A 65214-nucleotide genomic window follows, 5' to 3' on the forward strand; every position below is an offset into this window, starting at 1 on the left:
AAACTTTCAGAAACTTTCACAAATTCAAAGGACATTACACAATCGCCAGTTCCATTGACAACAAACAACATTACTGCAACAATCCAAGAAATTAGTACCACAGAAAGAGATGACGCACCAAGCCAAATCACCACCAACAGTGCTTCTGCTGAGCCTCCTATAATACCAAATAACTCTAGTAGCACAAATTTGACCACAGGATCAGTTTCTCCCAATTCTGAAGTAATTTCCTCAGCTCATATGACAACAAAACCTATTGAGCCTTCAACAAGCCAAAATCTAACAGAAAGTTCCACAACTTTTTCAACCACTGAGATTTCTCATTCTACACCATCCACCACTGAAACTCCAAAGGTGACAACTAAAATGGACATTTTATCCATACCAAGAAGTACAAGCCAAACAACTAATTTCACAAGAACATCAGAGGAGCGATCTACTGGGGTACCAAACCTAACCACAACTATCAGTGCCACAACTGAACTCCAAACATCTCAAAATAGCAATCTTAATAATAATGTGACCACAAAGTTAGTTACTTCCACAGCAAGAGGGATGTCATCCGCTCATACAGAAGAAACAAATGAACCATTTGGGGTCACTGAAACCTCACAAACAATCCCCTTCACGATAAATCAATCACCAACTAGCATTTCCTCTCCAGCTCGGCAGTCTGTGGTGACAAGTCCAACATTGAAAACTGGGTCGTCAGAAAACACTGAAACTTCCACCAGCGCAGAGCACCTGTCAATGTCAGCTGAAACATTTTTCTCCACTTCAGTCTCCAATGTTCCCACTCAGACAAGCCTTCCTGCAGTGACCACAAGCCCAAATCCTAGTTCATCCACTGAAACACCACCAAACACTTTGCAAACATCTTCTTCAACATCCAAAAAAAATCTATCTACAACAGCGGAGGGAGGCATCACAGAAACCCCAACCCAAAGTACTTCTATTATAGAGACTGAAACAACACATAAACTCTCCACCACAGTAAACACATCACCAACAAGCATTTTATCAACAACTGAACAATCTACAATAACAAGTCCAAATCCCACTACTGGACTAACAGGGAATATTGAAACTACCACCAGAGGGGACTATCTGATATCTCCAACTGAAGCATCTTCACCCACTTTCATCTCCAAAGCATTACCCACCAAACCAGAGCTTACAACAGAATCCTTAATGCCAAGTGCAACCTCAGCGATCACAAACAATGTGCTTACTCCTGTAACCGATCAGTCAACAGCTACCAAGAGTCCTATTTCCGGAGATAATGAGATCACAGCTGTCCTTGGTGAGTTCTCCAAGCTCCATCTCCTCACATTGCAATACTGATGTGACCATGGAGGAAGCTTGAATTTACTTGCTGAAGAACCTCAACATTTTTTTATCCCAAGATTCCTTGCACATTGGGAAATAGAGAGAGTTACTAAATTGAGTTAGTTACATTTACAAACATGTGAAATCACCTTTACTTTCAGACAGTGCAGAAGTACCAACCCGGATGGCAAACATTTCTTTGGAAATCATGAAAGAATTTGAGAATGATTATACTGATCTAAATTCTATCCTGTCAAAACAACTAATCAACACATTGATTGAACAGGTACAGTATTCAATTAAAACAATGTTCAGTGTTGTGTGAGTCACAATTATTATCATCAGTACATCAGAAATAGATAGATAATAGAAAGAAGGGAATATTCACTGATAGGTAATATTCTGTGACATGTATCTGCTTTGCTACCGGTGAAGTTCATGTTAATTTTTTGCCTCTTATCCACCAAGAAATACACATCTTATTGTGGTAATTATAGAGCAGGTTGTTTCTAGATAAGATATTTTGTCATGATTTTAAGTGTTAAATTGTAACATTGTATTTGTCCAATTTCAGCTGACTGTTCTCTGCAAGAAAGCAGATCAACAAAACTTCAAAGATATTCAAGTCACCAAATTAAAGTAGGTTATCACGCATTTGATATATCATCTTATTAAGGTTGAGGCTATTCTATCTTTTTATTTATTTATTTATTTATTTATTTTTGTATGTATGCATGTGAATGTGTGTTGGTAAACGATAAACTATGAATAAAAAATATATATAATAATAATATAGGCTATTCAAAATATCAGCAAATGTTTCTTTTGATATTGATATTAATATGTACTTTTGTCATGTTAACATGAATATTATATTAGCTATTATAAATGTTATTATGGATTCCAAAGGGCACAAGTAATCTTATCAATAATTTATCAGAAACCATAAATTATCCTCCACATATCAAATATCCTTTATTACATGACGGTTTAAATACTTTATGTTCTAGATCATACAGTATTTTTATATTCATCTCTATGTTCTTAAGATGTGTTTTTACTAACCTTTCTAGACCTGGGAGTGTTGTTGCTGAGACCACAGTACAATATAACTATCCAAACAATGAAAAACAAATACAGTTCCTCAACACTGAACTAGAACATGAATTGAGTAACATCTTTAATAACACAAGCAACCTGGAAAGCATTGGGCAGGCTCTTGGTAATGTGAGCATAAAACTTAATGAAGTCACCTTACAGCCAGCAACAATTGCGAGTGAGTACGACATAGTCTTGATGTCTTATACGCATTTATTGTCTTTTGTGTGGCAAAATTGTGTTTGAAAAAATATGCCAATTCCTAATTATTCAAAATTGCACTATTACAATGATACACATAGTAAGTGTTTTTCCCAAACAGATATCACAGACCTGCAGCCTTTTATCAACTGCAGTCAGTTTGCCAACTATACTGCTGAAGTGTCTGATGGTCACTGGCAGTGTATAGGACCCTGTAAAAAGAACCCTGACTATTGTCATCACCATGGAGAATGTATTAATATCATTCAAAGTGGACCTATTTGTCGGTAAGTTACAAATTTAAAATGACCTATTAGCTCAGTGTAATGCTATTCTGTATACAATTCAGTCGTGTAAATATTCTATAAATTCCTTCCAAATTCTGATACAGGTGTTATGATCAGTATGACGGCCAACAGTGTAATATTTTCCATACATCAACTTCAGCCATGACAACATCTCCACTGTTTACTTCCAATCTGGTCACTGAAACAAGCACATCTACAGGCTCATCATTATCAACTACAACAGCAAGTGATGTAACAACAGCAGATGTTTCATTTAGCAGTCCACAAACATCTTCAACATTCCCCAATACATTTTCTACAACACAGGAGTCTACATTATTTACAACAGATGTCACCAAATTAACAAACAAATCCATGGAATCCTCCTCTACTTCAATGCCAACCAGCACACAACACATTTCAACACATTTTAGTGATGAAACAACACAAAATACTGAGCAGACACCAACCTCTACTGATGTTGCATCCATCACTCCAGCTACCACTGTGATGACCAATAATGTTATGACAGCAAAAGTCACTACTGCAACTTCGTTTAGCAGTCCCCAAACATCTTCAACACAACTTTCCACAACAGAAGAACCAATTTCTATGTCATTCAAGACTGATACACCCATAGTGACAACAGAAGCAGTAACATCCTTTTCCACTGAAGGAAACAAATCCACACCTACTATTACCACTCAGACTCAATACTTGCCTGATACAGCTCCATCAACTACTTCTGGACAAACACAATCCACAATGAACTTCTCCACATCACTGAACACAGCTCCACAGCAGACAACAGAAAATGTGACATCAACTCCAATGTCAACAATCACCAGTCATTTACTGACACTAACAACAATTCAATCAACCTCTACTGCCGACCCACTCTCAAGTACAACTGTGAAAATCAGTACAGCTTCTACAGTCTCTCCCAACATCACACTTTTGACTCAAACTACTGCTGTACCCAAAAGTGAAGAAACAACAAATGTACCAACAACAAAGCTTACATTTAGCAGTCCAGAAACATCTTCACCTGTGCCCCTTTCCTCAACAGAGGAGCCACAGACTAATGCACCCACAGTGACGAATGAATCCGTAACTTCTTCACCTTCTTCCACAACTACCAGTGTCACACAAACTTCAACTCTTCAGAACAGTGAAACAACACAAGATACTCTGCCGACTGCATCCTCTCCCAATGTTTCTGTGACTCCATCAACATCAACTATGACATCATCAACAGCTGGAACAGGAAGTGATGTAACAACAGCAGACGTTTTATCTCGCAGTCCACAAACATCTTCAGCATTCCACGAAACGTTTTCTACAACACAGGAGTCTACATTATTTACACCAGATGTCACCAAGGTGACAAACGAATCCATGGAATCCTCCTCCACTTCACTGCCAACCAGCACACAACACATTGCAACACATTTTAGTGATGAAACAACACAAAATACTGAGCAGACACCAACCTCTATTGATGTCACATCCATAACTCCAGCTACCACTGTGACTACCAATAATGTTATGACAGCAAAAGTCACTACTGCAACTTCGTTTAGCAGTCCCCAAACATCTTTAACACAACTTTCCACAACAGAAGAGCCAATTTCTACGTCATTCAAGACTGATGCACCCACAGTGACAACAGAAGCAGTAACATCCTTTTCCACTGAAGGAAACAAATCTACACCTATTACCACTCAGACTCAACACTTGCCTGATACAGCTCCATCAACTACTTCTGAACAAACACAATCCACAGGGAATTTCTCCACATCACTCAACACAGCTCCACAGCAGACAACAGAAAATGTGACGTCAACTCCAAGCTCAACAATCACCAGTCATTTACTGACACCAACAACAATTCAATCAACATCTACTGCCGACCCACTCTCAAGTACAACTGTGACAAACAATACAGCTTCTACAGTCTCTCCCACCATCACACTTTTGACTCAAACTACTGCTGTACCCAAAAGTGAAGAAACAACAAATGTACCAACAACAAAGCTTACATTTAGCAGTCCACAAACATCTTCACCTGTGCCCCTTTCCTCAACAGAGGAGCCACAGACTAATGCACCCACAGTGACAAATGAATCCGTAACATCTTCACCTTCTTTCACAACTACCAGTGTCACACAAACTTCAACTCTTCAGAACAGTGAAACAACACAAGATACTCTGCCGACTGCATCCTCTCCCAATGTTTCTGTGACTCCATCAACATCAACTATGACATCATCAACAGCTGGAACAGGAAGTGATGTAACAACAGCAGACGTTTTATCTCGCAGTCCACAAACGTCTTCAGCATTCCACAAAACATTTTCTACAACACAGGAGTCTACATTATTCACAACAGATGTCACCAAGGTGACAAATGAATCCATGGTATCCTCCGCCACTTCACTGCCAACCAGCACACAACACATTTCAACACATTTTAGTGATGAAACAACACAAAATACTGAGCAGACACCAACCTCTACTGATGTCGCATCCATCACTCCAGCTACCACTGTGATGACCAATAATGTTATGACAGCAAAAGTCACTACTGCAACTTCGTTTAGCAGTCCCCAAACATCTTCAACACAACTTTCCATAACAGAAGAACCAATTTCTATGTCATTCAAGACTGATACACCCATAGTGACAACAGAAGCAGTAACATCCTTTTCCACTGAAGGAAACAAATCCACACCTACTATTACCACTCAGACTCAACACTTGCCTGATACAGCTCCATCAACTACTTCTGGACAAACACAATCCACAATGAACTTCTCCACATCACTCAACACAGCTCCACAGCAGACAACAGAAAATGTGACATCAACTCCAAGCTCAACAATCACCAGTCATTTACTGACACCAACAATTCAATCAACATCTACTGCCGACCCACTCTCAAGTACAACTGTGACAATCAATACAGCTTCTACAGTCTCTCCCACCATCACACTTTTGACTCAAACTACTGCTGTACCCAAAAGTGAAGAAACAACAAATGTACCAACAACAAAGCTTACATTTAGCAGTCCACAAACATCTTCACCTGTGCCCCTTTCCTCAACAGAGGAGCCACAGACTAATGCACCCACAGTGACAAATGAATCCGTAACATCTTCACCTTCTTTCACAACTACCAGTGTCACACAAACTTCAACTCTTCAGAACAGTGAAACAACACAAGATACTCTGCCGACTGCATCCTCTCCCAATGTTTCTGTGACTCCATCAACATCAACTATGACATCATCAACAGCTGGAACAGGAAGTGATGTAACAACAGCAGACGTTTTATCTCGCAGTCCACAAACGTCTTCAGCATTCCACAAAACATTTTCTACAACACAGGAGTCTACATTATTCACAACAGATGTCACCAAGGTGACAAATGAATCCATGGTATCCTCCGCCACTTCACTGCCAACCAGCACACAACACATTTCAACACATTTTAGTGATGAAACAACACAAAATACTGAGCAGACACCAACCTCTACTGATGTCGCATCCATCACTCCAGCTGCCACTGTGATGACCAATAATGTTATGACAGCAAAAGTCACTACTGCAACTTCGTTTAGCAGTCCCCAAACATCTTCAACACAACTTTCCATAACAGAAGAACCAATTTCTATGTCATTCAAGACTGATACACCCATAGTGACAACAGAAGCAGTAACATCCTTTTCCACTGAAGGAAACAAATCCACACCTACTATTACCACTCAGACTCAACACTTGCCTGATACAGCTCCATCAACTACTTCTGGACAAACACAATCCACAATGAACTTCTCCACATCACTCAACACAGCTCCACAGCAGACAACAGAAAATGTGACATCAACTCTGAGCTCAACAATCACCAGTCATTCACTGACACCAACAATTCAATCAACATCTACTGCCGATCCACTCTCAAGTACAACTGTGAAAATCAGTACAGCTTCTAGAGACTCTCCCAACATCACATTTTTGAGTCAAAGTACTGCTGTAACCAAAAGTGAAGAAACAACAACAAATGTACCAACAACAAAGCTTAGATTTAGCAGTCCAGAAACATCTTCACCTGTGCCCCTTTCCTCAACAGAGGAGCCACAGACTAATGCACCCACAGTGACAAATAAATCCGCAACATCTTCACCTTCTTCCACAACTACCAGTGTTACACAAACTTCAACTCTTCAGAACAGTGAAACAACACAAAATACTGAGCAGACGCCAACCTCTAATGATGTCACATCCATAACTCCAGCTACGACTACCAGTGATGTTATGACAGCAAATGTGACTCTTACAACTTCGTTTAGCAGTCCCCAAACATCTTCAGTGCAACTTTCCACAACAGAAGTGCCACAGTCTACATCTTTCAAGACTGATGCACCCACAGTGACAACAGAAGCAGTAACATCCTTTTCCACTGAAAGAAACAAATCCACACCTACTATTACCACTCAGACTCAATACTTGCCTGATACAGCTCCATCAACTACTTCTGGACAAACACAATCCACAATGAACTTCTCCACATCACTCAACACAGCTCCACAGCAGACAACAGAAAATGTGACATCAACTCTGAGCTCAACAATCACCAGTCATTCACTGACACCAACAATTCAATCGACATCTACTGTTGACCCACTCTCAAGTACGACTGTGAAAATCAGTACAGCTTCTACAGACTCTCTCAATATCACATTTTTGACTCAAACTACTGCTGTACCCAAAGGTGAAGAAACAACAACAAATGTACCAACAACAAAACTTAAATTTAGCAGTCCAGAAACATCTTCACCTCTGCCCCTTTCCTCAACAGAGGAGCCACAGACTAATGCACCCACAGTGACGAGTGAATCTGTAATATCTTCACCCTCTTCCACAACTACCAGTGTAACACAAACTTACAGTGAAACAACACAAGATACTCTGCCGACTGCACGCTCTCCCAATGTTTCTGTGACTGCATCAACATCAACTATGACATCAGCAACAGCTGGAACAGGAAGTGATGTAACAACAGCAGATGTTTTATCTCACAGTCCACAAACATCTTCAACATTCCACAAAACATTTTCTACAACACAGGAGTCTACATTATTTACACCAGATGTCACCAAGGTGACAAACGAATCCATGGAATCCTCCTCCACTTCACTGCCAACCAGCACACAACACATTTCAACACATTTTAGTGATGAAACAACACAAAATACTGAGCAGACACCAACCTCTATTGATGTCACATCCATAACTCCAGCTACCACTGTGACGACCAATAATGTTATGACAGCAAAAGTCACTACTGCAACTTCGTTTAGCAGTCCCCAAACATCTTCAACACAACTTTCCACAACAGAAGAGCCAATTTCTACGTCATTCGAGACTGATGCACCCACAGTGACAACAGAAGCAGTAACATCCTTTTCCACTGAAGGAAACAAATCTACACCTATTACCACTCAGACTCAACACTTGCCTGATACAGCTCCATCAACTACTTCTGAACAAACACAATCCACAGGGAATTTCTCAACATCACTCAACACAGCTCCACAGCAGACAACAGAAAATGTGACATCAACTCCAAGCTCAACAATCACCAGTCATTTACTGACACCAACAACAATTCAATCAACATCTACTGCCGACCCACTCTCAAGTACAACTGTGACAAACAATACAGCTTCTACAGTCTCTCCCACCATCACACATTTGACTCAAACTACTGCTGTACCCAAAAGTGAAGAAACAACAAATGTACCAACAACAAAGCTTACATTTAGCAGTCCAGAAACATCTTCACCTGTGCCCCTTTCCTCAACAGAGGAGCCACAGACTAATGCACCCACAGTGACAAATGAATCCGTAACATCTTCACCTTCTTTCACAACTACCAGTGTCACACAAACTTCAACTCTTCAGAACAGTGAAACAACACAAGATACTCTGCCGACTGCATCCTCTGCCAATGTTTCTGTGACTCCATCAACATCAACTATGACATCATCAACAGCTGGAACAGGAAGTGATGTAACAACAGCAGACGTTTTATCTCGCAGTCCACAAACGTCTTCAGCATTCCACAAAACATTTTCTACAACACAGGAGTCTACATTATTCACAACAGATGTCACCAAGGTGACAAATGAATCCATGGCATCCTCCTCCACTTCACTGCCAACCAGCACACAACACATTTCAACACATTTTAGTGATGAAACAACACAAAATACTGAGCAGACACCAACCTCTATTGATGTCGCATCCATCACTCTAGCTACAACTGTGACTACCAGTGATGTTATGACAGCCAATGTGACTCTTACAACTTCGTTTGACAGTCCCCAAACATCTTCAGTGCAACTTTCTACAACAGTAGAGCCACAGTCTACATCTTTCAAGACTGATGCACCCACAGTGACAACAGAAGCAGTAACATCCTTTTCCACTGAAGGAAACAAATCCATACCTACTATTACCACTCAGACTCAATACTTGCCTGATACAGTTCCATCAACTACTTCTGAACAATCACAATCCACAATGAACTTCTCCACATCACTCAACACAGCTCCACAGCAGACAACAGAGAATGTGACGTCAACTCCAAGTTCAGCAATCACCACTAATGTACTGACATCAACTGCAATTCAGTCAACATCTACTGTTAACCAAAACTCAAATGCTACAGTGACAATCAGTACAGCTTCTACAGTCTCTCCCAACATCACACGTTTGACTCAAACTACTGCTGTACCCAAAAGTGAAGAAACAACAACAAATGTACCAACAACAAAGCTTACATTTAGCAGTCCAGAAACCTCTTCACCTCTGCCCCTTTCCTCAACAGAGGAGCCACATACTAATGCACCCACAGTGACGAATGAATCTGTAACATCTTCACCTTCTTCAACACCTACCAGTGTAACACAAACTTACAGTGAAACAACACAAGATACTCTGCCGACTGCACCTTCTCCCAATGTTTCTGTGACTGCATCAACATCAACTATGACATCAGCAACAGCTGGAACAGGAAGTGATGTAACAACAGCAGATGTTTTATCTCGCAGTCCACAAACGTCTTCAGCATTCCACGAAACATTTTCTACAACACAGGAGTCTACATTATTCACAACAGATGTCACCAAGGTGACAAATGAATCCATGGCATCCTCCTCCACTTCACTGCCAACCAGCACACAACACATTTCAACACATTTTAGTGATGAAACAACACAAAATACTGAGCAGACACCAACCTCTATTGATGTCGCATCCATCACTCTAGCTACAACTGTGACTACCAGTGATGTTATGACAGCCAATGTGACTCTTACAACTTCGTTTGACAGTCCCCAAACATCTTCAGTGCAACTTTCTACAACAGTAGAGCCACAGTCTACATCTTTCAAGACTGATACACCCATAGTGACAACAGAAGCAGTAACATCCTTTTCCACTGAAGGAAACAAATCCAAACCTACTATTACCACTCAGACTCAATACTTGCCTGATACAGCTCCATCAACTACTTCTGAACAAACACAATCCACAGGGAATTTCTCAACATCACTCAACACAGCTCCACAGCAGACAACAGAAAATGTGACGTCAACTCCAAGCTCAACAATCACCAGTCATTTACTGACACCAACAACAATTCAATCAACATCTACTGCTGACCCACTCTCAAGTACAACTGTGACAATCAATACAGCTTCTACAGACTCTCCCACCATCACACTTTTGACTCAAACTACTGCTGTACCCAAAAGTGAAGAAACAACAACAAATGTACCAACAACAAAGCTTACATTTAGCAGTCCAGAAACCTCTTCACCTCTGCCCCTTTCCTCAACAGAGGAGCCACATACTAATGCACCCACAGTGACGAATGAATCTGTAACATCTTCACCTTCTTCAACACCTACCAGTGTAACACAAACTTACAGTGAAACAACACAAGATACTCTGCCAACTGCACGCTCTCCCAATGTTTCTGTGACTGCATCAACATCAACTATGACATCAGCAACAGCTGGAACAGGAAGTGATGTAACAACAGCAGATGTTTTATCTCACAGTCCACAAACATCTTCAACATTCCACAAAACATTTTCTACAACACAGGAGTCTACATTATTTACACCAGATGTCACTAAGGTGACAAACGAATCCATGGAATCCTCCTCCACTTCACTGCCAACCAGCACACAACACATTTCAACACATTTTAGTGATGAAACAACACAAAATACTGAGCAGACACCAACCTCTATTGATGTCACATCCATAACTCCTGCTACAACTGTGACTACCAGTAATGTTATGACAGCAAAAGTCACTACTGCAACTGCGTTTAGCAGTCCCCAAACATCTTCAACACAACTTTCCACAACAGTAGAGCCGCAGTCTACATCTTTCAAGACTGATGCACCCACAGTGACAACAGAAGCAGTAACATCCTTTTCCACTGAAGGAAACAAATCTACACCTATTATCACTCAGACTCAATACTTGCCTGATACAGCTCCATCAACTACTTCTGGACAAACACAATCCACAATGAACTTCTCCACATCACTGAACACAGCTCCACAGCAGACAACAGAAAATGTGACATCAACTCCAATGTCAACAATCACCAGTCATTTACTGACACCAACAATTCAATCAACATCTACTGCCGACCCACTCTCAAGTACAACTGTGAAAATCAGTACAGCTTCTACAGTCTCTCCCAACATCACATTTTTGAGTCAAAGTACTGCTGTAACCAAAAGTGAAGAAACAACAACAAATGTACCAACAACAAAGCTTACATTTAGCAGTCCAGAAACATCTTCACCTGTGCCCCTTTCCTCAACAGAGGAGCCACAGACTAATGCACCCACAGTGACGAATGAATCCGTAACATCTTCACCTTCTTCCACAACTACCAGTGTCACACAAACTTCAACTCTTCAGAACAGTGAAACAACACAAGATACTCTGCCGACTGCATTCTCTGCCAATGTTTCTGTGACTGCATCAACATCAACTATGACATCATCAACAGCTGGAACAGGCAGTGATGTAACAACAGCAGATGTTTCATTTAGCAGTCCACAAACGTCTCCAACATTCCACAAAACATTTTCTACAACACAGGAGTCTACATTATTTACACCAGATGTCACCAAGGTGACAAACGAATCCATGGAATCCTCCTCCACTTCACTGCCAACCAGTACACAACACATTTCAACACAATTTAGTGATGAAACAACACAAAATACTGAGCAGACCCCAACCTCTATTGATGTCACATCAGTAACTCCAGCTACCACTTTGACTACCAGTAATGTTACGACAGCAAAAGTCACTACTGCTACTTTGTTTAGTAGTCCCCAAACATCTTCAGTGCAACTTTCTACACCAAAAGAGCCACAGTCTACATCATTCAAGACGGATGCACCCACAGTGACAACACAAAATATATTGCCGACTGCATCCTCTCCTGATGTTTCTACAACAGAGAAGTCACAGTCTACACTACTCAATACCGACTTCCCACAGCCATCTTCCACTGCACAAATCAAATCCACACCCACTATTACCACTCAAACCCACCATTCACCAGAAACAATACATTCACTTACAACTGGGCAAGGTCATACAACCAAATTCTCTACAGCACAGATTATTACAGTGCAGACTACAACGGCTGTGACATCAGCGGAAACAACCAGCACAAACACACTTACACCAGAAATCAGTCAGTCAACATCTACCATCAGACCATTCTCAAATGCTACAATAACAGTGATAAGACCGTCTACAACTCCCCAGTGTACGGCTGAGGACTGTCATTGTAACGGGGCTCCCTGTTCATTCAATGTTACACTTGGAAAATGTCAGTGCCACTGTCAAGGTTTCACCTATGGAGATACATGCTCGTATGGACACAATGAGACAACAGCTGTCGTTGGTGAGGGGTTTTTTTTGTCTCCAAATACTGTCTTGTACAATCTTGTTACGACTGAAAATAATGTAGAATGCAGACTTAAGTTACAGGATTTAAACTACATGCTTGTCTTAATTTTGAATAGATTTGTTTGCTTTGTGCATTGATACCACTTCTACTTCATGTTCAGTGTGAAACGTTATTGCAATATTAAAATAATGGTATCATAATTCTTTGCAGATAGCGACGCAATACCAACAAGAAAAGCAAATATTTCTTTGGAAATCATGAAGACATTTGAGGATGCTTTTAATAATCTAAGCTCACCTCAGTCACAAGAATTCATCCGTACATTAACAACGGAGGTACAGCATGTATTTTTTTTCAATGTTCCATGAGTTAATGATTTTTACACAATAAGTGATGATAAAGCAGAGAATATTTACTCTTGCCATATAATTTCTTCTACCTGATAATTTTGGCAAATGTTAAATACAGATTAATAATTGTGTGTATTATGCTCTACACATTTTGATTTGATGTGAATATACAAAGAACATCTGTATTTATTGTCATAATTGTGTTATAGTAAGAGCTGTCATGTGTTGTCTTTCCGTTTCCAGCTCAGTGCCTTATGCAAAGAGGTAGATCCACAGAACTTCAAAAATGTACAAGTCATCGAATTAAGGTAGGTTTTTTTTAGATTATTAATTTATCACAAAATACTTTAATGTACTAATTTGATCCGGTGCATGTTGTTCTTGTTTAGTAATATCTATTGGGTTTTTTTGTTTCTTGCTGTAGACCAGGAAGTGTTGTTGCAGAGTCTGTAGCAGAGTACAACTACACAAACAATGAAACTCAAATCCAGATTATCAACACTAAACTAGGTGGCATATTGACTGGCATCTTGAATGACACAAGGAACCTAAAAAGAATTGCTCAGGCCTTTGGTAATGTGAGTGTGCAGCTAAATGGAGTTATCTTGCAGCCAACTGATATTAAAAGTGAGTATATCACGTGTCAAATATAAACATGCATCATTCCAAACACTGCTACTTTGAACAGTAAACTTCTCTTACAATATGTCTCAGTTAGGCAAGGTATTCATACAAGATTATACATGCATTTTTTAATCACACAGATATCACAGACCTGCAGCCTTTTATTAACTGCAGTCAGTTTGCTGATTACACTGCTGAGCTTACTGATGGTCGCTGGCAGTGTGTTGGACCTTGTAAAACGAATCCTGACTACTGTCATCAACACGGAGAATGTCAGAATGACATTCTAATTGGGCCGACCTGTAGGTAAGACAAAAAAAAAATTCTGGATATTATCTGAATTCTGGTTATCTTACATTTGATTCCTGTTGAATCAGATCATTCATGTGCCTCTCAAACACAGGTGCTATGAGTCTAGCCTGGAGCAGTATTATGGGCAACAGTGTGACTTCTTCCACTGGGGTCCAGGTTTCTATGGAGCACTCTTTGGATCGCTGGCAGCAGCTTTGCTCCTGATTATTGCTGTCATTGCGGTCATTATGGCCAAAAGGAGACATATGAGCATTTGGTGGGTTATGATGGTCAACAAATTATGCTTTGCTTTGCTCATAATGATCAAATTACAAACATTGCCAAAGTCCATATGATGAAGAAATTGTCTCTGTATCTCAGGACTCCCAGATCCCATGGCAGACTGACTGATTTTGAGGGAGACTTCTTTGACTTCTCACATATAGGTTTGTCCTGGTCTGCTTTTTCAGTAATCCTTAATCTCTTTCTCAGCAGTGATTTTAACAAGTATTCACAATGTGAGCATCTTTTCACCAGGCCTGGCTGCAGACCGGTCCACATTGGAAGGTTTTAGACCACGTCTAGAGAATGTTGACCCCAGATTACAGGTATTCTTGGTTATTATTATGCATTTCCATACTTACAATGCCTACGAAAGCCACTAAGTAACTACTAGCCTATTTTCCATCAAATATTCTGAGAAGGACTGATGTATTAAATGTGAGCTAATACTGAAAATGTTGATATTATTGAGCTTTGCTTCCTGTATTTCTCCAGGTCAGAACCAAACGTCCAGAGGTTGTACAGCAACCCTAGATGAAGACTACAGATTGGAGAGTTTTGTTTTCATTGTTAAGTTTTCCATACTAGCAATGAACAAAGCAAGTTTACAGATCAGTCCGAATGTTGTTGGAACCAGCAATAAAATATTGTATATAACCCAATATACAAATATTGTATTATTATATTATTTATACCTATATTTATATTCACTGTTAATCATTGTAGTCTACCTTCATATCAAATGATCCTACAACTGCAAAACTCTTGTTATTTAATTAAAGCCACAGCCATCCATATTTACATTAAATGTTTTGAGTGTTTTCATTTCCATTCTCATCTATGAAAACTATGTTGATACACTAAGTAATTTTGGGGTCAGTGAGCAATGCTCCTCTGCAGGAAAGTGAGACACAAGGTCAGAAAAACTATATTCAAAGAATCTTTTCTATTCCTAGATATCCCTTGAAGTCTTGGGCAACTCTGATGGACAGCAGTGCCCAGGGGTTGTCTCAGCATTGTTGCCTTAATCACATGAAAACACATTGTTGCCATATTTGAATAGATTTTTGACCCAGGTCTTGTTATAATGCCTTTTGCTGCAAGCATTGCACATCTACATTGCCAAAAATATTGCCTAGTGTGTCACCACTTTAAGAGTACACTAAATAATTTCAAAAATGTAGAAAATGTGCTGAATTTGCTGAGTAGCCTTTGGGTGTAATGTTGTGAACTAGGAGTAAGCCCAAGAGTATAGATTCAAACTACTTTAGGTTGTGATCAGCATTTTGAGTGGAGTGTGGAGCAGGTTGGGTCTGGGATGTCTTAACTTACTGCTGAGCCTGCTGAGGGTGTTTTGGGTGTAATTCAGCTAAATGTGATAGGAGATGCATCTCACCCACCTCCCTTTCCTCTACATCAGTGGTTCTCAACGTGGGGTCTGGGGACCACTAGAGGTCCTTGAGGGGGTTCCAGGGGGTCCCCAGCAAATTGATGAATTGTTAAACTTCAGCATTATTTAATTTACAAGAAGTGAACACAATTAGAGAATGTAGAAGAATGACTGTTTTGATCATAGTTTCACTGTTATCTCTCTACCCACAATACAGATAGTCATGGAATGGACAAAATCATATCTAACAATAAAAATATTCTCAGATTTGGGTCTGAGAGATAAAATCTCATCAAAAGGGGGTCTGTGGCCCTAATGTGGACTAAACTAGGGGTCCTTGATATGAAAAAGGTTGAGAATCACTGCTCTACATCATATCGAGGCTTCTGTTCACCCAAAAGTAACACAAGGGATACTTACCCCAGACGACAAATCACCATTAGGCCTACTTACAGTGTGTCTGTGGTACTCAATAGTGAGTTTATAGTGACTTTATCATACGTTTTGGTATTTTGTCTCCTTTGGTATCACTGCTACAGTCCTATAGAATATTAAACACTGTTTAAAAACACAGTTTTGCTGTGATATACAGTATAGGCTACCATTCTAAAATGTATTAGGATTAGAGGATTTTATGTATCACTGTTGCCTAGTTGTTTTTCGTTAGGGTGCACTGAAACGCCAATTACGTCTCAAGACACAAACACATGGAAACCAAGATTAATCATGAGTTTACCTGTTAGTTTCTTGACACGCTCCTGTGCCGACGACACAAATTGGCATTACTTCGGCATTCCAACATGGCGGTTAATGATCAAATCCAGTGTTGGATTGTGTAGTTTGAAGATGAAGACACACTATTCTCTGACAACTCTGCCAAGCATCACGTACTTGCTCCAGCCTTTTGAAGTTTAATCAGGGAGTTCATTTTCTCTGCAACAGTGATGGTATTGACTTCCTTCAGAGTAGTTATAATCTTCTGTCACTAGATGGCGTGCGTGCTCTCATATGATGACATTTTGCTTTTGCCATTTGTGTGAGAGAGCAAGGGAATATCAAGGGAATATCCTACAGAGAGGATGTCTAGAGTAGTAGCCTACTTGGCTACACTATAGTATCTAGTCCTAACTTTAAGGCTGATATTCAGAGATGAAGTGGTAATTAAAAAGGTGGGTATACCCTGACTTCCACTCATGATCATCATAAACAACCACCAATACAAGCAAAAATCTATTACCCTTTGAGAAAAACATTAATTCATGCTCCCTTAACAGACTTAAAAGAAAGTCAGTTTGATACTATTTTATGTACACCAGTGGTTCTCAATCCTTGGGGCCAGAGCACTGCTTTTTCCTACCGGGTAGCTAATTGCATGCATGTCACCTTAAAAAGGAAGGTAAACTGTATTTCTCAGATAAAAAAGGTGGGTAAACCGAGTTTAGGTGGGTTCACCCTCATTCCTCATTCCTTCTTACATCTAGATTCAGTTTGCCTCTTTTATATCCACCATCCTGAGTGTTTGATCATCATTTTCAAATGCCTTCAGACATGACAAACTAAATCTGAAACACATAGTCATCATTTTAGAAACAACACATGTATATATTGGTATATTATACAGTCTTATGAGTAGAGAATTATTTTTAAAATAGCATATGCATTAAGAATATGGTTTTAGATAGTTTACTGATATATTTGAAACTGGAATATTGTTTATGTTGGTTTGAACTTTTAAACTTATCTTATTGAGTGTTTCATCCCTTATGTACAGGAATGTAGCCTCAAGTCAAGATGAAGCTCTTATGAAAGCTTCAAATTTCAGACCAAAGGTGATTGTGAATTTGTCATCAGGACCCCTATTTTAAGTTGTCTTTTGAAAACAAAAGTTGCATTTAACTGATTTGTATCTTTCTTTCTGGTTTCTGTACATCTGTATATATATTAAATTACTGTTACAGTATCTGCTTGATATTCAAATCCGATTTCTCAATCACTGAGTAACCTTGAATGGATCCAGCAGTGACAGTCTTGATTGCAAATATTGTAAATTATTTGTTTTTATTACTGATTGGATTACTTCTCTCTTCTTCATAAAGTTATGTGAGGATTTGGTGTTGTTTCTGATATTGACAGAGGTGTCAGTCATCCAGTATTCTTGTTTATGTTTTTCAGGGTTATTGTTTTGTGCTTTTGTTGTAAAACATTTGCATATTATCATTATAATTGCTACCACCACTACGGTTACACCCTCACACAATGTAGGCAGCACTGCAGACTTGTGTAAGAGCCAGACATAGAAAGCAGACATGCTCTATTCCATCTGCAGACCAAACAACAGAGGTTATGTAACAATTAATGAGGCAGAAACCATAATGAGCATAATAATTCTTATCATGAAAAAGGAGCTCCTTCCACTGGGTAATCTTCAGCCGAACCAGCCAAGGACTTCTGTCTAATTACTTGATGCCAAAAATATATTTATCAGTGTTGTAGTTGAGCCACTAAACCTCCAAGTCGAGTTCCATGTCCTCGGTGCTTGAGCCCAAATTAACTCCATATCCTGGCGGAAATGTTCAATTTGAGGGTCAAGATGTGTTGAGAGCAGACAACTGAGTTGTTATCATGTAACTTTATGTTCAGGGATCAGAAGTAATTCAAAAACTCTAGAGAGAGCTAGACAAAGACAGCTTGAGGAACAAAGTGACTGAAATTCGCCAATGCACAGGCTCTGGTGTAACAATCCCTTGTGCTAGCACAGCCAAGTCTGATAAAAGTGCCATGTCCAGTCACAAGTCTAGTCAAAAGTAATGAAAATTGTGAAAATGGAGTCCAAGTCCAATCACAAGTCTGAATCCTGGACTTGAGTACTACAGCAATGCCTTTTTGTACTCCAACAACAGCACTGCAACAGTACAACAATGCATTTTTTGCCATTGATTTATCTGCAAGCACACCTCAGATTAGTTGGCTTGTTGATTCATTTGGCACTTGATCTTTCCTGCCCCCACCAGGCCACATTTTAAATGAGTAGCCTTTGTCGCAGTTGCCATAGTCACCACCCATGCTGTCGCCTAGCAGCTCACCCAAGAGTGAACCAGGTGAAAGGGTTTGCAGGTGGCCTAGATAGTTCACACTGTCGCCTTTTGTTCCACTGAGAGGATAGTACACAATCAATTATTATCAGCACACCATACCTACAGAAATGACTGCTGCCTTTTCAAGAGATTATGGTGGATAAAGTAACAGCAGCTGAATACACCCTATTTAGGTAATTATTTTACCTCTGGTGCTCTGTGTGGTTCACTGTGGTTTCGGCTCCATGCCTAACCACATGGACAAAAGTTAAAGAGTGAAAGCACTTGCAACATTGTTAAATGCTTCAAATCTGGGGCTCGAAGCTGGCTGCCATGGAGCATCTGAGTTGTCGAGCGGCGAGGGGAAGAGTCATAGTTATAACCAGGAAGAGGAAGGGAATATATACCTGTCAGTCGATCTGTCACTCTTCTCTATCTGGATGGAGGCCAGTCACAATAAGGCACAGCATGAGGGTGTGTGGGTGATAAAACAGGCCAAACAGCTGAGTTAAGAGTTCACTTGACACATTCACAGAAATATAACAGAATGAAGCAGACTCATAAATAAGATGTTTTATTTTGTTTTCTTTTTAAAGACTATAGAATGATCAACTATTCATAACGACAAATGGAATTGTTAAATACTGTACACAGCATACTGTACTCTCCCAGTGCATGTCTTCACCACAGCAGAGAACGTCAGTTATTTCTTGATGAACTAGTCTTCATTTGGTTTTATTATTTCTAATAAGACATATGAATACGTTAAGATTAAATAATTTCAGTGTATAATGTAAACATTTTTCAGACATTTAAGTCAAAACAACATTGTGTTGGCAAGGTTTGTGAGCAGAAGGGAGAGAAAAAGTATACTTCAATGACCGTTTGACCTTAGCGCTTATCTGTTTCCCAAATTGAACACCATGTTCTATACCAAGGGTTACTTCAATGAATGTGCTACATTTACTATATCATCCTGATGGTTTTTCAATCATCTATAACAATAAAATTCATACATTTTCTTGGCTGCCAGCAGCCAAAGTCTCTCGGACCACACCCACTGCAATCATGTAAGGTAGGAATGCATGAGCAGAACAGGAAAGTCTGTGTCAGGCAGGTAAGCCCTGCACTGTCTGTGTAATGTCTCTGTGTTAACAGGTTTGCCTAATATCTCCATAATCTAAGATCTCTAATGGTAGACAACATATCCTATATTAGAACTGATTTTGTATTATTCTTAATCTTAACTAATTGCCTCAGTGGAGGTGTTACTTGTTCATTGTCCACTTGTAATTGAATAAAAAAAAATTGTCAGTTCACCTATTCATATGTAGCTGGTTACCTCGTCTTCTCTGAGGACCATGAATTTATAATGTGACCTTAGACACTATTTAAATCAAGGGGATGTGAAATATTATAATTATAATATCAATGGAGGTAGTATGTGAGGCAAATTAGTTCCAGGCAATGACTCACAGCTTGACCAAAAATGAACTCCTCCAACTGTTTGACATAATTCAGTAAGAACAGCATACATTCACATATGTTCAACAGGCCAATTTCTGTGCAATAAAACAGACCTGGACACTGAAAGAAAGTAATATAAGTGTGCACTTTAGAGGGTTGTACTTAAAAGCAAGTGCTGCAAACAAGCAGAGCACGGTAACAAATATTGTTAAAAAAATTTCTACTAATTGTAGAAAGTCATTCTATATAGTATCACCAGAACACTTTTCCTACTGCTGTTCACATGCATGTATGCACAAATACATACACATACATACATACATACATACACACACACATACATACATACATACATACACACGAAGAGACAAGTACACCAATATAAGCTGCACTAGACATTCCACTGGAAACATGCATAGCTACCAGTAATACACCCACCCACTAGTACAAAATGTACATGCCTTGTGGGAGACACAAATTAACGCAGATATAGTAGCCTGAGTAAGACTGGAACTTCATCAAGGCGGGAAACTATATCAGTCTTGACATGCATTCTTAAAGCATATCCATGCATACACAATAGCAACTAAAATGGGGATTTGCATGATAGCATCCTTCATTTCCTTAAAAATAAATTGGCCTTGTATTTAAACTTAATATATTAAGTGATACATGGTTACTTTACTGACCTTTTGTCCCTTGTGAGATACAAAAGCTATGTCAAAAAACCCTAATGCATCTCACAAAACATCCTCAACCTTCCAGACACAAAACACTGAGCACATGAGGTTCAAGTCCTGCTTGTACCTTTTGACTGCACCACATCATCAGCAAAACAGTACAATATTGAATATCATGAAATAATAATCATATCAAAAATAATCTCTACAATGTTGAATTTTACCCACAATCTATAGTCAGAGACACAGCATTTAAGTAAAGCATCTCTCTGTTGTGATAGCCATTCCAACATTTCCAGTAACTGCATACAGTGCACACATACCCTGTGTTTTCAGAATACAGAAGGGGTAAAAAAAAAAATGAGTAAAAGCAGCGGTTTGAGAGGCGTTAGCGTCCAGTTTCACCTTTTTGCCAAGTGGTTTTTGCTCATGTACCATAGAGTCCTCTCCTACTTAGATTTTCAAGACTAAAACTTTTCAAACTAAATCCACATGTGGTCTCCTCCTGGTCTGACAGTCCCAGTCTGAGTCTGACGCCTCTGCATTACGACCTGCAGGGCTGTTCACGACCCGCAGAAACTTCTCCACATAAGGGGTGTCCATGAAAGGAGGCCGCTGAGGCAGGAGATAGTAGTGTGTGGTGCTAGCCTTCCTGCCGTTCTCCATGACGGGCAGGATGCAGGGTGAGCCCTCGCTGTTCTGTCTCTGTAAACCCCGGAAGCTCACATACTTAGGATCCGGTGCAAAGCTTTGGGTGGGGGGCATCACCCCGTTGATGTACGTCGGGAGGCTCTTGGGACTGGGGGTACGGGAGCTGCCTCTGGACAAAGGTTCCCTTGGGGGCACCTTGGGGGGTTTGTCGTCATCGCTGTAAGCCCCTGACGAGACCTCTGCTGACCAGCGGCGGTAGTCTACTGTCTTGATGGGCCGTGGAGGGATAGGGGGTGGCACTTCTGGCTTATCCATGCCGTGGGTGTAGCGGTGGTGGCACGTCAGGCGCAGTGATGTGGGCTTGTTGAAGGAACCGGCTGGGCCAGAGTGAGAGCGCCGCAGCTTCCTCTGAGTCCGGTCCTGCTGTCTCTGACAAACGACCACCAGTGGCTCAGGCGGTTCCGGCAGCTGCTGCTCAGGTGGTTCCCGCACCTCCTGCTGTGGCTGCGGTTGGTGCTGCTGTTGGGGCTGCTGCGGGCTTTGCTGCCCTGTTGGACCCTCAAAGTAAGCGTAATTAATCTGCCCGCAGCCCCTGAAGCTCCGTCGGCTCGGGACTCCATAGCGAAAAGGAGACGATTTGGGACAATGATCAGGCACCAGGCAGCGGCTGTCGTCTGAACTCGTGAAAAATTCGACCTCGTTGTCAATAGCCTGCTCATGGGAGATATCCGTTTGTGCGGGGAGGGGAGGGAGAGGCTTGGAACATCTGCCTGGCGTCTGTGGCGGACTGCTGCACTCGTACACAGACAGCCTCTGGAATGAGGGGACCACCTGGTCATCATCAGCAGGGCTTGGGGTGGACAGTTCAGCACTGCATGACAGGGAGAGATGGGTGGGCCTGGATTTTTTAGGGGGTAATCTCTGTGTGCTGGGGCTATGTTTCTGTCCTGTCAGTGGGGAAACACAAAAGTAAGAGTAATTATCATATTGTTGAACAATAATAACAATTTGTATCCACTATATCCTGTACAAAAAGGTTAAAAAACGTTTCATATGTAAATCCTGGCAGTGGTGTGTTTGGAGGTCACATAATTTGTTACAACCATAAAACCATCTCTCACATTTTGGTTAAACATTCCCATTGGTAAGTTTAGATCTGGACTCCCAGCATGCTCTGAGTTTCTGGAAAACCACTTACTCAGTATGTAACAGCTGGTTCAAAAGTACAATTCAAGGTCTCCGTTTCTAGCATGAGAGTACGTTGGAAGATGCATGCACTGATGGGTTGTACAGTGGATAGATCCAAGCACTTACTCTCATAAGTTAGAGATGGTGTAGGTGGCACCTGTTGCTGGGCACGGGAGCTGTGATCCATGTGTGCAGGATCTATACTGAAGTAGAAGCTGTTAAAAAGAAAAATTATAACGTTAATATTAACCACAGCAATAATCTTGCCACTTACTTTACACTTTACAACAAGAAATCCTGACAGAGTGCATAAACCCTTCAGAACATCATGCAGATTTCATACACCTTCCCTTTCTAGTAATGACCTGCTAGTATTGGCACCTGAGCACTCACTTGTCCAGCTCATGGCGATAGGTCCATGAGGGTTTGGATCCAGCCATGCTGTGACAATAGCTGCCCCGCAGGAAGGGGCTTTCTGCGGGAAAACAGATCTCCTGGGCAGTCAGGCCCGCTGTGGACATGCTCCAGGCACACTCGGGTCGCATCAAAGCCAGGAAACACTCAGATCACCCGGCTGGCTGCCACTGCTTCTGGTGTACCTGTAACACAGCCAAGACACAGACATGAATGACAGTGAAAGAGCGTTGGAAGCAGAGGCCAATGAAGAGGAACAAAACCTATATGCAGCATGCTGAAAAATTCCCTCTAAAACCAGAGCCAGTAACTTCTAGTGAAGCCAAGAGTTTTGCAGAGGAGAACACTTCAAAGGAAGAAAATCTTGATATCAGAATGGAGGCCAAAATACAGAATCTTCCCCTCCCTCTCTAAAGCTGTCCACCTGGCCCAACTCTCTCATAAGAGTCATGGCCTTGTGCATGTAGTGGTGCATTTCACAGAAAACATGAGGCAACATTCTCCTTGGCTCCTCTGACTGTGGAATGACAAACGCTCAGTTTGACGGGGCTTTAGGACAGTTGTGCCCCAACAAGCCCTGGGGACAGACTCTGTCGCACCCTGTCACACATAATGCTCTGGCCAGGAGTTTTTACAAACTAAATGCGCAAGCGATAGATAGATAGATAAAAAAAAGGAGATTGCCGAGGGAAGACCTTGTTGGTTAAAACGTTGCTATAATGAAGACTTGGGAGCTTGCATCAAGTGTGCAGATTTTTTTGTTCTTCAAGTCTACTTTTATAAAACAACTGGTCTAAACCTAGATGGGGTGTGGACACGTCTCATGTACAAATGTCAGAAAACTAAAAATAAATACCATCCTTTAATTTTTAAGAGGATTTAACAAAGTAGAAACCTATGTGAGTTTTACAAAGTGGAAACTGTGAGTGGCATAAGTGTCTCGATTCTAAATTATTTGATACTACACACTGAAAAATGTAGGCTAATACACAAGTATGTACAACAACATTGTACATTCTCCAATAAATCACCAACAGAGGTGTTTCTATGGGCATTCAATGATCCTTATGCTTCACCTATAGCCAGAGTCTATTTAAGCCCAAGTTTTTTTCATTACAGTAAGTTTAAAACTTAGTGATTTCTGCATAATTATGCCTCTCAACTTAATATAATTGTACTGTTAACAATTTATGTTGAAACTCAGAGAGTGTGTGCTGCAGAGCTGAACAGCAAAGAACTCCTCCTGTTACCAGAGATAAACCTGGTTTTGCAAGCGCTCCTCATGTCAAATGACCTGGATGTTCGTGTCGGCTCTGCATCAGGGCTGAGTAAACAATGCATACAATGTTCAGAGGGGATGATCGAGCAGCACACTGATATTTGTGCGGTCAGCATTGCATTGGACGCAAAACTAACATTGATTTTGGCTGCTTACTGGATGAACCTGTTGCCCATGATACAATCTCTAATCTTACATTAAGAAGATTTGTTTTCTTTGTGCTGTGAGGTGGAATGACTTTGGAAAGTCACAAAGTTTAGGTAAGCAGAGCCTTGACATTTTCAATAAAGACCAGAGATCAGAATAATCAAGCAAGAGTATCATGAGTAGCTATAAAGTGTCTTTGTTGTACACCTGTGCATATATGAGTGACTGTGATAGCAGCCATGCATTGTTGCATCAGATCTTATAATGACTTAAGTGCACTAGCAACATTTTCAACACTATTAATCACACATTTCAGAAAACAGGTGCATCAATAATCTTAATGGTCATCGCTGCTGGAGACCACAAATGGGTGTGTGCACACCCAGAGACAAGCTGTCCTCCTAATAATGTAGGGGTGATGACTGAGAGGAACATGGCCCCTAGTTCCTGGTCTCCTAGGAACAAATGACTAGAGAGGGGCCATATCTATGTGATGCCCAGACAGCTGGTGAGAAACAAAGCTCTAAAACAACAGGAAGCTTGGGACATCAGCCTGAGCCAAATTGCCCAACAAGGCATCCAATCCCTCTGCCCAGGGCCGCCGATTCGGTTCGGTGGGGATGGGAAGCAACCTGATCCTCGATAATGAACCCCCAGGGCCCTGCGCTTCCTCTTGCAACAGGTGCAAAGACAGTTCATCCTGGCAGTTAACCACAGGCGCATTTACAGGCAACAGGATTAAACAAATGATGGGTAGTCATGCAGAGCATTAACCCTCTTAAGGAGGAATTTTGTGAGCCACTCATTTCAGAGTAGAATGTGGGCTTTGTATAGTTAGGCTTGACCTCTCTTCTATCACATGGGTCATAGGTGGACAGAGTCCTCTGGCAATCTGCAGGATGTGAAAATACTGACAGATGACCTGAGGAGCGGATTTAGTGAAGAAGAACACGCAGGGTCCCGGGGCGGGGGCGTCAGGGCTCCAAAACATCAGCAGATAGCTTGCTTTTGATAGGACACTAGGCACACGCAACCCTTGCAGGAAGGAGTTCACACCCCACCTGTGACACCCCTGCAGCGGTTTCCGAGCAACCATACCCGCTCTACCTGTGCGGCAAGCAAACAGCGCGCACACCCCCTCACTTTACCGGATTGAGATAATAATGGTTAAAAGCTCTCTAGCAGGCAGGTGACTCACACCATAACACACAAGTCAGCTATTTGACAAGTGTAGGAAATGATGAAATAGAATGGATTTGTGTGTGTGTGTGTGTGTGTTTGTTGTTCCAAGCGAAAATAAAACAATACGATACCTACAGGATATTAGCCTGGAATAAAACCATACAAGGTTATTGGCTTGCAATTAACCAAAGGGCAATGAAACAATTATGGAATATTCTCCTTTTATATGTGTTATGAGATAAGGTTAGGCATCATAAACCTAGTGAAAATAACAAATGCATTTCGTATGTCTAATTCTGTCGGGTCCTGTCAAATCATATTGAGTTCAGCTAAAAGAAAATGTGCCTCCCTAAAAGGCAGTCATAATCTCGCTCCCTGAGAAAAACAAACAGAACAAACTACAGCATATCAAATGTAGGAGTAATCTGACTGAAAGCTGAAGCTGCATCAATCATATGGCTGTCATGTTGTCACCAACATACAAAACAAGGCACAGACTAGACGCGGGGCATATCAGACATTTCAAATTATTTTCTGAACTCACCTAAATAACTTCGCAATTTTCCTCCGCTGCCAGACCTCTAGAGTCCTCTTTGGCAAAATATAGCTCCTTGGTTTCTGTGGTGTTTTGATATAATTCTGAAAACTTCAGTTTTCTCTTGCATCAGGCACAGGACGTCAGCGCGGTGGTGATACTGTAACTATAATGTGACACTTTTAGATAGTCTAGTATTGTAGTGAGCGTTGTTCTTTTAAGCTCCACCACACTACAAAAACGCAGTGGCTCCGCCTCACACACTTGCCCTTAAAGCTACAGCGTTTATTTTACAAGCCTGCCTGAACAGTCTCACTCCACAGTACATGCAATAAGAGAGGCTGAGAGAGTCATGCGTGTGGATTGCAGAATCAACCTTGAACATACAGAGGGCTCATTTAAGCATAGCCTTAGTTAACTTGATATGATCAAAGTCTGCAGTACTTAGTTTATCTCTGCTTTTAACCCGGGGGTGGGCAGAGCAGGTGTGAACACAACGATGCAGTCAGCTGATAAATTATTCCAGTGGCATGGGGACATACAGTTTAGTACTACAGCCATATTTCGACTAGGAATCAGCCATGCAACCGCTCAATGAAAAGTCAGTTTTGGAAACTGGTTCTTGCATGCTCCTAGGTCATTTCTGATGGGGAAGGTTTGTTTTATCCAAACTGCATGCTGCATTGTGAAAATATGCACAAATGTGATTTTGTTTTCAGACCCTTAACTCAAGTATCAAAGTTAGAATTAGGCCATATGTTAGGTGCAATAATAACCGACATTCCATGCAGTTATATAGCTACTTAAAGAGTTTTCCAATCAGCTTCATAAACAAAAGCAGGGCATAAGACTACATGAGAAATAATTGCACAAGTGTTAGGGGAGACAGAAGCAGTAATGGGGATGGCTCCAGGGAAGATAAGAGGGCAGGCACAGCAACACAGCCAGAAACGCTCTTATCTCCACAGTATTCTGCTGCTGACTGAATGGAGCCCATATTGTTTAGCAGCTCGCTTATCAGATCACTGTGGGCATTTTCTGTAGCTGGACCTGTTCTCTGTTTACCTGACTAGATGTTCGTTTTCACCTGAAATGTATCAGGTCTACACAAGTTAGAAACACAGTGAATGTGATCGGTCATCTCGGCTGTAGGATCCATACAGACAGACAGGGTGAAATTAAATTATATTTTTCCAGTTTAGGGTAATAATTTCTGAATAATCTGGGACATGCAATCCATCACACCATCCATTTACGGCCACTTAGCCTACTTGGGTCTTCAGCGGTGTTGTATTAACTGTGTCACCTAACCTAGCCAGGCTAAACAAACCCACCACTGACATGCGTGCTAACCAAACACAGCAGTACAATAGCTACAAACAGCTAGTGTGTTGAATCAATAGTGGCAGAAAGCAGAGGTGAGTGGAGAGAACAGAGTGTTCTTGTGCCTGAGTTTGTAAATCCCCATGGCTTGCTTTGGCCCCCGCACCTAACAGGCTTATCATTACATATTTGGCCCTTGCATGGACCAGGCTCTCTCTAATCCCCCTTTATAATTTCAGGCACATTTTTGGCATTCCTTTGGGCCAGTTGTGACCAGCAGGAGAAAGGGGTATCTGTGAAGTTCTGCTAGGTGAGTTTTACTATTTCTCATTTGTGTGTGTGTGTGTTAAGGTGAATGTCTATCAGAGTATCAGAGTCAGAATAAAATGATGGATGGATGATGGATGCTACAGGCAATACTCACCTATACAAAAAAAGCTTAAAATTCAAAAGTGAACAGAAACTTAGATATAATCAAATTCAATTAAATGTAGTGTGTGTTTGCGTGTCATGCAACAGTCAAATATAATATTGAATTTTACTGCACTGAGTCAGTAACTAGTGTTACTAACACTAGTGAGAATCACTCCGTCTGTAAACCGGACAGAAACATTCAGTGGGATAAGTAGGCTCTGCCCCCAAACTGTCTCTCCTCCCACTCCACCTCCCTCCCCACCCTGCCTGTGAGCCTCATGTGTGATGTCATCACTTACAGGAAGTTCCTTATAAAGTTAGTCAGGCAGGAAGAGAAGCAGGCACATTCAGTGGGAGCTCTGAGAGCGTGAGATGAAAGATATCCTGTCATAGAGGATATTCTTCTCAGGACCAATTACTTTGACTTTTCTTTGGTATTGTTTCATGACTCATGCTGAGCCTTATCCACCACATCCAGCATCCCAAAAATGACACCTCTCTCTGCTTTCCTCTCAGCTGCGCTTAGAGCCTCAAGGAATTCCCCTTTGTGGCTCACACTCCAACGCAAGGGTATACTTATGAAGTGACGCTACAGTCTATCAGCTGATTGCTATGGATCGAACAGGAAGGGTGGAGTTTTGTTAGAAACAGGGCACAACTCCATCATCGGTGTAAATGATTTATTGGCTATGGAGGTCACCGGGTTGACGGCCTCTGCCTGTTGAGGTAATTAAGTTACGTGCGTATCCAGCCTGTGAACAAAGTTCACATAGATATAAACACAGGAGCAAAAGGCTTAGTTTTGTAGTAAGGTGACGTCAAGGGGGTGTTAAGCTGTAAAGATGGTGAGGAATAAAGATTCCATTGAATATTGGTAAGTGTTATACACACTGACTTCGGCCTGTCATTTCTCTATGTACATGTTTTTGTTTTCAACAAAGGGTGATTATTGCGAGTATGAATGATGATATGATACTTTATCATACTATCCAAAAAGATATACAACAGTAACCAAAAGGAAGAATACACTTGTCACTTCAACATGACTGTGTCCTGTCCTCAGAAGTCATACTGAAGACGAGCTGTGTATCCAGTCGGTCCAGCTGTGAGGGCCGCAGCCAAGGTTCGGCTGACACATCACTGTGTATTATGGCTGGATCGTGGTTCTGTCTGGCAGACCCACACACACTTGGCTCCTGCCGTGGAAACAAAACACAAATCCCCAGGCAACAGGCTGTCATCTCTCACTAAAATGTAAATACGACCATATTACAACACTTTGAGTTGTTAACCGTACCACGCTTTGAGAGTCCTCCAGCTGCCTCACTTATTAATCACTTCCTCTGTTGGTACAAAGACTTCTGGGAAATGGAGGGATTTTAGGGTAAACTGCCTCACACACAGGTACTTTCTATTTTGGTATACAATATAATCAAAAGCAGCAATAGCGAGTCATCATTGCATCACTCCTCAACACTGTTATGTTGAGTGGTTCGAGTGCGGCCACAGCCTGCTGTTAGTGATGGGTGGAGCGAGCCAGTCCTCAATGATGACAGGGTGTGTTTAGTCTCCAGGACCCAAAGATCATTTCAGACTGGGGGAGTTATTGGCAAGCACATCCTGTGACTGTCCCGGAGACTGAATAGAAGTTATGCTAGTGATTATGATGAGACGATTATTAGAGGCTTTACCATTATTAAAGCTACATGATTGAAAACAAAACATGTCATAAAAATGCTTTGTAGATTTTTGAGAAGTGGTGAAGAGAATGGGGATGCCACATTTACACAGTCACACAGTCTCACTCACATAACTATCCACAGACACACACATACGCACACACACATCTGTGTCTGATGTTTGGGGAGAAGCTGTGAAATAGACAGCTGTGGTCTGATGGAGAATGTCACGCTGGACCGACTCCCTCCAACCTCTGGTTCAGGGCCAACTCTGCTCACAGGCTACAGCAGAAGAATCCAACAGGACTGACTGACACAGATGGATGCTGCTGGTTCCTAATATGCCTTGTTTCCGGGGCATTTGGCCCAACAGCTAATCCTCTGTGAACAGTATATCTGTTATCTTTTGCCTACATCCTAATTTTTCTCATCTGGCTGTGATATTCTGTACTGAATCCTTAAGGGTCTCACGAAGAGAAACACTAACAGTTTCTGCAATGGAATGTGTGTATTGCATTTCCAACGGTCATAACAGGAGTTTCTGGCATTCAGCCGATGACTATCCCAGGTTTTTCCGGTGTTTCTGATGGCAGTCTTTGGAGGACGAGGTCAGGGCTTTGCTTAATGTAGCGATCTATTAATCTTAAGTAACAACTGATTGCTGGGGGAGTTCACTCCTCCCTGCTTTCCTGGTTCAGCATCGCTCATGGGAGATATTGCAAACACAGACACACACCAGGACCCAAGCCCCCAGATCTACTGATAAAGATTTCAGATGTTGCGTCCACCCAGGAGATGGAGAGCCTTACCTTCAAAGGGGGGCACTGCTAATGGACTGAGGTAGAGATCAATATCCACAAGGTTAAGAAAGCACTGCTCTGTGGGTGCGCCGCAAGGAGAGAAAAACACATGCTGAATGATGAACGCAGTGGAAGCCCACAGATGAGCTGCAGTCGGTGAGGTGAATGAAGCTTGTTTCTCCATTTGTGTTTGTGTATGTGTGTGTAAACGTTTGGGGGTGTGTGTGAATGTGTGTATGTATGCGTGCATGTGTGTGTGCATGTTGCAATGCCTGATGACAGGGACTGACTCATCCAGGGCAGAGTATGTGCTTTGTCAGGGAGCCTTTTGTTCCATTCACACGTGGATTTAGGGACTCTGATGAAGTCAGCCACGCTACCTGATCTGGTGCCGGGCAGCAGCCACATTAATTCCTCACACCAGAAATGCTCTGGATCGCTGCTCACACAAGCCTCTTAACAAGTGAGCCTGCGGGCTCTGGAGAATACAGATGAGGTCCAACTCTCATTTTCCATCTCCTACGAGCAGGTCGGCTGTGTAGACGCATTTGTTTAGGGCAAAATACGGTGCTCCAGGGAGAGATCCGTGCGTGGGCGGAAATGCACAGTCTCGTCCTGAACCCAATCATAAGGGTATGAGGACTATAAGAGCCTTGGGGCTACATGCTGAAAGCCAAGTCAGATGAATAACCAAACAGCCGTCTGCACCACAACATCTTTTGTATCTTCCCTCACATGGATTAATGCAAAGTCACGCTACAACCCACGAACAGCTTTATATTGAAACACAATGCATTTTGGAAGGGCCAAGGAAAGACACAGCTTTACCCATGTATTTATTGCAGGTGCTTGAGACTTGAGAGAGTTGTTCTTAGTATACAGTTGTATGAATTACCAAATTTGTTTTTTGCTGTAATAATAGATATATATTTACATCACCATATTTTATTACTTACTACCAAAACAACTGAAAAATGACTAAGATGAATTTTTCCACACTATGGTATTACCAGGACAAAATAGAGGCTTCAGTTGACCCACCATCCTAACACCAGCAGTGCAACTGCATTGTAAATTTAGCTCTGGATGGAAAGAACATTCAGAGTCAAGTTTAAATAAGGACTGTAATTATCTTTGAGCCAGTGGACTATTCTCAGCACTGCAGAAAAATAATGGGTTATTGCTGCTAAACATGCTCTTTTTAAATTACGTAACAGGCAAAGTAAAAACTCTGTGTCTTTGTTATGGGAGACCTATCACTGCTTGTGTACTAAAAGGGCTACCAAAGTGTGATTCTGACTTACTTCAGTGTCTCGAACATAGATCATGCTTTGTTCTGAAGGCTCTCTGCACTTTCAGCGAGCCTGCCTCTCCATGGTACAGTATATATACAGCAGGAGGGGCCCAGACAAAGTGCTCCCATTTGAAGTCAAGATCAAATCTAGAATTAAGGGTTGTCAGGTCTTGTAAATTAAACACAATTTTCAGTTTATCCTTGCCTTCTTTCCGGCTTCCAGCAAACCGCGGAGACGCTGTCCTCCCCGCACTCCTGTGGTCCCTGGCAGGAAGTAAATCAGCCAGGGAGCCGCCCCAGACCAAACACTGCATGGGCCTCTGGAGCCTCAAGGTGTGGGCGTGTGGGAGGTGTGCACACAGCTCACAGGGCACAATGTGCTTGTTACTTACCCGTCAAGTAAAAGAACAGACTTTGCTGTATACACAGACATGCACATAAACTCACATTAACTCGTGCCAAGATAAGTACACTCACAGACGCATACGCACACACGTTTAAACGTGCGCACACACACACACATACAGTCATGCACACAAACACACACACACACACACACAAACTCAAACCTTTCCATTTTCTCATTTACCAACCTACACACTCAAAACAAGACACACAGACAGTTTCAGAACAATATAGTCTACATTTACACCCACTCCCAAAAAACCTCCCTTTAAAACAGTATTTAAAGCCTTCTCCTGAATGTCCTTACTGAAAAAAGTTCAGAAAAACATCTAAGTGTTTAGATATGCACTACACAGGAAAAGAGGGTCATTTCACACTCTTCTAAGAGATATCGCACTCGCATACGCGTCCCTCTGACCTTAGGCTGCCTTTGTTGCAGGGCTGGTTTTAAGTAGGGGATCACGTCGAGGTGGTTAAGACACATTATGACACTGTGCCTGTGTTGAAGAGCCTTGTATGTTATCTGGCCCTGAGTGTGTCCGCCCTCAGAACACGTTTTCAAAAGACTAACAGAGGGGACAGCATAAGATAGGATCTCTTCAGTTTTCTAAAGAAAAAATGGCATCCTCCTTTCCATAGATTAGTAGATCATTAGTAGAATGGCAATACTGTTTTCTCAGAACTTCAGTGAAAGCATTGGAAAAACATCCTAAGCTCAGGGGGTTTTCAGGGAGATCAAACATAGCAGACTTCAGAAAATGGCCTTTGAGCATTTCTCTGTCTGCTCCCAAATAACTACAGCCTGTAATTATTCTTGTCTTTTAATTAAAATGCTGCCACCTTACTATGGAATAATGGCTGTGCTCAGAATAAACTTCAGGATAAAGATTAAATCTTGTAGGTAATTATCCATGAGCATGTGTGTCTGTGACATTTGAGACATCAGTATCAGTGTCCTTCATTTGTAAGCGATGTTAGCCAGCCGTCCAATTACTAATCATGTTTCCTCGACTTGGATAAGCCACGCCATCCTGACTACTGATGATAGTCTTGTCCCATCTGTTCCCCGGGTCATTATTTAACTATGATACCCAGCTCTTATCCACAGGCAGGGCCTGGAGGCTGGAGGAAGAGGAGCTTAAAGTTTACATTCAGCCCCACCACACACATAGAGCAGCAGCTTCCCACAGATTGACTCTCTCAGGCCGCCACTGTGTCATAAACGACAGACAGAAGGACACACAGAGTAATAGACAGACAGATGGGGAGACCGGCTGTCTCCAAATGTTTACTCAGATTAGACGTTAAACTGAAAATAAGCATCTTAAAATGGAGTAGAAGTAGACATTAGAACAAGATGGTGAAGTCTGCCACACTGAAGTGTTTGACTTGTGGAAAAACAAGAATGCATGGCAAAAGTAATTTCACACCTAATTGACCATGACAGAGAGAAAGATACAGAGAGAAGACGGGGTAAAGATTAGCTGTCTTGGCTAACAAAGAGTCAGCTGGTATGCGTAAAAATACTTTGTATGAAATAACATCCACTTTGAAACAGATATTTGACACCTGGGCATTATGGAATAGTATAGGCGTCTATTGTTTGTATCAATCCAAACGTTGCTGTACAGTGTGCGCTTTGAGCTTATCCTGATTAATTGCAATCTTTTTTGAAGTCAGCTTGCAAAAAGTTCCCACCAACCAGCTAATTAAGGCCATGCTCATTACAGACCAGCTCCTTTGAAATACTGTCTGGATGCTGTGAACACCAAACAAATCCTGAGGAAACCTTTCAGAGTTTTAATCACTCAGATTAAGACTCAAACAATGAGCGTTTATACTGTTTGTGGTTTGAGGGCGCGATAACAGGCACTTTCATATACATTGATATGAATGCTTGTCCAGTGATATACAGTAACCTGCAGCACTGCAAAGTGTTTACTATTAGTAGTGGAGGGGGAAAGCATGGAGGCCCTAACATGCTCTCCCAAACTCTGCTGAGCACTAACTAGTGGATGCATACCAAACTCAGGCCAGATAAGATTGTAAGTCATTGAAAGGGGTCCAAGTCACCCAGCTATTCCTCCCTGCTCCAACAGCTCCTTTCAGGGCTATCTCCTCTTGGCACTCTATCAGGACAGGAAGCACCCGGCCCAGGGAGACAACAACAGCTCTGCTTCCCCTGGCTTTTCCCTGGCCTGGGATATTGCGTTAATAGGAAATAGATAAAGGATTGTGGAAAATAAAAAGTGTTGAGTTTGTGTGCGTATGAGTCTTTGCATGTGTGTGTGTGTGTGTGTGTGCGTTAGTGAATGAGTAAGGGTAGGACAAACAACGTCACTACAGGACAGACAGCAGAGCTTGGAGCGCAGGCAGCACTTCATGGGAGCATGTCAGCATACTGTTGGCAGTCTGTGTGAGAAGACGCAGGCTCTTAAGGAGACATGACACCAGAAGTGTTTTCCCAGTCCCTGGTTGCCTGTTACTCAGAACAACCAGCAGACGCCCAGAGGAGGAATGGATTTTGTAATGGGAAAGACAGACATAATTCTGATGGACATGTCGGCCTGCACCAAACACCTTGCTTGTACAACAACACATACACCACTCCCTGCTGCCGACTGGCCTTTTGTGTGTGTGTGCTGCTGGAACGTTTGTGTCCAGGTGACGTAATGCAGCTTTCTCATGTGACATGGCTACGGCTCGGCAAACAGAGCCGTGTCACACCGTTCCAAGTCGGTGTAGTACTGGTGATATTTACACATTTAATCAAAGCGTGGTCAAGAAGTGAAGAGGAATTTCTTGGCCAAACATTCATCGCCTCTCCCTCGATGATTCAGATGGAAAGAGGGAGTTAGAGAGAAAGAGAGTGAGGGAATCTGAGAAAAAGATGGGTCAGGGAGTAGTCACAGGGAGAGAAGCCACCCACACTTACCACATAGGCTTGACTCATACTGCAGCTTGGCTGGCATATGGATGTGGGACAGCGACATCAGCCTGGGTCTCCTCTCCCTCTCCAGGATGCGCTGACTGAGCCTCCACAGAGAAGACTTCCCAAATCACTAACAGCAGCTCTCATGGTCTGCCAGACTGCCACAGTGACTGGCAGTTCATTTGAGTGGACACAATTATCCAAATCATGACATCTGACCCAGAGTAGCACACACTGCCACAGCTTGTAGTCATGCATGCCGTCACAATGTCACTCCTAATAGAGCGTCAGTGAGGGTGTGTAGCATGTTTCACCAATGAATAACCAACCTCTGTGATAACTTTGGTTATTTTGTTTGTCTGATCATTTCATTTACCATTTCATTCCAACTTTATGTTATTCCAATTACAGAAACATTGATGAACATTGAGTCTTTTATTGTGGTTGGACTTCACTAGTTATACACAGTGTTGACAAGGCTACACTGTTTGGCACATTGTGTGCTTGTTATTGCACTTCACCCGCTAGCCTTAATCTGTCATATCCATGTTACATAACAGGGTCATTCACTCCGGAGGTCCGGTCAGAGAAAATGGGACAAACTCTCTAACTCATCACTTTCCTCACAAGGCAAAATAAGACACAATAAGGGAAATTCAATAAACTGGGCTGTCTGTGCAATCTGCATCCCAAGAGTATCTATCATTCGTGTCCCAACTGAGCTGTCAGCCTCTTTCTGTGTGCTCAGTTCTGTATGGGACACTCACGCTGGTCCACTCTGGGTTTTAGCCCATCACTGGGCCAAATGTATTCAATTTCCATACCTGTTCTTTCCAAAGAAAGAGTGTCAAACAACTCATCAAAAGTTTGTTTGTTTCTGCCCGTGGCCGTCCCTTTCCTGTTTACATCTCCCTGTGTATTGACAGTCCCTCTGTGACTCAGTACATTGTGTTTCCTTCCAGCCTGTACAGTATAGCCTAGCTGATAATATCCTCCCTCTTATGGACACTAAGATAAGAGCTGTTGATTACGCCAGGTAGAATAGCCAATGTGCACTCTTGCTGAGAAAAAACACACATGTGGTGTATAAATCTGTTCTTACCAGCTCTCTCTGGGCTTAAGGGTGTTTATTGATTAGATGTGTTGAAATCTCCTCCAGCTACGGAAGCCTGATTTATTAGCTGAAATGATTATGTGCTGTCATCATTCTGTGTAACAATGTTCCTAAAGGCATGGGAAAAGTTAAACAGCTAGAAGGCAACTCATCATAGAGTCAATCTAGCTCCTCAGTGGGGAGCAATGTGAAGCCGATGAGCCCTGGATGAAAGCACTCTGGCTCATTGGAGTAATGTTGTGGCGAATCCTGTGTTTACAGAGCTTGCCATTTTGGTAAACACGGATAAAAAAAAGTCTTGACATCCTTCAAACTCTCAACACCCACACGGTCTCATGAAGGCAGGACGTGGTTGATTCTACAGCTTGAACTGGGCGCTAAACTCCTTCTGTTCCCACTAACTGCATTTTGTGTGGCTGACTGATTTGGGTCTAGTGTTTCATACACATACAAAACCCACACATTGTTTGTTTTACTTGTTGCCCTAGTGATGGTGGCATCCCTCAATAGTTGACCTGAATAGATGCAGTGGGGGTAGTGCTGTGTGGGCACAGCTTAGTTTAGTACGTACCGAACTTATAGATTTACATGGTGCTTACTTTCCTTGCCCCCATTAAACCTAGCAGACTAAGCAATGGCTTAGACATGGTCTGCTATTTTCTAAGGGAAATCTGTCCCGGTATATGCATTTTGCGGGACCTTGACAACATCAGGTATACAATGTTTTCTTTGTTAAGATTCATTGTCAGCTGCACATATGCAGTTTGGTGCTTACATGTGCTTTCGCCATAAAGGATCCTGCTATTTGGAACAACCTGCATGAGGTTAGCCACCTCTGTGGCATCTTTCAAATCTCTCTTAAAAACTCACTTCTTTAGACCCGCTTTTACCTGAACTAATAGATGCTACAATCTCCATGTTTCTAAACTGTTTTGAATGTTTTATTTTTTTCTTCTATATGTTGATTGTGTTGTTTTATGCTTAATATGCTTTGTGCTGGAGTGTTTTATTCCATGTATCTTGTTTTATGTTGTATCTATTTATTTCTATTCCCAGCTGTTTAATCCTGTGCAGCACTCTGTTTTGAGAAGTGCTATATAAATAAAGTTATCATTATTATTATTATTATTATTATTATTACAGCATTGTAAAACACAAAGAATGAGAGCTGCAGCTTTGTCTTAAATAGGACCTTCTAAATAGATTAGGTCAATACGTAATGTTTGCTCTCAGTGCCGAGTATAGGATCGGTAACTCTACCCAGCATGGAGGAAGGCTGGAGCGTCTGTGTGTGGCAGTGGGAGTCTGTCTGCAGAGTGACAGTGATGGAGAGAGAGAGACCAAAACAGGGCATACGAAGGCTGATGGGGGGAGGGGGGGTTGAGGGCAGTGTGTGTTGTTTGTTTCTTCTCCGTGACCTGGCTCAACAGGCTGATCCTTTCCTGCTCTGTTAGCTATTTGATAGGCAGAGGGATATATTGCCTCCTCCTGATTGCTTTACAACCCCTTGGCACCAGACCGTCTGCCTCAGGTAGGATCTGCACCTGTGCATTCAGCAGGACTGATATGACACATACACACACACACACACACATACACACTCGACACACAGGTCTGGAGACAGTCTTCTAACCCTCCAAAGCTGACTGTCTCCTGACTCACAATGTGCGGATACTTTATGAATAACACATGTGTAGAATCAGAGGCACCTATACAGTATTGTCTCTTGGACACAGGAATGAACTCAATGCCACTGTCCTGACACTATGAACATAAATATTCCTGCTGACAAAGTGTGAAATTGCAGAAGCTCATATTTATTTCTAAAACTGCGTTCATGCCTTTGGCACAGAATCATCTCCACTGGACAAACCAAGTTATAGGATTATGCAGGGAATTCTAATAAGGCTGAACTTTTGAGACTTTTTTTACACTGTGAAAAATTTGATTATTTTACTAATAAATCAAAGGGCTTCAAAGAGTGACTCTTGCTGAGGGCTCACACTTCTGTCAGATAGTCTTGGGGCAATACTGAAGGTTTGTCATCTGTGACTGGTTGGACCTGATCTGTCACATGTATCCATGTCCTTTCTCCGAGCACAGAGGGTGGGGTTTACCCCTGGCCTGTCTGTGTAGAAGAGTAAAAAATTATTTACACTGAAAGTCTCCGTCCATATAGTTGAGTATTTTCTGTGTTTTGAAAAGCATAAGAGCACTCCTCACACTCCCAATATGAACGAGTGAAAAGTAACCCTGGCTCCATTGAGCGTTTACTTGATAAGTTTAAGTATATACAGTAAGTGTGCAGAGCAGGCTAATTAATAAAAGTATATCACCAGAACCATGATGCCGCCACTCACCTTTACATCCACAGGCTTACAGGGAAGGAGGATTGACCCTTGTTGTGATGCTGTGAGAAAACTGTTGTGTAGTTTATAAAAAGTGTCAAGTATATCTCTAGCAGCTGTGGTACACTTAATCTTCACCATCTTTTATGCATGACTTGGATCCTCACTGCGTACATTGACTAAGGAAGGAAGGAAGGTAAAGCAGGTCAGCATATTGTGCAACCACCTGGCACTGAGACTGACATGTGTTTCAGGGCATGCAAGTAACTCTGTGCACAAATGTATGCAAAATTGCATTTTGTAAATTGAGTGTGCATGCATATGCGTTGCACATTGAATCTGTGCCCACTCACATGCAAAATTTTCACTCTTACCAGAATACTTCACCACTAGTTTGATGCTGACAGATCCTGCAGACAAAGTTACAGCTCAATGACTCAAGCATGGCCTCTTTCTGTACCAAGCATGTATTTAAAGAAAAAGAAAAAAAAAGAAAAAAACCTTGAAACGTCAAACAGGAAAGTCAGGATTTATGAAAGCAGAAAAATGTGTGGCTGCAAGGTTAACCCAGTGTTGTACAAGACAAAATGTACGTACTGATCTCAAACTAAGCACCCTCCCCTCTTCATGTTACCCATCATCACCCCCCTCCTCTCTTTTGGACATGAATACATGTGTTTCTATAACCTGTGAGTCTGTGCATGTAGCAATGTGCAATGCAGGCCCTGCATGTGTCATATGGCCACGGTTTACAAACAGAGTTTGTCTCCCGTCACCGGACACCGGAGCTATTCTGGCCTCCTCTTCCCATGCACACCATCCTAATGTCCGGTCTCCATGTGGAAGTCTGCAAGCCAAGGTCACCGGGTCGCATTCCACCAACTCTTTGGCATTCTGCCCCAGGGTTCAAGTAGTGTGGAAGTGTATGCATGTGTGTGTGTGTGTGTGTGTGTGTGTGTGCATGTGCATGAGTTGTTTGTCTTCCATGCATATGTTTGTGCTAGAGAAGAGCATGCCACAAACTGCATACTGTTAGTGGAGAGACATTGCAGGACAGTTCTGCACTGGTGACAGATAGAGGTGCACACACACACACACACACACACATACACACACACACACACAGGTTATGTTTGAAATATAGAGCTCTTAAGAGACATGTTATACAGAACTGTGATTAATGTAGCTGTCTCTACAGATACTTTCAGCCCTGGCTGGCTGAGAGTTGAGTGCTATGAGAAACTGCAGTTTGCTCGGGGGTGGACAGTGATCCTTCAGGATCAATTGCAGGAGGACATATTTTAGTCTCTCTGGTTGATTTAGGCTTTCTATGAACTTGACACTTGAGCACACCAGTGGAAGTGAAGGAAGCCATTTGTACAGCACAATACTGTGAGAAAAACAGAACAAGTTGGTAGAGGACAAACCCATTCATAGCAATCCACCAAGGGCCAAGACCAAAGAAATTATATTTTTATTAGGAGTGCAGAACCATAGTTGACCAATTTCAGAGATAGTTGGAGATTGTTTAGAGATTAGTTTAAAAATAGTTCATAATTTTCATCTATCACTGTGAATCCTGGGATCCATGCCAAGACTACTATTTTCACCATTCATGCCAAATTTCATGCAAATCTGACCAAATTTGTCCAAAGAACAATACTTTGAGCAGATATACACAGAGTATCAGAGGTGAGTCTCTCTGCTAAACTGACATGTTTGTTTTGATAGCCCAGTGGAGAGCCAGGTAATCCCAAGATGAAAGACACTCTGTTCTGGTCTTGTCTACCCTGGCCAGCATCTGGAAAGGGAGGGGCAGTCTGATGAGCCCACAGAGGAAGACACACACACACAGCAGATCTCTGTCTGTCTGGGGTGGGTGGGACGAGGGGCGTGGGACACCAAGACAAAGCCTTTTCTCCTGGAACAACAGTGATTATATCACAACACCAGTCAGTCACTGCCTCGAGACACATCTGATTGCTAAAACTGCACGCTAATTGAAAAGGACACTTTGAGGGTTTTTGTGGGATCTGAAAGTCAGAGGAAGAACCATTGATTTGAGAGGGAGGATCTGCAGTTGACAACAAATTTGCAGGTCTTTAAATCAAGTGGTGAGATTTAAATCCCACATTCAAGTTGTGATTTTGTGTCTGTTATTTTTTTATACTAACGTCTATTCAATTAAGAGTGACATATCCCCCTGAAACAAACTTGATAAAATACAAATGAATTTTGTATGAAATGAATGAAGATTGTGTGTTTAACTCATGTATTATTTAAATTGATGACTGGTGACTAGTGTCAGCTTCTGGCCGTCTGGTGACTGGTGACTTCGAGGTTTGATACAGGCCATGTCCCTGCACAAACAGCATCCTAAAATTTTGAGGTGGTTTGTCACAGTAACCTCATCAGATTGTGCACATCTAATCATGAAGTTATGTGATGAAAAATGAAAATTCTTCAGACTAGGCGAGCTCATTCTGTGTTTAAATAAAACAGTTAAATAAAATCACTGACAATATGTCCAGTAGAAAAACAGTGGACTTTTTTCACCCGTCATGTTTCAGTTGGCTTTGCATTGAAGAACTCTGAAGGTATTACTAAGAATCAATAAACTTTTTTGTAGTGTAGAGTTGATATATTGGACTCAACTTTACAGGCCAGATGAATAAGAAACTTAATATCTAATTTTTTTTTTTTAAAACAGACTGGATTATTTGTGCAATATTTTATGGGGGAGTGAAGCTGGAACCCAAACAAGGCCGTACTCCAGGACTTCCTGGAGTTCTGTTCCCTGAAATTCCAAGAGTCTTGCCGGAAATCCAACATGAGGCAACAGGCAGCCCGCCTGAAAGGGTCGCAGAGTGTGAATGAGTCCACAGAGCGAACATGGCCGTGGCTGACAGACGGACTGAGTCAGCGCTGCATTCCATTGGAGTCAACCATCCACTTTACCCTCAGCACACGTTCCCCTCCACACACACACACACACACACACACGCACGCACACACACACACATACAAATTCACACATCACTTTTTTTACTCTCTCTTTCTTTCTTTCTTTCTTTCTTTCTTTCTTTCTTTCTTTCTCTTTCTTTTTTCTTTCTTTCTCTTTGTCTCTCTCTCTCTCTCTCACACACACACACACACACACAGATACACACACATATACATATACAGGTGAACCAGATGTATATCATCCACTTTACCTAAATCAAACATTTCCCCTTTGTACTAATCCAAAACACACACTACACACAGTCTAGCTTACTTGTGTGTACATACATAGATTTTGCCTACACACCACATATATCACTCTTTCTATATCTGCCACTGGCTGACTAACTACAATGCAAATCAAAACATACAAGGCTTGAGATCTTTTTAGATTTGAAGTTGAGTACTTCAGAGTAGCTCTCTCTCCCCTCTTTTCCCCCTCTAGCCCCCGGGTTTGTCCATTCAGCTGGGCCTCTGGTGGAGATTCATATACATACAGTATATATAACGAATGGCAAGTACAAGAGAGCTGTCACATGACAATGTCCGGTGATGAATCGCTGTGTGGTTCACCAGTGCTTCCTCACACACTGACCAACACCAGTTGGATGGGGCTGGGCAAACAGAGGCTCGCTGCTGCTCACCTCTGACAGAGAGTCTGTAATGTAAAGTGCATCTCTCTGTGGACATGACAGTCAGTACAGTACATCCCATGCAGCTGCTAATGGATGTCTGGATGCTGGGCAGCCGATTCATCTGCTCACAGACTAATCCACTGCTATTCTTCCAGTCAGTCCTACTTTGCAGGCATTAGCATGTACCAGAAAGTGACAACTGCAAAAACTCTGCCAATCTCTCTCTAAAAGGTTTCATTGCACATTTTAATTGTGCAATTGTGCATTTTAAATTCAATTATACTGAAGTCGAGCTACGTTTTGCTTTCTCTCTCTGCGTCTCGGTGTGGGGCAGAGGGCTGTCTGTTGTGCTGTGAAGGGGTGTGATTAGCCCTGGGTGAGTCAGATACAGGTGTTTTGCAATTTTAAGGAAGGCCTTCAACGCCTTCCCCCTTGTTTTAGGTTTATAGTCGTGAGGCAGTCTGCATCTTCACACGCAAACCTCCTGTCAGTCAGGAGGAGCCAGGGCACACAGGTTATCATTCATCACACTGGAGACAGTTGGAGGGTCTGCAGCTGGAGCGCCTGTGTTTACACGCTGACAGATTTAGACGGGGCTTACGTATGACTGATCTTTCTCACTGGGGATACATAGATAACAGAAATAGACAGAGTTTACACTTGGTTAAGGATAACAAGCACTGATAAAGGGCCATAACAGAGAGAGAGAGAGAGAGAGAGAGAACTGGGTCTTCAGATAAGATACACAGCTTTATTCTTACACTAATGACAAAGAGGAATTTCTGGAGATTAACCAGATATTCCAGCTAGTTTGGACTAAGGGAGTTTTAAGAGGGTCTGAGGTCTTAATTCAATCCAATCCATAAACTTGCCCTGTATCATAGTGCTAGGTTGTCATCATGAGGGCTATTTCCAATGCTTGATAATGGTGATGACTGCTATTGTCACCTGCCTGGAGTAATGCAATGTGGATTTTCCTGTAAGGTCACCATAGTGACGCAAAACCCCTGTGTCTCAAGAGCACGAACTGAGTCATCTATCTGAATAAAATACAGTATACCTGGTGAGTGTATAGCACTTTCAAGGGTTATTTCTACAAGTAGGCCTAATATCTTGTATTTGAAACATTAAGTTATGCCAGACCCTGTGTAAGCATGAGAAACAGTATCATAAATTCTCATTTTGTGTACACATCCTCTTCTATGTCATGTTTTGTTAAAATTACTAAAATTACTAAAACTAAATATAAAAATGTATATTTCTGTTTAGTTTACAGAGATTTACATTGATGTGTGCTGCACTTGTGACTATCATATGTCACTCTATGCTTCACAAATATTTTAAAGCAATAGAACAGAGTTGGCAACCTTAATACTGGACTGTATTGCATCTTTAAATTCAAAATGTCAAAGTCAAGGCTCATGCATTAACATGCTTAAAGGTAAGCCAGAGGACTTCTTCTTAAATACACCACAGCTTTCAGTGGAGTAACTACTGTACCAGTTGTTCATACAGAGAAGGTGAATGAATGAATACATTACACAATTTATAGCATCTCTTTTGATACAGTAAATTTACAACCCCGATATTTTGCCTCTGATGAAAAGAACAGATCTTTCCATGTCAGTTTCCCCCCTTTTCATCTTTCTTTCTTCCTGTTTTGCCTATTTCCCTTTTTCATCCCTCTCTTTCATTTCTCTCTCCTTCCCCTCACCCACGCGGCTGCCCTTGGGCTGGCGGCACTAAAAATAATTGAAATAGTGATACACTGTCAAGCAGTCTTAATGAGCGGCTGGAAACTGCAGAAGTACCGCCTTCATCTAAACCTTATCAGGGAAGGCTGGAAAATTTGGGCCAGTGATGGAGTGATAACACTAATGACAGGGCTGCTCTATGGGCTCGCACATGATGCTTGATGCTGATGGTTATAGGGTGAGCTGCTTCGCCTGTTGATGAGCGGGACAGCATGAGCCAACCTTTCCATTAGATATGATAGTAGACTGCTGGAAAACAAAATCTAAATGAGATTTTCCTAATTGGGAGCAACAAATTCAAAATATCTGAGAGTATGCAATTATCTTACCATTGTATATGAAAACACAAGTAAAACTCCACAAAAAGTAGAAAATAAATTATTTTTATTTTTGCTTTCAATATGATGGTGTACTTTTTGAGTAATGCAAACTCCAAAAATGTCTTAAAAATGATGAAAGTGGAAAAAAATAGACAAAAAAGAAGCTACTGAAAACACAAGCCCTACCCCGCTCACCTAGCGATTAAGAAATAAATGAAAACATATCTTTAATAAGTTTGTGGTGTGAAGCAAGACAAGAGCTATGACTGGCGACAGAGTCAGGTTCCCTGAAATGACTGGGCGTGTGGCTGGGGCAGCTCCTAACCTGCGCTGAGGAGGACAGACACCCCGAGGGTCAGACTGTGGCAGCTGGCATGTTTCTAAAAACAGGCCCCCCCCCCCCTCCTCCTCCTTTATTCTTCGCAGCAGATGCTGGGTTCTGTCTGTCTTCAGAGGAAAGCAATTATTTGAGTCAGAGGGGAAGACGCACCTCACTTTAATAAACCCACATAAAATCATCCGGTGAGTGACAGCCTCAGAGGGTGAGTCACACATGGGGGGAAATGGAGAGTGAAAAGGCTCAACAATGAGAAGGAGAAACATGAATTAAAGACTTAGAGAGGCAGAGTCAGAGCAGAGCTTTGGGTTTCAGACATCTTTCTCAGATTCCATAATTCTTTTTTTCCTTCCTCTCTCTCTTCATGTACAGTAGCCTACTTCCCTTCGTCTCTCTGGCTGCAGGATAACCTGGCTCCCTACCTCCCTATTACTATCTCTCCTGTCTCTAGCTACACTTCTCTCTCTCTCTCTCTCTCTCTCTCTCTCTCTGACTGTATGACTCTAATCCTGTGTTCCATGGCAACTCAGCCTCTTACATAAGGCTGACCTGGTAAAATTCCACAGTGCTTGCTTGCTCCCTGCTCCCCTACTTCCAAAGGTTTCACCCTGTGGCGACAACAATTTCTTACTGTTCGAATCCAGCCGCCCACTCGTGGGATGTTTTTCCAGCTGCTAAAAAACAGGCTACCTCAGTTTAATAAACGAGAGTCTGAATGGAGGTGGTTTCTAAGAAAAAGAGGAGCTTTACCTACTAGAGCCCAGCATCTGAAAACAGTGCGTGTCATTGTTTCAACCGGTTGCTCCTCCTGCTCTGGAGCCTCTTCTGAAGCTACTCATGTGGATTGGGGATGCTTTGGCTGCAACCGTTCTGAAGGATGTGAAACAGAAGGGAGGTGCTGGCCGTTTTATCACACTAACATCAACAACACCCTCATTTGTATTGTTAGGGAGTACAACTGCTGTTCGTCACGACCTGCACTGATATCGTACTTTAAATATTCCACTGATTGCACACTTTAATGCTATTGTGTTGTTGTTTTCTCTCTTTTTATTTTTAACTTGAAAGCAGATGTTACTCCTGTTTGAGGATGTCAGTCACTACCTATCAAGGGACTAGTGTTGGAAATAAGCTGTGGCAGTTAAAAACATACACATGCTGTGCATCAGATGCTGTATTTTATATGGCATCAATTATCTGTGTATGTCCCTTTATAAAAACAATAAAGTACCTATTATGTATAAAATCTGAAAACAAAATGAGGGAAAAACCCTTTGTAAACTTTGCAAATGAAGTCAATCATTATTATTGTTATTTGTTATTTTATTTTGTTTTTTAGGAAATGACACACAGCACCAGTTCCAACAGGTAAAAAACCACAGGACAGCAGACTTACAGAGAGATCACAGATAACTCCTCTGATGAGTCACAGACCAGAGGATGACAGATGAGAGCTATCAACTAGCTATGGGACGTAACTAGACACCACCACATAGTCACAAGCACACACACTCACACACACACACACACACACACACACACACACACACACACACACACACAGACACACAGACACACACAGACACACACAATCAACCGTGACAGATGTAAAGTGCTGTGTCTTTCCAAGCTCACATCCATAGGCCCAAATAGTGTATCGCCAGGAAAATGGATCAGTTGTGTGCATCTGGTTGAGGTAATTCAGAGAAAACAGAGAATGTCTCAAGAGACTGAAAGATAAAAAGAAACAACATAAACTTAAATTAGCAAAATACAGTAATATCTCCCAAGTTCCATTCATCTCTTTCTTTTCCTAAGCAGTCAGATCTATAAAACAGACAGACAGTGAAACAGCCTTGATGGGATGCACATTATGTGCAAGATAACATAAACCGAGCACATCATATCTTATTTTATATATTCAAAACATATGTTTATGTGTTCAACTAGTGTTTTGCACAGGTCTGGTATAGGTTGTATAACTCAGGTCACAAGAACAGTTCTCTCCTGTTCGTTTGTCCATCATGTCACCAGAGTTTACACAGCTGTGACAACCTGGGTCTCTCAACACCGCACATTTACACAAACTGAAAGATAACCAATTCAATCATTACACCTATGAAAAAATTCAAGGCCCTTATTCATTCTTTAACCCTCTCCTCTCTCTCCAAAACTCTCTCCTCACAGTCTGAAAAATCATGCAATAATTCATACACGTACAATGTGAACTCTTTGCATATATTTCTTTGTGATCTTTCTTGGACTTTTTATATCATAGCACTAGCTTCCTCCACAAAATAAAAGACAGTTTCCCCCCTTACTCAGACTATTCACCATGCTCACATAATTCCTTCTGCCCAAAGCCTGTGGGTCAGTGTGAGACCGTCACCCTCTACTCTGACTGGCAGTGATGGAGTCAAACACACTTGTCCCTGATTTGAACTGTGAATGTTTTTCAGCACTGAACACCAGAGGCTGATTTCCCCTGACCTGCAGGTTAGTCACTCTGGAGTGCAAACATCATTTGTTCCAGTCCTTGGATGTTGCTTACACAGTTCTATGAATCAGGTTAATTTGTAGGTATTTTTGTCGAATTTCAGAGACATTTGGTCGTTGTTATGTATGGTACAGTAAACATGCATGGATAAACATGCATAGCAAACCAAGTTTAAACATAGCCCTATTTGAAAAAGAACAAAGGCCTGAATGGATATTTAGTTATTTATACATCTGTAGACATGTATATGTATGTACAAATACAAGTTGCAACACACGCATGTGAGGGACACACACACACACACACACACACACACACATACACACTGGCTAAAGACACGAAGAAGAACAAGTTTTACCGCTGGAAGTGGGGGAGGATGAATCCTTTATTTAACCCTTCAAGGCGAGGTAAAAACACCTTCACAATACGCATGTGGTTAAGCTGTGATAACATGCACAAACTGTTCAGAATGAATAGTCTAATGTAGACTGAATGGTGTGTTACACCACAGCTGGTTCAACCCTGGCCAGCCTCCCCCGCTGTGGCACAACAGGATCTCCTCGTTCCCACATTTCCTCCAGCATCATTGCCACAGAGCTGATCAAGACAGATGGCCTCGTGTCCGGCAGCACAGTTCAGTATTCTACTGCCTGGCTGCGCTGGTTGGCTGGCTGGCTGGCTGGCTGTCCTCTCTCTGCACAGAGAGGCTGGCTAATAATTTGTCAGCCCCTGTGGGGTATGAGGCCAGCATGTCAACAACGGGCCCAGTGTTCCTCAGGCCAACGATGGAGATTAGAGAGCAAGGCTGATCCGGCCGCTCTGCAGGCGAGGGGGTGCAGTGGAGGGAAGGAGGGGAAAAGGAAGCAATGGAGAGAGAGCTGTATTCCTGGGTCTCTCTCGAGGGAGGGAATGAGGCAGACACTGTGTTTTGCAACAGTCACAGCCATCAGAGACAGACAGAGGGGGCACTAGTGGAGTGTTATCTGTTTGCCATCCACAGTGAGTTAACACTAGCACAAATGCACAAAAGCACACTAATGAGTACTCTTACGCATTAGAGTGTCTTCACATCAGGATGTGCATGACTTTCTTTTGATGCAAAAGAGGCAAAGAATGTTTGTTTTCTGAATCTGAGTAGTGTTGTGCAACAATGTTCCTTCCTATGCAGGTCATAAAGTTAACCCATGGAAATCTACAAACACAGAAACACGTTTCAGGTTTGCAGGATGCAACATGTTTTTTCAGATTCAGAACAAACCGTAACATTGGGACCAAGAAATTCATTTACGCATTTACGTAGGTAAACTCCCCTCTGTTATCAGTTGTCCAAACAGCCCTAAGCTACACAGTGTACCTGCTGCCCACACACAGCAGGCAGCATCTACCCTCACTCCATCACTGGCTACACAACAGCTCTCCTTCTGATTTTCCTCACCTCAGGCCTCCAACTCCTCATAACATAAATATCCCCCATCTGTATGTAATAACACCGAACATCCATATATCAACAGGCCTTCACATGGCAGACTGTGTGAGTTATATAGGTGGAGATGATAAAATACACACAACTGACATCTAGTGGTCAACCTATGTAAATAACATCTGCGTCCACACTGATAAAGTGCTGGGGTTCATATGCATGGAAGTTATATGGCCAGTATACAGACAGAGGATTAAATATGTAGCCTACTATTTATAAGTACACAACATTGTGGGTGTGTGTGTGTGTGTGTGTGTGAGTGTGTGTGTGTGTGAGATGTTGCTGCGGGTTATCCATGGTAGTTTCCTAGAGCTGTATCACACAACAGGCCAAAAGGTGAATTCATGCCTGACATACAACCAAACATAAACAAGATGTTAATCTAAATCTTCTGTCTGTGCACAAGTACAATGCAGCAATACTGCCTCTTCCACCAACATTGACGTGTACACAAGATCCAGTCAAGCACTTTTAACTGTTTCAGCATAAAGTTGCTCCTGACTTTTCATCATGCAGATAAAACACGGAATGCCAACTTGTGAAAAAAGAATGAACTGAAAGTAGAAAGAGTGGACACGCTGTACTAAAGGAAAACATTGAGTTACATCACCGGTGTTGCCTGCTTGCGTCAAGATGCCTAACAAGATAGCCAAACCCTTCCTGTCACTGATACATCTACGTCATTGATACATCTACAAATCAAGCTGGTTAACCTCAAAAGTGACCAGTGATCATGAAAGCTGTAAGAGAAAAAAATAGCTAATAAAAGTATAGAAAAGTTGCAATCATAGATAAAATTACAATGAGCCAAAGCAGTGTACACTGAAAGTTTGTGGTTGAAATGCAATACACTCAGTAAGTGTGTATTGTTCCATGCAAAACCATTGGGAAGAAGTGAGGCATTCTGTCTTGCTGTTCACGGACAAACAAAATGGCATGCAAAATGCCATTATCCAATAACAATTGACTGAATACAGAACATTATAGATAAAAGAAACAGCTTTTTCATTACTATACTATCACTTCCATAACTACTGTAAGGACTCAAATAGAGATCACTGTTCTATCATAAGAACTGTAAGAACTATACAGTTCATACTGGACAAAGCTATGCAAAGGGTATGTGAGAGCTGTGGTATGAAGGACGAGGAAACAGCTGAGTTGTCTGGTCAATATGAAGTACTATCACGCATTTGATTTCTTTTGATCCTTTGATAATGATACAATAAGGGACTGCCAACAAACAACAAACACAGAATTTAAAATCTCATCTTCCCAATAACCATGAAGACTCCTAATGACTCTTAACACCACAAACAAATGTCAGGAAAATGCACCGGAAAACGAAACACCACCTGCACACAACCAAGGAATCACAATTCACCACCAACTTTGTCAATAGTCACAAACCCAATGATTCTTGCAATCAGGCTCAAATCATTGATGAATGATCATTGGAAGTTCGCTAGTAATTTAAAAGTTAAAGTTCGGAGGTGCAGTGGGTAATTGCTTTGTACTGAGGCTTCCTCTCCAACTTGAGTACCACATTCGCATTTTCAAGTCATTAGTCAAATCAACATCCCATGTGATATGGTCAGATGCGACCCAGAATAATACTTTTGGTGGCATGGGGCAAATAACTTGAGGTAGACCTGTGTAGTATCAGCTGTACCAAGTCTATCAATAACTCAGCACTGGTAAAAGGGCAGGCATAGGAAATCCCTCTCTCTATTGACTCTCTCTGACTCTCTTCCTATGAAGGTGAGTTTGCAGACATCAATGCGTTGTTTGGTAACCGAGCTGACTAAATCCAGTTTGTCCTTATAATCTAATACTGTAAATAAACATCCTTCTCATTCCTGTCCTTCTGCCTCTCATCCTCTCAGCATTGCTATGCCTCTCAAACTGCTGGTTCTCTACTGGGTGTTTGGACTGGGCTGCAGTTTGAGTTCACCTGAATGGTTCCATAACATTTCTGCCTATCTCTTCAATTTGTCGGGGGACATTTTGCTCGGAGGGCTCGTGTCTATCAACCAGCTCAGCAGCACCCTGAGTCAGAGAGTGGAGCCTGACGACATCAGCTGTAACGTGTTATAAAAATGAATAACCTAGTTTATCTAATTTTCCCTCCCTGTACTTCATCTGTGCAGGACAGATGAGCAAGTGCTAGGTCTTGCTGCGGTGATGAAATATACTGCGGATAAGATCAATGCCAACTAAATACTGCTCCCAGGTATTAATCTGGGTTATGAGATCTTGGACTCTTGGATCTTGGAATAAGCAGGTTAAGGTGGTTAAATGAATGAAGATGGAAACCCACACCTTTATCTCCCCTCAAACTGACCACTGAAATCACAAACAAAACAACAATATGTGCAAAGGTACATGATTACAAAGCATGTAACTCATATAACATATAACTTCTTAAATGTCCCCTTTCTGGACCTACAGTAGCAAGATAGTAATAAAAAGTATGAAGTTAGTTAAATTGAACTAGCAATCTGAATGGTATATTGGGCATTTCCCATAATATGAATGTGTGTAATGTGTCATAAGTCTCATTCACCTCAAAAGCACACCAAATACATGGATAATATTTCTTCAAAAGCAACCTTCAAAAGCACATACGTGTAGATCTATGCAAAAACCTTGGGAGGAAATATGTCAATTTGCTTGTATGGATGAACAACATTACATGCAAAAGTGCATGCAAAATCCTATAGTAACAAAATACACTGAGGTGGAATGCAAAACATGACAAGAGAAAAGAAAAAACATGCCAAAAAAAAGTCTTAACATGTATTACATTGTATTGCAAACAATAATGTAAGGGTTAAACAACTAACACTTATTACTGATTTTTATACCAGCACACAGCAGTAATGGGACTAATGTAGTGTAAGGAACCCACACAAACTAATAACATAATAGCATTCACACAGTCACAAATGTGAGGCTTTACTGTGATAACAAGCCGGGGATTTACTGTACGTGCTCATCTCCTGACTGATAGTTAAACCAAAGAGACTTAAAGACTAAACCACAACCAAATGTCAGGAAAATACTCCGGAAAGACTACTACCACCTGCAAAACACACACACACGAAGTTACAAAGCGAGTCTTCCCTCCTTTCTTTCTATCTATCCCCCAAACCTGTGAAACAACATGATGCCATTAAATAAGATGCCACCATACGTATGACACAATTCATTCAGTACTTTGGCAATATCATTCTAGATTAAAATGATAATATTACTGCTATTACTACTACTACTATTCTTCTTCTTTTCCTGGCAGCAACAATACTACTACTACTACTACTACTAATAATAATAATAGATAAATAATCATAGATAATCATAGATCGTTATAAAGGTTTATGGGCATGTTGAGGTTTCATTTAAACTCTGAGAGTACCACACATGTAAATGTGGGTCAATATGATAAGCACTGTGTTCTCACAGCACTTGCAACAAGTCATTTGGTATCACACATCCAGTTGGAGAGGGAGGGGAACGTCCCACTGCACCATCTCACTTTGGGGCTTACGGGTGAGTTTGCATATAATAATCATACGACTCATCCCTCTGTCCTCATTCTCCTGTTCACCTGCAGCATGGCCATGCCTTTCAAACTGCTGGTTCTCGGCTGCGTGTTTGGGCTGGGCTGCAGTCTGAGTTCACCTGAATGGTTCCAGAACATTTCTACTGATCTCTTCAATTTGCCGGGGGACATTTTGCTCGGAGGGCTCTTCCCCATCAACCAGCTCAGCAGCAACCTGAGTCAGAGAGTGGAGCCTGACAACATCAGCTGTGGAAGGTTTGGGAATACAACATGTCAAATAGTTGATCCAGCTTTTTGCTTTGTCAATATATCAGATTCTACAATTTCTAACAGTATGTATGCTTAATCTAACCACCAAAGCTTCAAATTTATCTTTTCTGTCTGTGTGGTCCAACAGCTTAAATGAGCATGGACTGGGTCTCGCTCTAGTAATGAAATATACAGTGGATGAGATCAATGCCAAACAAATGCTGCTCCCCGGGATCAAGCTGGGCTATGAAATCTATGATACATGCAGACAATCTGCCGTCATTGTGAAGCCTACTATCTCCTTCCTCACCGAAAAATCCATCAGAGAGTTGGCCGTCATGTGCAATTACACCAACTATGAGACCAGGATAGCGGCTGTAATTGGTCCTTATAGCTCAGAAATGGTCTCAGTCATAGGAAAACTCCTAGGATTCTTTCTGATGCCACAGGTTTGGTCACAAATATATACAAATATATCAGTTTTCTCCATCAATTATTGTTTAAGTTAAGTCTAAGTTTAAGTTAAATCTAAATATTGGCCACTGCAATGTTTTTTGTCTCACAAATCACGTTGTAAATCAGAAAATCATTCAGTATTATCAAACAGAGCTAGAATTAGAATCTTAGTTTTCATTTTTTTTACTTTTTAAGTGCTGTAAAAGAAACAAGTGCTGAAAAAAATGCCCACTTGTATTGCAATTTGTACTGAAACCTCAATAAATAGAGCCCATAGGCCTTTTTGTCAATATTGTGCAGCCCTAAGTAACATTGTTTGCAGCAAAATAGCATGATTTTCTAATGTGTTATAAAATTAATTCTTCTCTCTTTAGATTAGCTATGGTGCCACCAGTGACAAATTCAGTGACAAGTTTCTCTACCCATCACTCCTGCGTACGGTACCCAGTGACAAAGGGCTAGCAGAGGTCATGGTCCAGCTGCTGAGACTGTTTCAGTGGAACTGGGTAGCGGTGGTGGGCAGTGAGGATGAGTATGGACAACAGGGTCAGCAGGAGTTCTCCAGATTAGCAGCAAAGATGTCTATCTGTGTGGCCTATGAGGGGCTGATCCCCATATACAGTGACGCTGAACCAGCGGTCAAAAACATCCTGGACAATATCCAAGCATCCAGTGTAGGAGTGGTAGTAATATTTTCCCTCGCAGAGCCAGCTGAAGTCTTCTTCAAAGAGGTCAGTGAAGTACAGCAATATGATTATGTGAGGAATTAGTTTTGACAAGTTTAAAAAGTTGTGGGATGATTCTATTTGTGCTAATCATCCAATTCATCCAATTCAATCCAATCAGGTTATCAGGAGGAGTATGACTGGTGTGTGGGTTGCCAGCACAGCTTGGGCTATCCATAACCGTCTGACTTCCCTTCCCAACATTCACACAGTCGGCACAATAATCGGATTCACCGACAAGATCCAGACCCTGGGTCTGCTCACCACCTACACAATGGAGCTCTTCACCAGACTAGGTGAGGAGAGGACAAAGCCTAATTCCAATCCCCACAATCCCTGCCCACAATGTTGGAACTTGTCACCTGAAAATATCAGCCTGGTGACACAACCTGTAGTGCAGCGCACAGCTTTTACTGTGTATGCTGCCATCTATAGTGTGGCACAGGCACTGCACAACATGCTGGGATGCAATTCAACCGCCTGTATGTGGGGAGCTCAAAGCAAAATCTATCCTTGGCAGGTGAATTTAAACCCTTTTTGCATATTTTCTATTTGGGTGACTGAAGACAACTTTGAATTTCATAAAAACTTTTGTAGTATCAATCTTATTAAAAAAATGAATAATATCTTCTTTTACAGCTGTTGGAAGTATTGAAGAATGTTTCTTTGGACTTAAATGGAACGCATTTTGTTTTTGACAGTAGTGGTAACCCAAACATAGGATACAACTTAGTGGAGTGGGTCTGGGAAAACACAACTTTGCATTTCATAGACATTGGAGCCTTTAATGGGACACTGCACATCAACCAAACCCTCTTCAAATGGCACACTGACAATTCAGAGGTAATTTCAGAATTTTACTTCAAATCTATATGCACAAGACAAGCTTTGCGATTAAATCACACCTAATTTTAATCAAATTTAGGTTCCTGAAATGGTGTACATTGGACTATAAAAATCCTTGTGTACTAATTCTGCTGCAGGTCCCTCAGTCCACCTGCTCAGCAGCATGTCTGCCAGGACAGGTGCGCAGAGTAAAAGGCTTCCATTCTTGCTGTTTTGATTGCATTGACTGTATGGCAGGCACTTTCCAAGCAAAGACGGGTAAGTGATTGTCTCGACATCTATAAAATACTTCAGCCATTTGTAATGATGATGAGATCAAACCTTGCGTCGCATTCAAGTATGGTTTGATTTCATTTTTAGACGCTGTAGCTGTTATTCAAAGCTAATTCTTTGTTGTCCTTCCTGACTCTAACCATCTTGTGCTGAATGTGAAGAAGACTGAGGAGATGGTTTTTGACCCCAAAGCACTAGGGGGGCATAGGCCAGTGGTTATTCATTACCAAACTATTACTCAGGTCTGTTCCTATAAGTATCTGGGGGTGCATATTGATAACACACTCAGCTGGAAGACCCATGTCGAAAGTCTCTGTTCCAGACTGCAACAGCGGATACATTTTCTACGTAGACCAGTGTTAGAAAGTATCATATGATATGGGATAACAGCACTGTATGGTAATTAGTCCATACAGTTGAAATCACAGATTGCTTGTCTATAACAGGCATTCAAAAACACCCATCCCTTCAGATGATTTATGAGCAGTCTCTTATCAGACAGGCTCGGAAAATAGTGTCCGATCCTGAACTCACATTCTCCACCCCGGGTACCAGCTTTTATCTTCTGGTAGAAGATACAGGGTCCCTCAGTGCGTGTTACAAATATTCATTCATGTCCATTAGGTCTAAGGGTTGTGTAATACAGGGATGTGCAATATGAGGTATGCAATTTGGTTCTGTCGCTATGTTGATGTTGTGTTTTTTTGTTTTTTTGATGTTTTGTTTTGCTATGTTGTGTTTGTACTGTGGAACTACAGCAAGGAGTCCAAGACATATTTCCCTAACGGGAGAATTAAAGTCAATCTTATCTTATCTTAACGTATCTGTTTTATATTCCATCAAGAGCCCTCAGGTCTTCTACTGCTGGTTTGTTAGAAGTACAAAACTCCACTCAAAAGAAGATTGTGGATGCAGCCTTTTTTAACTATACTCCTAAACTGTGGAACACCCTGCCAAAGAATATTAGAGAGGCGGGCTCTGTAAGCATTTTCAAACGACTGCTAAAAACGTATCTTTTCAGCTTAGCTTTTAATTAGCCTTCATTTTAACTGTTTATGTTGATTGTGTTCTTTTATCTTTCTATTTGATTTGATTCTTTTAATGCAATGCATTTTGCTTGTTCTTTTATATTTTATCTGTTTTTTATCTGCCTTCTATTGGTGTAAAGCAGAGCTGCATGTTGTGTATGAAAGGTGCTATACCAATAAAGGTTATTATTATATCATCATAGAGGACATCCAGTGTACAAAGTGTCCTGAGGGCCAGTGGTCCGTGACCCGCAGCACCAATTGCACTGAACCTACCTTTGACTTCTTATCCTGGGGCGAACCTGAGTCCCTGGCGATGATGCTGTCTGGAGTGGTGCTGCTGGTGTGTCAGGGGTCAGTGGGGGTCGTGTTCCTGAAGCAGCGAGGGACGGCACTGCTGAGCGCCTCTGGAGGGGCCCTGAGCGGCGTGGCTCTGCTCGGCCTGACGGGAGGCTGCCTCAGTCTGCTGCTCTTCCTGGGACCGCCGGGGGACGTAGTGTGTCGACTGCAGCTGCCTCTCACCTCCATTTTCCAAACAGTGGCCCTCTCCGTCATCACGGCCATGTCGCTACAGGTGAGGAAGGACAGGTGGAACACAATGGTACAGTAGGACGAAATGAAGCGTACTCAGTATAACCCAGCTGCGAAACCTTGTTTTCACACAGATACTCTACGTGACAGAGTTCCCCCAGAAGGCCGCCTCTCACCCGGATGCAATAAGAGGTCGAGGAGGCTGGCTGCTTCTGCTGGCCTGCTGTTGTGTGCAGGCTGCTATCTGTGGCTGGTTTGTACACGATGGGTCCTTGCTGTCTGAGCACCTGGCCAAAATGAATATAAACTTTGTGAGGAAGTTTCTGTCATGCCCATTGGAACCAATGTTAGGATTAGTCCTAATGCAAGGGTTAAACGGTGCCTTGGCCCTTATCTCATTCATGTGCACCTTCATGGCGGTGAAGCCTATCCGACAGTACAACCTCGCCAGGGACATCACCTTTTCCACCTTGATCTACTGCGTGATTTGGGTGACCTTTATCCCCATCTATATTAGACCGGGTGACAAGTCCAAGTCCATTGTCCATGTGTCTTTCAGCTTGGCGAGCAACTTGGGACTTTTGGCAGGTTACTACTTCCCAAAATGCCACCTGCTGTTGAGGAAACCTGAGCTCAATACCTCTGACCACTTCCGCACCTTTCTGGAGGGAGCCCCACCCACACCTGAGGAGGAGCCACAGCCAAACCCACAGCCACAACCAGGGCAATAATCTGAGACACTGAGTCTCCCGCTGATGGCTTGCAGTCAACAACTTGTTGACATTTTGCATTAATGTACATAGATCATTACACAGATAAAAATAAAAGTGCTTTGAAACAGACTACAGAGGAGCGTGTTTCTTTGCCTGTAATAGGCATAGGAATGATATTGATCACTTTCCCTAGTAAAAGTAAAGCATAAGTTTTGCATTCAGCATTGCATTGCTTACTAACAAAAAATGACAGAATGTTACTTATTATGCATTTGCAGACATTTAGACCTACCATGCTACTTCCTATTTATTATTTTCGTTCAACATCGCTTTTAGCCGTCAGAAACAGGACATGTGCCGCTCCTCGCGCTCCTCCCATCCCAAGTTTCGCTCCAACTTCCCATCATGTCCGTTTAGCAACGGTTACTAACAACTCAGGCTGCCATAAACCGAGAGGGGAATTTTCAAACGCTTCAGCAGGTGGGTTGATTTTTTGTTTGCCCCAAATAGGTTGTTAATTTATTTGCAAAGCAAGGTGCTAGCTTTGCTAGCTAGCAAACTTGACTGTTATAGCATTAATAAAATAAGACTAGGCAAATTAACGCTACGTAACTAACTTTAAATAGCTAACTTTAAGTTACTAACTTAACCTAATGTTTTGCATGGCATTTAACTTAGCTTGGTTAGCTAGCGTTATCTAGATTTGGTTCAGCTGATGTAGCCTACACCGAATTCCTCCTATTTTTGCATTTTTCATGCCGATTCTTCTGCTGAACAATCCTGGATTTTGATAATGCCTTGCATTTGTATGAGCTTTTAACCTACCCATCACAGAGGTCCAAGACGTTCCCTAAAATAAACCCTTAGCACCTGGTATAGTAACGCTATAGGTAGTTTGATTCATCAGCTGGTTGGGATTGTGTGTTAAATAGCCTAACGTGACTGTGTCGTTTCAGGTAAAGCCCAGTGTAACCATGCCTCGAGGAAGATCAGCCACAAGTGCCCGTTCAGACAGCAGCGAGATGGATATTGATGGTACAGGTAATGCTGTATTAGAACATGTTCTGTCAGATTTAGGGATGCTATTATGCCAGTTGCATAATAGAAACGGCTACGATGTTTACATGGTGTTCTTTAAGCAGAAACAGAGATGGCCAAACTGCAGAGACAGTTCAGGATCATGGAAGGAGATCGGCAGGCCTACAATATCCAGGCCCAGGAGCAGATTCGCAAACAACGGTGAAAAGGCCTTACACCTACATCATATTACATATATATTACATCATATGATCATTGCTCTGTGTGTGCACATGTGTGTAATCAGCTGTTTGTGTGCTGTGGATGAAGGCAGGAGATAGAGAAGCTGCAGAGGGAGCAGGAGGAGCTGCAGCGAAGTCTCCATGTGTCTGAGAATGTGTCCCGCCGACAGCAGGACAGTGAGGACACCCAGAGCCTCCGTGCGTTACTGGAGCACAGAGATGTACTAGAGGAGGAGCTGGAGAGAGAGAAGCAGTGTCAGAGAGAACTAGAGAAGGAGGTTAAAGTCCCTTTCACCCTGCTATTCATACACCTTGAAATGCTGTGTGTATACAAGCACATAAACATTTATTGTCATGTGCCATTAATAAGGTCACGCATACAGACACAAGCCACAGCTGATGCCATGTCTCTGTGATGTGGGCAGATCTCCGGCATGGAGAAGAAGCTGGCAGAGCTGAGAAAAGGGGAGGTCAGCACTAGTGACACACAAAGGTCTCAGACTCGGCGGACTCAGAAGGCCATACGCACCTTGGAAAACAAACTGGACAGAGTGAGTTACAAGGCTCATCATGGCACAATGCCTGCAAATCAGACAAATCACAAAATGTTACATTGATAGATATTTTATTTTGAAAGTAGCATCTTTGTCTGGTCAATCCTGCAAGGCCATGTTTCATCACGTGACAAATTTTCATAGAGGCACATCTTTACATTATGACTATTTTCTTTTTATTTGCATCCCGTGTCCTCTGCAGGCCTTGGTTTGCTTCAACAAGCAGCTGACCAAAAACAGCCACCTGAGAGAGGAGTTGGAGACTCTTCGTGTGGAGCGTGTCCGTTTCCAGCAGCTACAACACAGGCTGGACAAGGTCAGAGGTCACACCATAGACCAGGCACAAAGGGATATCTTGACATGTAGAATTTTAGTCTGTCATTTTTATGTTTTTGCACTGGTTTTCAGTTGCTGAGAAAATAGCTACAATTACCTCTGCATTGTTTTCTTTCCGTTGTAGGAACTGCAGGAGATCCGTAAGGACATCGGGGAAATGATCAACCTGTCTACTGCTGCTTACGATGCCAGGTGAGATTAGATAGTCATATAATTTAGAAAAATCTGCCTAAAATGTGGCTCATGTTGTTGAATGTGTAATTTATAATCCTGCATGCTGTAGGGTGGAGGCTCAGTCCAAGATGACCATGATGAGGGAGAAGGCAGTGAAGGACCTTGCCCAGTACAACACTGAGATGAAGGAACTGGAAAGGGTTATTGCACATGAGCGGTGCCTTAAAGAGTTCATGACCACCAAGTGCAGTGAGAGGACTGGCCAGGATGAGGGCCAGGAGATGGGACGCAGGCAACGTAAGACGTTGCACTGATGTTGTAGCCAATATTACTGCTTTCACATAATCATAGCAATGACAAAAGTGATAAGGATGTGATTGATGATGATGGCATCATGGTGATTTTTATGCTATATGTCTCCCCCAGGACAGTCTGCTCTATTTCTATATCCAATAGCCAGAAACAAGAGAGAAGAATCCCCTCCAGTCTATAATGTCACACTAATGTAAAATCCATAGCGAATGAATTGGAAAAGATGGAAAATGAGAAAAGATGACTATGGTCCCAGCAAGAATGGTCTTATGGGGATAGGAGTGTGTTTTCTGCTTCAGAACTGAGCGTACTGCAATAACACAAATACAGATATTATTTCAATGAGAAAATTCAGAAAGACATTGTGTGAGTCTACAAAGTCCATCTCCCATTCCCAGTCAATGAGGCAGACTGTACATTGGTAAAACATCACTGATTATAGCATTGCCTATTTAGGTTTTTGGTCTCGTTTTTATGTTCACAAATACTTATGTCCTTGGACATAAGAATAATGTATTGATTTTAAAATTGAGCGGTATTCCCCGTTGAGTCAGGTCAAATGCTTCTTTACAATGACTGCCTTCCACAAAGTCTTTTAAAGAGATCAATGGATAGGGATTAAGATAAAAACACTGATCACTGAACATAACCTGACATAAGACAAACTGAACACAGAAACAAACAATTGCTAATAAATAACAAGCAAATAATAGACAAAGAGGCAATGAATAATAAAGCAATAGTAGCAGAATAAATACAGCATGATCCACCAGGCTAGATAACAATAATTAGCACTTAGTGCAATTCATAGCTCGAGAACAACAGGCGTCACCACAAGGACAAACAGAGAGCTACCAGAGTAAAGGCAAAACAGGTGCAGATAAAATCAATAAAAACATAAAATTTGTACAGAGACAAACAGTGTTAACTTAGTTATTGGTTAAGAGAACAACTCCAGGTGTGTGACTCATGGGCATGTCTGCCCATGAGTCCTTGAAAGCGATAAAATTATTCTTTTTCACAGTGTTTTGATGTTTGATTTGAGTGTCAAATATTTGTGAGTCAGACCAAGGAGGGTTTTGTAAATAATAATGTCAGCGGTGAGAGCAGTCATAACACAGATGGTAATGATGATGGCAGTAGAGACTATAATGCGGTCTTGGTGATACTGATGTGATGGTTATGATACGTATATGTCCCAGTGTCGGAGCTGAAGGAGCAGAGGAGGATGGACTCAGGCGAGGAGTCAGTGGACACTCTGGAGGAAGTGTTTCAAAGGATTCAGACTGTGACAGGAGAGGACAACCTGGACATGCTGGTCACCAGGTTCATCCAGGGTCAGCCACACCAGCACAGACTGGCACACTCACAGCCATACCCAAATACAGTATTCCTGATGTTATTTGTAGTGTTTCCAGTAGAATGTTTTGTAGGTGTGAGAAAAAAAAGATAATTTTGCTGATTCCTGGGCCCATCACAGAATCGGTTCCAGTAGGTGTTGCAGTTTGGCTCTTATTTGAATATTTATGGACAATTGTGTTGTAACTGCAATTATAATCTGTTTTTTTGTGAGTGAGCTGAGCCAGATGATGGATTTCCATTTAGCTGTGGAGGGCCACAACATGATGAATGAATGTAAAGGAAACAGTGTGTTTATACGAATAAATAAAACATATCTCACTGTTATATTTTGCTGTTTTGCTGTGTAGTTGAAGACCGGAACTTTGCACTCTTCAATTTTGTAAATGAGCAAAACAATGAGGCTGAGGCACTGAAGGATCAAATCAGTCAGGTGAGTATGAAGGCCTACTCTCTGAATGTGTTCATCCTGGTCATTCATTTTTACTATTCTTAAATTTTAGGAATTTAGCTGATGCTCTTATCCAGAAAGACTATGACTGCAACAGGAAGAATAAGCTTAAAGTCCTACAGGAGTTTAGGGAAAAGGGAAAAAAAAGAAATCAGAGCTAAGGAGAGAGATACAAATGTTTTCTGAGAACAATTGGAGTGAGTAAAGGGGAGGGGATATCATTCAGTGGGAAGAGACTGCAAGAGAGTCCGAGTCTGCCAAAATGTGTGCATCTGCAGACCCAGGGTGAGATGGAGCAGTTTCGAGTGGAAGGTTTACAACAGGAGCAGGATCATCGCTCTCTGTTGAGAGACATTGATGAGAAACAGAGAGAAACAGAGACCCAAGCTGGGGAGTATGAAAAAGAAGCCAGCGCTGTAAGCACATCCCTGGACCAGATTAAAACAGGTTTCACCTCTGAATTTTCTATGTACACACACACACACATAGAGCAAGTAGACACAAGCTTTAACATCGTTTTCCATAAATATTTGTAATACATGAGAAAACATGAACCTAGCCTTGAACCTAGCCCCTGTTTTTTCCTCATGCTATAGGCGTGAACAGCATCTTCTCTAAGATGGAGTGTGACCGGTCAGTGATAGAGGATATGCTGGGCTCCACTGCAGGGATCAGTGAGAACAACATGATGTCCTACCTGGGTCTGGTGGAACAGAAGACCAATGAGCTGCTCACCATGCAAGCTTTCCTCAACTCCAAAGTAACTAGTCAACCTGGCTCAGTGAAACCTGTAGCTCTATATATTCCAATCTACAGTATATACTCTGTTTCATTCCTGCTCTGTAATCTAATGTCTGTCCATCTTTCTACCTTTTATAGGATATTGATAAGGACTACAATCCAAAAGACCTGGCCAAATTCCTATTGGGTCAGAATCCAGAAATGCTTAAGCAGAATATTATCATTCAACCTCCAGTCACCAGGTCAGTCTTTTTCTGTGTTAACTTTGCTCTTCATGTGTTTGTAATCAAATGCATACATAGGTTTGAACACTTTCAACTTAAGGGTTGTGTCTCTGTGTGTGTGTGTGTGTGTGTGTGTATGTGTGTGTGTGTGTGTGTGTGTGTGTGTGTGTGTGTGTGTGTGTGTGTGTGTGTGTGTGTGTGTCTGTGTCTGTGTGTGTGTGTCTGTGTGTATTATGTTGATTGCACTCCTCAGAGAGGACTATGATGCAGAGGAGTCTCCTCTCACCGATGAGGAAGAACGGCCTCTTTCTCAGGGAGAACTTCGCCATAGAATCATGAAAGGGGTAAATCCAATAAAAAGTGCCAAGACCATACTTATACTAATGTTTATGAGAATGTTTAAATCACAATAGTCTTTGAAAAAAGTACTGCGCACATCTGATGATCTGAATGATTCATAGGTTCTGCGGAAAGAGGGGTCAGTCCAGCAGGCGGGAACCAAAGCCTCCAAGATCAGTCAGCAGTTCAACAGCAGACGGCGCTCCCTGGAGGCCTTGCTAATGTAACACAGCTACCTGAACTCTGTCACTAATGTGGAGATACACAAATGACATCCTCATCTTCTAGGCGTCATCCCAGTCTGCAGGTGAAGGAGTGTGTATTATCAACGCCTACTCATAGTGTGTAATATAAATGAATTAGCTGAATGTAAGCCATGACAACTGATGGAAAGAGTTTGACTGGCGGGCTTGAAATGTTGCAGCTCTCACACATTATGATTTAAAGCTTAATTATGTTATGTGTGTGTCACCTTTTATGATGAATCATTGTCATGGTCTGTTATAGTTTTGGTGTGATTTGTTTAGTTGGAACTAATTAGGTTGGGAGCTATAAAGACGCCTTTTCAGACTCTGGTAACCAGCTGTCCTTTTGATGTGTGACTCTCCATCTGGCTTTGACTGTACAATCTGGTCTCAGTACGACCGAGCTCCCTCACTGGCAGCGCTTCATTACATGATACTTGCTGCTATGCTCAAACGAAAAGGTTGGGGGCAGCAGAACCTTTTGTAATTCTAATCAGCGTGTTAAGACCTTGATTGTCGGTTCCCAAAAGAGGCTGAAGAGCTTTAAACACTTCACTGTACACAATGATTTACAAGGCATTTTCTTGGTGTATTCTCTAGCTAATGGTCCTCTGAAGACTGACTACCCAATATTTATTTTTTCCAGATGGTAATTGATGAATCACACTCATTCATACTCATTCTGATTCCTGTCATAAAATCAGTTACCATCCGTGTTATGTGAATGGTGGATGCACTATATGTTTTGTGTTTAACCAAAATAAACAATCTTCTCTGACTATCCTAGGAAATTCTATCTATGTTCCTTTTTAATTTAAAACCAAAACATTAACAATGGTCCTCATTTACGCATTTACAGTTACCTATTTATGCATAATGCAGTCACACCAGGCAGATTTCCATATTATTTTCATGTCTACAAATGGTATCAGGCTCATGTGTAATCTTTTGTTCTGAAACACCATTAACACATACAGCAGTGAGCGTGGCTTGTAACGTACAGCGGGGGGAAACTTTGATCTTGCAGAGTTCCAAATGTATCAATCATCTTATCCAAACATCCTGCAGCCTGTGTTACCTTTAGGCAGAGATGGCATTCGCTTCTGCAGAGAGCAACTTCCTCTGCACAAACCAGAAAATCAGGATGGGAAAGCTGTTATTTTAAGAAACGTATTTTTACCAAAGGCATTCAGCTCAATGAAACAATTAACAAAGAGTGTTACTATATTTAGGTTTTAAAGGTCACACCATTGCATAATACTTTTGTGTCATTGGGCTATACAAGGGAATTGGGTGATTGGCAAAAAGTGTACAGTGTATCTGTTTGAACAAGGAAGACACGTTCAGGTCATTGTGTTAATTATTCAGTGAGAGCTTTGTGGTTGGTTGTAATGCACTTATTTGTTAAAGGATTTTGTATGTTTTTGTCCAGACAGCGTTTGACAGCACGCAATTTTGGGGAAGTGAAACTGCTACTCAGTAAACATTTATGACTGGCTGACCAATGACTTGGTTTGCTCAAGATAATCCTCTCACAGTCTCAACTGTGTGGCTATGAAAACAGATTATCAAAGATAAAAGGGTGCTACGAAAAAGCAAAGTGGGGGTGGTGGTGGTGGTGGTGGGGGGGTGACGGGGGATGAGATGGAGGAGGCTGTTTTCTTTGAAATTCTACTCTCACTTAGCCCCCTCCACTCCCAACAAATTCTCTGTGCACACGGCTCTCCGCATTGCCATAGAAACCTTCCCTTTAATCACAACAGAACCTCATTTCCTGCTCCTGACAAAGACTCCTCATTGCCTGTGGAGACCGCCTGCATCAGCCCGTTCCAAGGCCCACCTCCTTCTGCAGACCGTACCTACCAGCAGCAGCAGGCCCCCACCGCTCCTCCTCTTCACCCCTCCTCTCCATATAAGCGCATTTTCCACCTTTTCTGTTCCTCTGTTTAATTTTCTTTCCGTTTTCTGCCATGCCTTCTGTTTCTCTCTTTGTCGCTTCATTCCTT

At 41.9% G+C, this 65214-nt stretch overlaps 5 protein-coding genes across 5 annotated transcripts; 4 read left to right on the forward strand and 1 right to left on the reverse strand.

The window, feature by feature from the left end:
• The first annotated feature begins 555 nt into the window (after positions 1 to 555).
• LOC139649872 (uncharacterized) lies at positions 556 to 5727 on the forward strand. The gene is made up of 4 exons (XM_071526382.1): positions 556 to 752; positions 3020 to 3195; positions 4873 to 5465; positions 5689 to 5727. The coding sequence occupies exons 1-4, from the start codon at positions 556 to 558 to the stop codon at positions 5725 to 5727; spliced, it is 1005 nt and encodes a 334-aa protein (XP_071382483.1).
• Positions 5728 to 8957: 3230 nt separating this feature from the next.
• LOC139649873 (mucin-3A) lies at positions 8958 to 15024 on the forward strand. Its single transcript, XM_071526383.1, has 10 exons — positions 8958 to 9098; positions 10034 to 10112; positions 10825 to 10964; positions 12795 to 12933; positions 13150 to 13274; positions 13533 to 13597; positions 13714 to 13916; positions 14054 to 14219; positions 14317 to 14481; positions 14982 to 15024. Exons 1-10 carry the CDS (start codon positions 8958 to 8960, stop codon positions 15022 to 15024), a joined length of 1266 nt encoding a protein of 421 aa, XP_071382484.1.
• A 4500-nt stretch (positions 15025 to 19524) lies between these two features.
• On the reverse strand, positions 19525 to 26669 carry errfi1a (ERBB receptor feedback inhibitor 1a). Its single transcript, XM_071526359.1, has 4 exons — positions 26503 to 26669; positions 23330 to 23535; positions 23063 to 23151; positions 19525 to 22695 (listed from the first exon to the last, which is right to left on the reverse strand). Exons 2-4 carry the CDS (start codon positions 23479 to 23481, stop codon positions 21575 to 21577), a joined length of 1362 nt encoding a protein of 453 aa, XP_071382460.1. The 5' UTR covers positions 23482 to 23535; positions 26503 to 26669; the 3' UTR covers positions 19525 to 21574.
• A 25776-nt stretch (positions 26670 to 52445) lies between these two features.
• Positions 52446 to 57310, forward strand: tas1r3 (taste receptor, type 1, member 3). The gene is made up of 8 exons (XM_071526371.1): positions 52446 to 52648; positions 52791 to 53091; positions 53473 to 53829; positions 53945 to 54343; positions 54463 to 54666; positions 54807 to 54927; positions 56174 to 56544; positions 56636 to 57310. The coding sequence occupies exons 1-8, from the start codon at positions 52446 to 52448 to the stop codon at positions 57230 to 57232; spliced, it is 2553 nt and encodes an 850-aa protein (XP_071382472.1). The 3' UTR covers positions 57233 to 57310.
• An 878-nt stretch (positions 57311 to 58188) lies between these two features.
• Positions 58189 to 63323, forward strand: odad1 (outer dynein arm docking complex subunit 1). The gene is made up of 14 exons (XM_071526381.1): positions 58189 to 58255; positions 58357 to 58453; positions 58562 to 58751; positions 58899 to 59024; positions 59230 to 59343; positions 59488 to 59555; positions 59647 to 59834; positions 61052 to 61186; positions 61559 to 61641; positions 61938 to 62106; positions 62256 to 62419; positions 62539 to 62642; positions 62878 to 62968; positions 63086 to 63323. Exons 1-14 carry the CDS (start codon positions 58189 to 58191, stop codon positions 63188 to 63190), a joined length of 1701 nt encoding a protein of 566 aa, XP_071382482.1. The 3' UTR covers positions 63191 to 63323.
• Positions 63324 to 65214: the final 1891 nt, after the last annotated feature.

This window comes from Centroberyx affinis, unplaced genomic scaffold (assembly GCF_046629955.1).
Source record: "Centroberyx affinis isolate AG114_WGS23_722 - 3 ecotype Tasmania unplaced genomic scaffold, CSIRO-AGI_Caff_v1 ptg001408l_1, whole genome shotgun sequence".
NCBI lineage: Eukaryota > Metazoa > Chordata > Actinopteri > Beryciformes > Berycidae > Centroberyx > Centroberyx affinis.

Coding starts and splice junctions, on each gene's coding strand:
- LOC139649873 (XM_071526383.1), top strand. CDS start 8,958: ATGACATCATCAACAGCTGGAACAGGAAGTGATGTAACAACAGCAGAC. Junction 13,275..13,532: donor TCCGTACATTAACAACGGAG/GTACAGCATGTA, acceptor TTCCGTTTCCAG/CTCAGTGCCTTATGCAAAGA. Junction 13,917..14,053: donor GCAGCCAACTGATATTAAAA/GTGAGTATATCA, acceptor TTAATCACACAG/ATATCACAGACCTGCAGCCT.
- tas1r3 (XM_071526371.1), top strand. CDS start 52,446: ATGGCCATGCCTTTCAAACTGCTGGTTCTCGGCTGCGTGTTTGGGCTG. Junction 53,092..53,472: donor GATTCTTTCTGATGCCACAG/GTTTGGTCACAA, acceptor TTCTCTCTTTAG/ATTAGCTATGGTGCCACCAG. Junction 56,545..56,635: donor TCACGGCCATGTCGCTACAG/GTGAGGAAGGAC, acceptor GTTTTCACACAG/ATACTCTACGTGACAGAGTT.
- errfi1a (XM_071526359.1), bottom strand. CDS start 23,481: ATGCGACCCGAGTGTGCCTGGAGCATGTCCACAGCGGGCCTGACTGCC. Junction 23,152..23,329: donor TATCGCCATGAGCTGGACAA/GTGAGTGCTCAG, acceptor TCTTTTTAACAG/CTTCTACTTCAGTATAGATC. Junction 22,696..23,062: donor ACCATCTCTAACTTATGAGA/GTAAGTGCTTGG, acceptor CCCCACTGACAG/GACAGAAACATAGCCCCAGC.
- odad1 (XM_071526381.1), top strand. CDS start 58,189: ATGCCTCGAGGAAGATCAGCCACAAGTGCCCGTTCAGACAGCAGCGAG. Junction 59,344..59,487: donor TACAACACAGGCTGGACAAG/GTCAGAGGTCAC, acceptor TTTCCGTTGTAG/GAACTGCAGGAGATCCGTAA. Junction 61,187..61,558: donor GGTCACCAGGTTCATCCAGG/GTCAGCCACACC, acceptor TTTGCTGTGTAG/TTGAAGACCGGAACTTTGCA.
- LOC139649872 (XM_071526382.1), top strand. CDS start 556: ATGTCATCCGCTCATACAGAAGAAACAAATGAACCATTTGGGGTCACT. Junction 753..3,019: donor AGCGCAGAGCACCTGTCAAT/GTCAGCTGAAAC, acceptor ATTCTGATACAG/GTGTTATGATCAGTATGACG. Junction 5,466..5,688: donor CCATCACTCCAGCTACCACT/GTGATGACCAAT, acceptor TGCCTGATACAG/CTCCATCAACTACTTCTGGA.